At 44.5% G+C, this 72,089-nt stretch overlaps 1 protein-coding gene across 1 annotated transcript; it reads right to left on the minus strand.

Annotated features, from left to right (window-relative positions):
• Nucleotides 1-25,738: 25,738 nt before the first annotated feature.
• On the minus strand, nucleotides 25,739-34,260 carry MEX3C (mex-3 RNA binding family member C). Its single transcript, XM_040421014.1, has 2 exons — nucleotides 33,791-34,260; nucleotides 25,739-28,704 (listed from the first exon to the last, which is right to left on the minus strand). The coding sequence occupies exons 1-2, from the start codon at nucleotides 34,089-34,091 to the stop codon at nucleotides 27,509-27,511; spliced, it is 1,497 nt and encodes a 498-aa protein (XP_040276948.1). The 5' UTR covers nucleotides 34,092-34,260; the 3' UTR covers nucleotides 25,739-27,508.
• Between the last annotated feature and the right edge of the window lie 37,829 nt (nucleotides 34,261-72,089).

The following is a 72,089-nucleotide window of genomic DNA, read 5'->3' on the forward strand; positions in this document are numbered from 1 at the left end:
GGCCGTCCACAAGCGCCTACCCTTCAAACACTCCGCTGTCCTTGCGGACACTGATGGTCGCTTCTTATTCGTTAAGGGGCACATCGCTGACGTGCCTGTTACCCTGGCTAATTTATATGCCCCCAATAGAGGTCAGATCCCCTGGCTCGTTCGGACTCTTGAGCAATTACAGGCTTTTAGTGAGGGCATGCTTATATTAGGAGGTGACTTTAATGTGACTATGGAGCCAGGCCTTGACTCGTCCTCTCAGAGATCTGAGTTGTCCCACAAACGTCTGCGACGTCTGAAGACTGCGCTGAAGAAGTTGCGGGTTATTGATGTGTGGCGCACTATGCATCCCTCTGGTAGGGATTATACGTTTTATTCAAACGCTAAAAAATCCTTCCATAGGTTGGACTACTTGTTTTTATCCTCCCCCCATATTTCTCAGGTGGTAGACACGAGGATTGGGAACATTACGCTTTCTGATCACGCCCCAGTATTTCTCTGAGTGTCTATGACAGCTCTTCCTAAACGAGAGAGAATATGGCGTCTTAATGACACATTGATCTCCGACCCTACCAATGCAGCTAGAATCTCCCGGATTATGTCTGAATTCTTCTCTCTTAATGCAGTGGGCGACCCTCCTCCCTCCCCCTCCATCTTGTGGGAGACTCATAAGGCAGTGGTTAGAGGAGAATTAATTTCCCTGGGCTCGCATGTTAAAATGTTGCGCTCCAAGGCTATAGATGACCTGCTGTCCCGCATAGCGAGTCTTGAACTGACCCATAAGCAAACCCAGGCTCAGGCTGTGGCTGCTGAATTAGCGGAGGCCAGGACGGGACTGAAAAACTTGCTAAACGCCAAATCAGCGAAACCTATATTCCGCTCCAGGTTTAAAGCTTATGCTCATGGGAACAAAGGGAATAAACTGATGTCTGCCATGGCTAAGCAACGCCACGCGGATTCATTTATCCCTGCTATTCTAGATGCGAAAGGCAATAAGCACAAGTCGACTCATGATATAGCAAAAGCATTTAGTGCTTTTTATGCGGATCTATATAACCTCCCCACTCCAGACCGTCCTGGTTCAGCCTCTATTGAGCAAGCCACAGATGAGTTCCTGTCCACTCTGAAGCTGCCCTCTGTTAGTCCCCTACAAGCTTCCCAACTAGTCGCCCCTGTATCAAGAGAGGAAATTGGCAAGGTCCTTTCCTCCATTCCTTCAGGTAAAAGTCCAGGCCCGGATGGACTCCCTATATCGTATTACAAGACCTTCAAAGACGTTTTGACTCCTCACTTTCAGGCACTCTGTAATTTCCTCCTGTCTGGAGGCTCTCTCCCCCCCCCCCCCAAACGTTAGAGGCCCACATAACTATAATCCATAAAGAAAACAAATACCCCCTCCACTGTGGCAGTTATCGCCCGATTTCACTGCTAGATGCGGATGTCAAGTGGTGGGCCAAGATTCTGGCGCAGCGAATACAGCTGATCCTGCCGGATCTTATTGATAGCGAGCAAGTGGGGTTTGTGCGGGGCAGACAGGGCTGTGAAAACACGATACGTTTGCTCCATCTTATGGATTGGGCTAGAAGCTCCTCTACGCCTCTGGCTTTGCTGAGCACGGACGCGGAGAAGGCCTTCGACAGGGTCGGTTGGCATTATATGTCGCGGGCCCTGTCGAGGTTTGGTTTCCCAGATTCGTTTATATCTGCGATCTTCACTCTGTACTCAGCTCCGTCTGCCAAACTCAAAATAAATGGTACGCTTTCTCCCTCCTTTTCCATATCCAATGGGACGAGGCAGGGGTGTCCTCTCTCCCCATCTCTGTTTGTCATAGTGATGGAGACTTTGCTGTGTAAGATCCGGCAGGATCCTGCGGTTAGGGGCTTGACCATTGATTCTCGGACCCACTTGACAGCCGCATTTGCAGATGACCTACTTATCATGACCTCCAATCCCGAAACATCCTTCCCTAGGCTTTTGTCTCTTTTTGAGGAGTTTGGTTATGTGTCAAACTTTAAAATCAACTATAGCAAGTCAATGGCCCTAAACGTTACTTGTCCAGAATCGGTTAAAGAGGCCCTTCAGAATACTACCCCCTTTCACTGGGCTACAAAAGACATAGTATTTTTGGGAGTGCACGTCCCGGCTCAGGCGAAGGACTTATTTGCTCTGAATTATGCCCCCTTATTGTCCTCAGTTAGGAAGCAGCTGCACTCTATTAAACTGCCGTTTATTTCCTGGTGTGGCAAGAGGAACTACCTCAAGACCTTTATAGCACCTAAATTTTTGTACCTTCTGCAGGTGTTGCCTATCTGGCTGCCGCACTCATTTTTTGTAGACATCCGCAGAGTTTTTTCCCTCTTTTTGTGGGGAAGTAAACCCTCCAGAATTGCTTATTCGGTGCTGACCAGAGAGAGGAGGTTTGGCGGCTTTGGTCTGCCCGACATACGTTCCTACTATGTGGCCTTTCAACTATTTAGAGGTCTATCCCTCCTCAATAGCACTTATAGTGCTCCAGAAGTGTGTCTTGAGCGCTCTCTGCTCTCCACTAGAATGAAGCGGATTCTCTGGGGGCTGTCCCCTTGTTCTCCGGGTAGTTCCTCTTTGCCACTCCTATGGAAGGGTATGTTTGTTGAGTGGGCCAAGCAGTTTAAGGATAGAACACTTGAGTTTCCCATACCGGGTACTCCGCTTTCCTCTTTACAGTTTTATGTCCATCCGGAAGCCGAGAAGCCCTCAGGTATCTGGCCTCTTTTGGCCGAGATCCCTTTAAGTGAGATTAGGTCCCCGGATGGGTCCCTGGATTGGTCCACGGTCTTGAATAACCCTAAAGTCAAAAAAGCTTCCTTCCTACAGAGTTTTGCCCTGCAGAAGGAGATTAAGATGATTAAGCTACCACCCCCCACCACCTCTGGAACCCCCTCTTGGCTGTCTAAGGGACTATCAGATGCCCGTAGGATCCCTAAACCGCTGTCTACCATATATAAGGAGTTACTCTCAGCCTCCCCTCCTGAGCTACATTTCCTTTCTTCATGGGAAAGGGAATTGTCCATCCACCTTACAGACCCGGAAAGGGCTTTTGTCCTTACACACTCTCACGGCTTTAGCCGCTGTATTAAGGTACAAGAAAACTCGTATAAGCTGCTTACGAGATGGTACAAGTCCCCGGAGTTCTTGCATAGGCTTAATGCAGATTTCCCAAGTGAGTGCTGGAGGTGTAGAAAAGACGTAGGCTCTCTGTCACACATTTGGTGGCACTGTGAAAAGATTAAAGCGTTCTGGACCAGTATAGAAGCTCTGATAAATGAGGTGTGTGCTAAGCAGGTTAAGCTGGATCCTAAACTGATTCTGCTTTAGTGCCCTAATGACTCGCTTTCCCCCTGTAGATCTGATCTTCCTACTATGCTCATCACGGCGGCGAGACTGCTCATCCCGCTGCTTTGGAAGGATACTGAACCTCCCACTGTTTCGATGTGGAGGGATAAGGTGGATCAGATCTACAGGTTTGAAGAGCTGGCCCACTGGGAATCTTGCACGCGTTCCCGCTTTCTGAAAATCTGGTCGCCCTGGAAGACATATAGGAAGTTCCCCTGACGGAGTTGGAGAAAACTCCCCTACCCCCCCCCCCCTTTCCTTTCCCTCTCTTTTCCTCTTATTTGTGTTATATTTGATTTTTATTGTCTGTCACATTTGATGTATCATTTTGTACAACATGTGTTGCACTGACATGCATTTGTGGTCACTTCCATGACCGATTTGTGACTTTGCCTTACCAGTGATGCTACGATGGTTTGTGATCGATTGATATGCCTTACTTACTTTGAATAAAAATAAATTTGGTTAAGAATATAACTACTATAATACTGCTCCTCTGTACAAGAAATCAATGTGCAAGAATATAACTACTATAATACTGCCTCCTATGTACAAGAATATAACTACTATAATACTGCTCCTCTGTACAAGAATATAACTACTATAATACTGCTCCTCTGTACAAGAATATAACTACTATAATACTGCTCCTATGTACAAGAATATAACTACTATAATACTGCTCCTATGTACAAGAATATAACTACTATAATACTGCTCCTATGTACAAGAATATAACTACTATAACTCACTTGCTGGTGATTTAGCCCCTTTTTGAGCTTAAAACATTGCACAGATGGGCTAAGTGGGGAGAGACCTATCCAAGGATCAATCAGAACCCACCCCGGTCCGGTCCAGGCAACCAGATATGGATCAATACCTGAAAAAACAGCCGAAGCTTTGGCCTGCTGAGACTCCCAAGATGGCGCCGAATGCAGCCCAGCTATCCAACATGGAAGAATATTCCGATGCTGGCAGCGCATCTGTAAGTCCCGCAGATGGGGGGATACCTTCTCTAAAGCAGCGCTTCTCGAAGTGCTTAACTCAGCCTTGGCCCCTATAAAGAAAGATCTAGCTGACATTAAAGAAGATATTTGCAGCATAGGGCACCGAGTTGCACACCTCGAAACACCGCCATTAGGCGCGAAGAAAAAACCTACAATGCGAACCGAGCGCATGCTGATCTGCTCAATGATGCGCTTCTAAGAATAGAAGACCAAGAAAATCGCAACCGCAGAAAGGCCTGCTGGAATCGGTCGCATCTGAAACGCTGAATAAAGTTGCGCAAGAAATATTAGCAATTTTGCTAGGCCCGAAAAGGGCTGCGAAAATTATAATTGAGGGAATTCATCACGCATTAAGGCCTAAACCTAAGGCCGCAGATCCACCTCGTGACGTCGTTTGTGGTCTACTCAGTTATGTCGACACAGCCGCACTCATGAAGGCAAGTACAGAAGTGGACCAACTTTCACATGAAGGTGCGCCCATCCTGTTTTTCCAGGACCTGACTCCATCCACGCTAGCAAAAAGGCGCCTACTCCGCCCACTACTTGAAGCCCTCAAATCCACAGCCACACCGTTCCGGTGGCTATTTCCTTTTGGCCTCGCTGTTATGAAAAACGGGCGACAGATAACCATCCGTTCCCCGGCGGATTTGAAAGCAGCATGGGACCATCTGGGACTTACCCCCCATTGAGATCTTCTCGTGGATGCTGGCAGGCCTGGAGGAACCACCGCTCCCACCTCCCAGCTCGAAGAATGGTGTCCTGCCTCAACAAGAAAAGCGGCCAAGCTCAGGAATGACAGATCACTCTCTGCAAAAACCTGAACTCTCAGCCATCACGGTGGTCTGTGAGACCCTCTTTGTCTCTGTTTTGCTCGTTCAGAGTCCTACTTTCTCTGGCCTGTATAATTGAGTGCCTTGTTGAAATCCTGCAGGCACCTGTTCACCTCTGGGCCGGAAAGATCCTAAGTTCTGGAGCCTACTGGTGTATTGCCTGGCTTAGATTCTTTATGTTCCATGGTTGTATTACCTATTGCTGTATTACCTATTGCTGTAGCTTTGCCCACTTCCCGTCCTATTTAGCAGGGGTTAACCCGGCTACTCCATCTATCTGACCCTTCCCCACCATGATGGCTGATCAGTGGCCCTCATTAGCTCTACGGGACCCCCCACCTGACAGACCCCGGCTGGTTGCCGTGATGAAAAAGAGTCTTTCTCAAGTCAGGTGCTCAGTGGAGCTATTGTTATCAGTTCTGTATTTACTCTTGCTATACATGTTAATTATGTACCTCCCCTCCCTCCCTTTTGTGTCTTCTCTCCTCCCCCTACAACAGATGTCGTCCAAAGCCCACTCAGATGATATGCTTTTCTCTGACATTATAGAATGGCGTCCGTTATGATATCTTCTCTCAATGTTCGGGGGCTAAACGAGCCTTGCAAGAGATCGCAGGTTCTAGCTCTCTTACAGAGGGACAAGGTGTCGATTGCCTGCTTTCAGGAAACCCATTTTCGTAAGGGTAAGATTCCTACTTTGCCTCCCAAAAGGTTCTCTCAATGGTTCCATAGCACCTGCAGCTCGGCTAGCAGGGGTGTCAGCATAGCGATTCACAACTCCCATTTAAGCACTCTGATATTTCCTCGGACCCTGAGGGTCGCTATTTGTTTGTGAAGGGTACTATTGCTGACACACCGGTTACTCTAGCAAATATCTATGTGCCTAACCGGGCGTCAAGTAGCTTGGCTCGTTCAGACCCTCGCCCTATTAGCCTCCTTTAGAGACGGCATGGTGATTTTAGGTGGCGATTTTAATGTCGCCCTTGAGCCGGCCTTAGACTCCTCTAACAAGAAGTCAGCTATCACGCACACCTGTCTACGGCGCCTAAAACTTGCTCTGCAGAAGCTGGGTGTTCTAGACGTGTCGCGCACCATGAACCCCTCTCGCAGAGTTTTTTCCTTTTATTCTAATGCTAAATCCTCCGACCACAGACTGGATTATCTTTTCCTCTCTAACACATTTATCAACAGGGTCACCCTGGCCAAAATAGGGAATATTACCCTATCTGATCATTCCCCTCATCTTTCTAAACATTTCCCTGCAAGACCTGCCAAAGGAGGAATGGAATTGGCGCATCAATGACACTATCATTTTAGACCCATCCCATGCCTCTTCACTAAATGAATTTGAGTTTTCCTCTTCACTAAATGAATTTTTCAGGCACAACACCCCTGACCCTTCTGCCCCCTCCCCATCCATAATTTGGGAAACCCATAAAGCAGTCATAAGGGGAGAACTAATTGCCCTAGGAGCTTAGCTAAAAAAAACAGCGTTCGCAGGCCATAACTACGCTCCTTTCTTGCATAGAAACCCTTGAACTAACCCACAAACAATCCCAAGCCCTCAATTGTGCAACGGAGCTCTCAGATGCTCGAGCAAAGCTTAAAAACTTGTTGAATGTCACCTCAGCTAAATTCCTCCTGCGCTCTAAGTTCCGTGCCTACGCCCATGGGGATAAGGGGAACAGGTTAATGTTAGCCTTAGTTAAAAAAAACAACGTACTGACTCCTTCATCGCAGCTGTCAAAAATGCTAGAGGTACACTGCACAAAAATAACCCTGATATAGCGAAAGCCTTTTGTGCTTTTTACAAAGACCTTTACAACGTAACACCCGCTGACCAATCCACGCCAGAACACATCGCAGAAGCAACTGAAAAATTCCTCTCTTCCCTTCAGCTGCCTGCTATCACCCCCTCGCAGTCATCCCAACTATTGATCCCAATTACTAAATCTGAAATACTTAATGTCCTCTCTACTATCCCATCCGGGAAAAGTTCATGCCCCGACGGCTTTACGATATCCTATAATAAAGCCTTCAAACATATATTAGTCCCCCAGTTCAAAACCCTCTGCAATTATCTGCTTGCAGGAGGTTCCCTCCCCCCCAATTGCTTTCGGCCCATATCATGGTCATCCATAAGGAAAACAAAGATCCTCTAAGTTGCAGTAGTTACCGCCCAATCTCCCTCCTGGCCCAAAGTATCCAAACTGTCCTCCCCGATATTATCAATAGGGAACAAGTGGGCTTTGTCTCTGGCAGACAGAGGAGCGAGAATATGGCCCGCTTGATACATCTGCTTGCTGCTTAAGTTTTTATAATAGCAATTTGCATATACTCCAGAATGTTATGAAGAGTGATCAGATGAATTGCATAGTCCTTCTTTGCCATGAAAATTAACTTAATCCCCAAAAAACCTTTCTATTGCTTTCCATTGCTGTCATTAAAGGACCTGCTGAGATCATTTCAGTAATCGTCTTGTTAACTCAGGTGAGAATGTTGACGAGCACAAGGCTGGAGATCATTATGTCAGGCTGATTGGGTTAAAATGGCAGACTTGACATGTTAAAAGGAGGGTGATGCTTGAAATCATTGTTCTTCCATTGTTAACCATGGTGACCTGCAAAGAAACGCGTGCAGCCATCATTGCGTTGCATAAAAATGGCTTCACAGGCAAGGATATTGTGGCTACTAAGATTGCACCTCAATCAACAATTTATAGGATCATCAAGAACTTCAAGGAAAGAGGTTCAATTCTTGTTAAGAAGACTTCAGGGCGTCCAAGAAAGTCCAGCAAGCGCCAGGATCGTCTCCTAAAGAGGATTCAGCTGCGGGATCGGAGTGCCACCAGTGCAGAGCTTGCTCAGGAATGGCAGCAGGCAGGTGTGAGCGCATCTGCACGCACAGTGAGGCGAAGACTTTTGGAAGATGGCCTGGTGTCAAGAAGGCCAGCAAAGAAGCCACTTCTCTCCAAAAAAAACATTAGGGACAGATTGATCTTCTGCAGAAAGTATGGTGAATGGACTGCTGAGGACTGGGGCAAAGTCATATTCTCCGATGAAGCCTCTTTCCGATTGTTTGGGGCATCTGGAAAAAGGCTTGTCCGGAGAAGAAAAGGTGAGCGCTACCATCAGTCCTGTGTCATGCCAACAGTAAAGCATCCTGAGACCATTCATGTGTGGGGTTGCTTCTCATCCAAGGGAGTGTGATCACTCACAATTTTGCCCAAAAACACAGCCATGAATAAAGAATGGTACCAAAACACCCTCCAACAGCAACTTCTTCCAACAATCCAACAACAGTTTGGTGAAGAACAATGCATTTTCCAGCACGATAGAGCACCGTGCCATAAGGCAAAAGTGATAACTAAGTGGCTCGGGGACCAAAACGTTGACATTTTGGGTCCATGGCCTGGAAACTCCCCAGATCTTAATCCCATTGAGAACTTGTGGTCAATCCTCAAGAGGCGGGGGGACAAACAAAAACCCACTAATTCTGACAAACTCCAAGAAGTGATTATGAAAGAATGGGCTGCTATCAGTCAGGAATTGGCCCAGAAGTTGATTGAGAGCATGCCCAGTCGAATTGCAGAGGTCCTGAAAAAGAAGGGCCAACACTGCAAATACTGACTCTTTGCATAAATGTCATGTAATTGTCGATTAAAGCCTTTGAAACGTATGAAGTGCGTGTAATTATATTTCACTACATCACAGAAACAACTGAAACAAAGATCTAAAAGCAGTTTAGCAGCAAACTTTGTGAAAACTAATATTTGCGTCATTCTCAAAACTTTTGGCCACGACTGTACATGCATAGCTAATAATAAGTTCCCATCTCCCATATGGAAGGGCCTACTAGTAGAATGGGCCAAACTGTATCGGTCCTCAGATCTACAATTCCCTAGTCCACATCTACCCTTGCACCTCCTTCAGTTTCATATTCATCCTACCTCCCTTGAGCCACCTGGGATATGGCCCCTACTATCAGACATCACTCTACGGGATGTCATTTCCGAGTCTGGTGTTTTAGACTGGAGTGGGATCTTCGTTCTTCTAAAGGTCAGGGCGGCCTCATTTTTGGCCGTTATGGCCTTTCGGAAGCACTTAGCACTTCTCGTAAAACCGCTCCGACCCACTGAGGAGCCTTCTTGGTTGGAGAAAAAGCTCTCCTCAACCCGCCTCCCATCTAGGCCCCTTTCTATGCTCTATAAGGAGCTGCTCTCTTCCGCACCTCCAGACTTACGATTTCTGTCGGCCTGGCAAAGCTTTCATTCTTACACACTCTCATGGATTTAACCACTGCATCAAGATCCAGGCTAATTCCTACAAATTACTGATGAGATGGTATAAGACGCCAGAATTTCTTCACAGGCTAAACCCTGATATCTCAGATCTGTGCTGGAGGTGCGGAACAGAAGTTGGTTCCCTTTCCCATATATGGTGGAATTGCAGCAAAATACACCCTTTCTGGTTTCAGGTAGAGAACATGCTGAACCGGATTTGTGATTCCCAAGTCCAGTTAGACGCGAAACTGATGCCCTAATGGTTCTCTGACTCCCTCTAAGTCCAATCTCCCGACCATGCTCTTAACCCCGGCCCACTTATTAATTCCTCTTCTCTGGAGGAATGATTCCCCTCCCTCTATTTTGGCGTGGATTGAGAGAACTGATCAAATATTTCGATTTGAGGAATTGTCCCATTGGAAAAATCACTCCAGACCTCAGTTCCTGAAATTATGGTCTCCCTGGAAGCAATTCTGAAATTTCTAGATCCTCGTGAGGTACGACATCCTACATACTTCCCCCAACTAACCCCCCTCCTCTAGGTCTCTCCCCTTGTCTTCCCCCATACTGTTACTCATGTTCACACATGTTTTTTTTCTCAATACCATGAGATTGCTGTCATTACCTATGATTGCTCTAAAACCGAATTAATCTGCCAGCTGTGTCTGGCTTCTTGAGATTACATGTCTTACTGTTGCTGACAACTTGCCTCTTAGTAAAAAGAGATTTGGTTAAGAATATAACTACTATAATACTTCTCCTATGTACAAGAATATAACTACTATAATACTGCCTCCAATGTACAAGAATATAACTACTATAATACTGCCTCCTATGTACAAGAATATAATTACTATAATACTGCTCCTATGTACAAGAATATAACTACTATACTACTGCCTCCTATGTACAAGAATATAACTACTATAATACTGCCTCCTATGTACAAGAATATAACTACTATAATACTTCTCCTATGTACAAGAATATAACTACTATAATACTGCCTCCAATGTACAAGAATATAACTACTATAATACTGCCTCCTATGTACAAGAATATAACTACTATAATACTGCTCCTATATACAAGAATATAACTACTATAATACTGCTCCTATGTACAAGAATATAACTACTATAATACTGCCTCCTATGTACAAGAATATAACTACTATAATACTTCTCCTATGTACAAGAATATAACTACTATAATACTGCTCCTATGTACAAGAATATAACTACTATAATACTGCCTCCTATATACAAGAATATAGCTACTATAATACTGCTCCTATGTACAAGAATATAACTACTATAATACTGCTCCTATGTACAAGAATATAACTACTATAATACTGCTCCTATGTACAAGAATATAACTACTATAATACTGCCTCCTATGTACAAGAATATAACTACTATGATACTGCTCTGTATGTACAAAAATATAACTACTATAATATGGCTCTGTATGTACAAGAATATAACTACTATAATACAGGAATATAACTATTATAATACATCAAAAAGAAGATTGTTGTTGCCACCGGATAATAAGAATATGGGCACTTTATTATATCTTTATAAGATCCAAAGGCATCCAGACAGATAAAAACACTAACGTTTGTACATATGTAGATCTTACTGGAGCAGTGCTGGAGACTTTCTTCTCTGGAGGTTCTTCGTTGTTCCTGACATGCGGTGTCTCTGAGGTGGGTTTGCTGATCCACTCTGAGCTGACTGGTCAAGTACAGAAGTATGAAGAGCATATTCCCTTTACAATGTCAGAATGTTTTTCTCCTTTTTGCACATGGACATATGTTATGTAATACTATGAATGACTGAGCGGTGTAATATTATACCATGATAATCGTCATCTGCTGCAGGAACACATGCATAATCTGCTCTGACCCATATTCCACTTGGAGAGCTGCCTGCACACATTACTGGGATACCTGGCCCATGGCTTAGCTGTATTTTCTAGACAGCGGCAAGGCAAAGAGGCGAATAAAACGCTGCATCTAGACAAGGTAGAGGCTTCACCACAGATGTTTCTTTAAAGCACAGCTTTGTGCAATTGCAGTATGTCCCAGTGGTGCACAGCTGAAGGCCCCATATAGCCCACAATGCCATATACAGTACTTACCTGTGTCTTGATTATCCAAAAAGATACGGGTGTCAAAAGACAAGCACATGTTTCTAATGTATAGAACAGAGTGTGGTCATTAGATAGCTGCTCCATCCCATTCTCCAGGATTCTGAAGATACAAGTGAGCGCCCTCTATAGGGGCATTGTGTTTATGGCAGGGCTATGGACTAGTACTGTGCGGCTAACACTTTTATAGTGCACTGTTTAGTTAGTACTAATATTGGGTGCATTGTATGGCTGTTATGGGTGCATTGTGTGGGCGGCATTGCTATGGGAGCACTGTGTAGCTGACACTGTTATGGGGCACTTTTATTGGGGGAACTGTGTAACTGTGTCATTGGGCCTGGGGTGGACTGGGAAATTAAAGGGGCCCTGTAAAAAATCCTAAAAGTGGCCCCATGTTGTAAGGAGGGGGGGGGGGGCCTTGAGCATTGGCCAACCAGGAAATTTTCCTGTAAGGTCTATGGCCAATCCGCCCTTGCATGGGGCATTGTGTGGTTAGAGCCTTTACTGGGATTTACTGTGTGGCTGGCATTGTTTGGGGGCATTGTGTGGCTGGCACCGTTATAGGGGTAATCTGAGGTTGTAGTGTTGTATTTTGCCAATTTACAGCACCCTTTTTCATACAATCTGTTACTGAATTCTAAGCAAGGGGGATTAGTGACAGGGCACAGTCCAGCATCTCTTCTCCCAATACCTGTATGTATAGACACACCAAGACCTTCTGACAACTCTTGCCAGTTTGAAAATCTCTAGCAGAGATGTGTTCATTCTCTCCTCCTTCATGTGTTGGTCATTGCCACTACCATTGCTCAATTACCTCTAACTCTTCCTCTCGCACCTCTAGTTTTCAGGTCCATTCCTGCAGTTTATCTTCCTGTCCCAAGTCACATGAAAGAGGTGGCCAAGGGTTCCCCTTCAAAGAAGCAGTAACATACCATACTGGTTATACAGAAGACATTTCCTTTGTCACACAACAGTAGTACAAAAACTCTTGTTACAGTTCTCATACAGGGCATAAAAGCTTACTGGTTGTAATACAGTCTAGGTCTGTGATCGCTAACCTACGGCACTCCAGCTATGGTAAAACTACAACTCCCAAGATGAACACTTGCTTGGCTGTTCTCAGAACTTCACAGACATGAATGGAGCATGCTGGGAGTCGTAGTTTAACCACAGCTGGAGTGCCGGAGGTTAGCCATACCTGGTCTAGGTGAAGCTCCTATGTTTGGTAGTTACTACTCCTGGTAGGGAATAATACTTGAAGGTTCTAGAACATAACTTCATCAGTGCTGTAAACAAATGACCTCTAACTTTGGACAGGTCAATATTGACTCCACACAGACGTTAGATTGGTGTTACCTTCACAGTGCTCTCTCCATAAATTCACAGTTAAAATGCTTATAGTATCAGCAATAGCATCCCTTAGGCTTGAACATCTCATAAACCAAACCACATTAGCTCAACCCCAAGATGACATCTATAACAACCTCCCAAGAGCTGATCCCCCCCCCCCCTCCCCAAGGCTGATAACATGACTGTGTTAGCTTACTGCCCTAAAAGAAGCAGCAGTTTCCTCCATCAGCTTTCTGGATTTACCCCATTGACTTTCTCTACCTCTCTCTTATGAGTCTCCCAAAAGCACATCAGGTGACCCAGTATGCAGCATTTCAACTGGATACTCGTCACTTGCTCCAACTTCCACTAAAACACTTCTTTCATGATGGACAAGCCACTTTGTCTCCAGCCCAACACCACTTCCCAGATCTACAAATCACTCTGGCACCCAGTCAAGACCACAATTCCATGATGGCCAGCCATATCCAGCATGAAGCCAACTGACACTTCCACAATGAATAAGCCTCTCTCTGACACTCAGCCAGCCAACACTTCGTCGATGGACAAGCATCTCTGGCATACAGCCCATATACGCTTCCATGATAGATAAGTCACTCTAGCATACAGCCTGCTGGCTCTTTCATGATGTACAAGGCTTTCTGAAATCCAGCCAACTGACACTTCTACGATGGACAAGCCATTATGACATTCAGCTTGCTGGCTCTTCCACAATGGACAAGCCTCTCCAGCATCCAGCTTACTGGCACTTTCATGATGGATGAGCCTCTTCACCATCCAGCTCACCTACACTTCCACGATGAACAAGCCACTCTTGCATCCAGCCTGCTTATGCTTCCTTGATAGAAGCCAACCAACACTTGCAAAATGGACAAGCCTCTATGGGTTTCTCAACTCCGGTCCTCGGGACCCACCTACTGGTCAGGATTTGAGAATATCCCACAGAATGAATACCTGTGGTAAGTCCTGATGCATGGACACTAATTATTTCACCTGCTCAATACTAAGTAAATCCTGAAAACATGACTGGTAGGTGGTTCCCGAGGACCGGAGTTGAGAAACCCTGCAAGTCTACAGCATCCAGCCCACCGACGCTTATGATGACAAGTTCTATATTTTTTTAAGCATCTGGATGGCATTTTGGTTCTTGTAGCCGACAACTGCAAGCTTAGATATAATCTAATTTAGTGCAAATTTATGCAAAATGTATAAAACTTGCACAACATTGTCTATACCAGGTCATTTATTAGAGGAGTTTCATAAAATGTACCAAATTCACATTTGTCAATCCAATGTTTTGAACTTTTAGTAACTCTACCCCATAGTGATGAAGGTTCTTACACCCCCTCCCTCCCTCCCAGTATATCACAGAAGAAGAGATGTGCCGTCCATTAGGTAAACCAGTCAATGACGTCTTTCGTTGTACGTACAACCTTTGTTACTCCAGGATTCAGCACTTTGGACGGGGGAAATCAATATGTCCATATTTTCAGGGCACTAATAGGGAGCCGTGTGTGAATTATTTATGGACGTTGCTTTATGACATAACCCACATGGTAAAACTGTGCAAAGTAACATGTCAATGGAAGACACGGCAATAAATGCACAACTGGCAAAAGGCCATCTGTACATTACGACAGAATAAAAACTAGGTCAGCGGTGCTGGAGCGGCTGATATACGCAGCGACGGTTGACAAGGGCTGCAGACGTCTCATGAACAATTTGCTTCTACACCGTATAGGTTCATAATTTGGTGCTGAATAATGTCTTCATTTATCCTTATAGCTAGAGTTCTGTTTCTCTGCTACCGAGCTGCAAACAGTGTGCCGTCCCTGCAGCTATCACTAGGGGGAGCTGAGGAGTTTACTTTATAAACCAGTAGTTCATAGACTCCCCCCTAGTGGTGACTCCAGGCAGACAGAATTTTATCATTTAACCCTATGCAAGGAATTTGGAGCTATGTATCTGAAAACACAGCTCTGACACGATAGCTAAATTTTATGAAATTAATTGGAAGAGAATAATGCAGCTAAAAATGAAAATAATTTCAGTAAATTAAAGAAAATATCTAATTTATTTTCATTCCATCATGTGATATCAGTTTTTTGGGACAGTTGCGTGACAACCGGTGAGGCTGCCACGGTAACTCCCAGCGAGTTTTTACGCAACTCGTGATTTAAAAAAAATAAAAAAATCCTGATTGTTCCCCATCCTCCCCCATTGGGACTTATGGGAGCAGATCATCATCGTCGCCCTTCACTCTCTGTATTACACAAAAGACTAAAGTTCCATTCACACGGTCAAGGGGACAATCGGACTTTCCAATGCTAGTCCCTGACCATTGCCCCTTTTATGCAGGGGTAAGAATCATTGATTGTCGGCAGCATGCTGTCACATGTAAACAGGGATAACAATGTGACTGTACGGGGATGAATGATCGCACTAATGATTGTTCGATCACATACCACACCAGATACCCCTAGAAGTATTAAAAAAAAAAGAGAAAAACCTGGAGCGCACATCCGCATGCAATGCGTTGAACTCTCAGCACAATTAAAATCTCTTCTCAGCGTAATAAATAGTATGTAGCCCCCTGATATACGTACTGACGTCATGTACATGAGGCATTGATATACTTTTTGATCAAAATGCGTAAGCCCACTCACCACGCCAAGGTTGCCTCTCTAATTTGGCGCGGCACCATGTGGCGACCACTGACGCTGTAGCTCTGCACCAGTAGGCGGATGGACCCAGCACCCCTCCTGCTAGACAAAGCCACCAACCCGCCAGCACAGCACCACAGCAACCATGCATGCAGTACTGCACCATGTGAACAGATGTCAACAGCTAACCTTTCCATGTGCTCTCAGGAACTCCAACTGAGAACGGGTAGGAATTTATTAACCCTTATGCAGTCTCCTGCTAATTCAAATCCCCCGGGCCTTAGAAGTACTGGAGAATAATCCACAATACAGCATCTGATGGGACTTGCACGGATTCCCATAGAGTTATAAAGAATCAGCAAAATATAGCCGTAATAGGGTACTTTCACACTAGCGTTATTCTTTTCCGCTATTGAAATCCGGTAAAGGGTCTCAATACCGGAAAAATACGCTTCCGTTTTGTCCCAATGCATTCTGAATAGAAAGCAATCCGTTCAGTATGCATCAGGATGGCTTCCGTTCCGTACCTTGTACGGTATTTCACCAAAATTCCGGAACACTACCGCACTTGGCATTAATTTCCATTAAAATGCATTAATGCCGGATCCGAAACCAAGTGTTCCGGAAATTGCCGCATCGCCGGATCCGGTTTTCCGGTCTGCGTATGCGCAGTTCTTTCTAGCCTTAAAAAAAATAAAATACCGAATGCGTTATTCCGGATAATACCAGAAATGCGGATCCGGTATTTCAATTAATAAGTCTAATGGATCAGTATACGGATCCGTAAAAAAAAAAAGATTTCCGTTTGCATAAGGATTTCCGGATCTGGCAGGCAGTTCCGGCAACGAAACTGCCTGCCGGATTCTAACGACGCTAGTGTGAAAGTACCTGTACCTCAGGCAGCATCTGTGTTAATCGAGAAGGGTCCTCATCGCCTGAGCAGAATATAGAGCAGTTATAAAGAGCGTCTCTCTCTCTGGAGGACCTGTCCTCTCCTGTATTATACAGGCAACCCATTAATATGAATGGACCCTGTATAATGCTCCATTTCCCCTGTGGTGACACCAATTATAGTTGATTGCAGGGAGACAGTTAGGCCTCTTTCACTCGGGCGTCATGTTTTTGGCCCAGATAAGATGCAGGTGCGTCACGGGAAAATGTGCGATTTTGCGATTGCGCATGTTTGGTACCCAAACCAGAACTTCTTCACAGAAGTTCGGGCTTGGGATCGGTGTTGTGCAGATTGTATTATTTTCCCTTATAACATGGTTATAAGGGAAAATAATAGCATTCTGAATACAGAATGCATAGTAAAAGGGATTAAAAAAATATATATATTTAACTCACCTTAATCCACTTGTTGGCGCAGCCGGCTTCTCTTCGGTCTTCTTTGAGGAATAGGACCTATGATGACGTAACTGCGCTCATCACATGATCTATTACCATGGTGATGGATCATGTGACGGACCATGTGATGAGCGCAGTGACGTCACCACCGGTCCTTTTCCTGTGCACAGCAAAGATGAAGACAGAAGGAGATGCCGGCTGCGCGAACAAGTGGATTAAGGTGAGTTAAATTATTTTTTACTTTTTTTTAACCCCTCCAGCCCTATTGTACTATGCATTCTGTATTCAGAATGCTATTATTTTCCCTTATAACCATGTTATAAGGGAAAATAATAATGATCGGGTCTCCATCCCGATCGTCTCCTAGCAACCGTGCGTGAAAATCGCACCGCATCCGCACTTGCTTGCGGATGCTTGCGATTTTCACGCAGCCCCATTCACTTCTATGGGGCCTGCGTTGCGTGGAAAACGCACAAAGAGGAGCATGCTGCGATTTTCACGCAACGCACAAGTGATGCATGAAAATCACCGCTCATGTGCACAGCCCCATAGAAATGAATGGGTCCGGATTCAGTGCGGGTGCAATGCGTTCAACTCACGCATTGCACCTGTGCGGAAATCTCGCCCGTGTGAAAGAGGCCTTAGAGGAACACTTTGTGGGTAGCTTATTGTCAAGGGACCCTACAAGCAAGTGGTAATTGTACAAAGTGGAGAATCCTTTAAAAGAGGACCCATCAGCAGAATCAACCCTATTACGTCAGGCAAGTATGGCCTGTTGTTGATCCTAAAATGATTTCTGTATGACATAAGGCCCTTCCGCTGTTACAGAGACAGCATAGTTTTAATCAATACACAATTTAGGCCACCAAGAGGTGGGCCCGAGTCCTAGACAGGGTCAGGAATCATCACTGTAATCCTGCGCATGTGTCGTAGACTCTATAATCTGCGCATGCACAGCACATCTCCTTTGAGTTTCCCAGTTCCAAACTCAGTAAAAGAATTGAATCAGCACAACAGCGAAATATGCTAAACCACTATTGTTTCAGACCTAGCAAATCCATATTATGAGATTAACCCTTCCTTAACACCTTTGCTCACAAGTATCTTATTATGTGTCTGCTGTGACCTGCCGAACTGCTCTGTAAACAGTGCATTTGATCTGACAACAAAAATAAAATATATTAAATGGTGGAATTGTGTGCAAATTACTGTGAGACAGCCATTATTATTATTATTTTGGTTATAGGAATTCTGAGGGGTGGTCAGTGGGCTCCAGGGTAACTGGTGAGCTTCCTCTATCTGATAGAGGAAGCTCACCAGTTACCCTGGAGCCCACTGACCACCCCTCAGAATTCCTATAACCAAAAAAATAATAATAATAATGGCTGTCTCACAGTAATTTGCACACAATTCCACCATTTAATATATAACACAATACATAAAAAACTATCTCTACATTTAAATTGTCTAAAAAACACAATTTATATGGTCCATTTCATGAACAAGGTCCCTTTAAATGCGGAGCTCACGCATGTATCAAAAATATAAAAAAGTATATAAAAATAAATATAAAAAGTAGAAATAAAAACACGGTTTCCTTATTTGTTTCTTCACTCTGGGCGTGTGGTTAGTGATATTAGTTGTTATTTAATTGCATTCACACAATTCTATTAAGTGTTCTTGCATGGCAAGACCACTTACTGTTATCTCACATACAGGTGTAACTCGAAAAATTAGAATATCGTGCAAAGGTCCATTTATTTCACTAAAACAAATTAAAAGGAATTGCATTAATGCAGCTTAAAATTAGAATTTTGTGAAAAGGTTCAATATTCTAGGCTCAAAGTGTCACACTCTAGTCAGATAATTAATCCATACCCCCTGAGCAAAGGGGACCTCAAAATGGTGACTTTGGGCCTTCATAAACTGTAAGCCATAATCATCCAAATTATAACAAATAAAGGCTTGACATATCTCGCTTTCCATGTAATGAGTCTATCTCATATGTTAGTTTCACCTTTTAAGTTGCATTACTAAAATAAATGAACTTTGCACGATATTCTAATTTTTCGAGTTTCACCTGTATATATTCTTATTATTATAGCCAAATTTACCACCCTAACTCCTCCCACAGTTTTTACACTACATAGACAGTAATATACCGAAACGTGCAGATTGTTCCTGATTGGTGTGCTATTACTTTGTGGAACATTTCGCCGAATGGTTCACGAAATATCTGCGTTTTTGTGGCGAAATTGGTCCCATAGGAATGAATGGCGGAATGTTCAAAACTAGAGTGGGAGCTGACAAAAGCTAGAGTGTGAGCTGAAAAATCAGGACATGATTTCTAAACTGCCACCACTCCCTCATTTTCAAGCCCACCTACACAAATCTCATATCAAAACGTTCAGCTATCCCTGCTGTTACTAAAATGTATATGGCTAAGCCATAGTCCTGATAGTTTTCACAATATGACAATTTGTTTGCAACTCACGCCGCCCATTGACATTCATTGAAACTCCACTCTAGCCACCTCAAATTTGAAGGGCAATTTCTAAAATGCAACTGTGCCTTCATTTTTAATATTTCAGAGACATACTATGCATCAAAATGTAGGTCTAGGTCCTGTGATTCTCACAATATAAAGCTCTTCGCTGTAAGATTCATAATTTCTAAACTACAACCATTTGAAGATGGCAACCACCAGTGAAGTGAGCAACTTGGAGCAGTTTGTTTTTAACCGCTCTTCTCTGCCCTTGCTGTAGAGTGAGTTGCCATAGGAACCCAGGTGTGTGAGCAGCCAGCAGAGTGACAAAAGCTAGAGTGTGAGCTGAAAAATCAGGACATGATTTCTAAACTGCCACCACTCCCTCATTTTCAAGCCCACCTACACAAATCGGCTGCTAATGTATGTTTTAATGTAACTGTGAAGCACTTTGAGCAACAACATTGCAATTAAATGTGATATATAAATAAATAAAAGTTGAAATGCATTTCTCACTCTATCAAGCTTGCCATGTGCACTTTTTAAATTTGATCAATCAATTGGTTAGTGTAATGTTTACTATCTTTACTTACGCCAAACACTCCATAAAGTTACTCTGCCCAGTCCAACCTTTCCACAGTTACTCCAGCCACTCAAACCACACAACAGTTACTCAAGCCACTCCACCCAGTTACTCCGCCCACTCCAGTTGTAGACTACTGGTGGAGGCAAGAACACTTCACACAATTTCCCCAGAAATTGTAGCTTTTCTAGTTAGTTATGAACTTGCAAAGCATCCTCATGATCGGTTATGTTGTTTAAATGTGCAGTGCCAAGTCTCAATTAGCTCATTCCTTATGCACATACAGTACAGACCAAAAGTTTGGACACACCTTCTCATTCAAAGAGTTTTTTTTATTTTCATGACTATGAAAATTGTAGATTCACACTGAAGGCATCAAAACTATGAATTAACACATGTGGAATTATATACATAACAAACAAGTGTGAAACAACTGAAAATATGTCACACTCTTGGCATTCTTTTGATGAGCTTCAAGAGGTAGTCCCCTGAAATGGTTTTCACTTCACAGGTGTGCCCTGTCAGGTTTAATAAGTGGGATTTCTTGCCTTATAAATGGGGTTGGGACCATCAGTTGCGTTGAGGAGAAGTCAGGTGGATACACAGCTGATAGTCCTACGGAATAGACTGTTAGAATTTGTATTATGGCAAGAAAAAATCAGCTAAGTAAAGAAAAACGAGTGGCCATCATTACTTTAAGAAATGAAGGTCAGTCAGTCAGCCGAAAAATTGGGAAAACTTTGAAAGTAAGGGCTATTTGACCATGAAGGAGAGTGATGGGGTGCTGCGCCAGATGACCTGGCCTCCACAGTCACCGGACCTGAACCCAATCGAGATGGTTTGGGGTGAGCTGGACCGCAGAATGAAGGCAAAAGGGCCAACAAGTGCTAAGCATCTCTGGGAACTCCTTCAAGACTGTTGGAAGACCATTTCAGGTGACTACCTCTTGAAGCTCATCAAGAGAATGCCAAGAGTGTGCAAAGCAGTAATCAAAGCAAAAGATGGCTACTTTGAATAACCTAGAATATGACATATTTTCAGTTGTTTCACACTTGTTTGTTATGTATATAATTCCACATGTGTTAATTCATAGTTTTGATGCCTTCATAGTCATGAAAATAAAGAAAACTCGTTGAATGAGAAGGTGTGTCCAAACTTTTGGTCTGTACTGTATATTAGCAGCATATTATTATTGATTGACAATTGGCTTCCACAGCATTCACCGTATATGTTACTCACGATCTTGTCACAGTCTGCGCTGCTTTACCTCTAACCCGCCTTGGGTCATGATGGCTTCGTTGTATCAAACCTTGCTGTGCGTCTTCTCACGCATGCGTGTTGGACTTGACGGGACGCCAAGCAATTAGCTGGAGTTGCGCTATGCCAAAATTCTTTAAGGATAACAATCCACACTGTCCATTCAGAAACCGCCACCAGACGCGTTTCAGAACTAATAGTTCCTTCCTCAGTGGTGAAAAAGCAATGAATGGCTGCTGGAACCTAACAGCCGAGTTTTAAACCATTCTGGGTCAATTTAAATTTCCGGACCGGATCATGATGCAAAAAACCTGGTTTGTAGGTGTCAATACATATTATACTTTTGACTACTATACATTGTATATATATATATATATATATATATTTTTTTTTTTTTAAAAAAAAGTTTCAAAAAGAAAAACAATTAGAATTGATAGACGTAAGGGGAAGGGCACAGGAAGCATCAATGCGCCGGTATACAGCCTGGCATCGACGCATTTATGGCATAAAAGATAGGATAACATCTACTAATATTATCAATATGAACCAATGCGAGAGTTAAATGGATTGTGTGCATTGACACAAATATATGATGCGGTAGATAAAGGTATATATGTATTGACACCTATGAACCAGGTTGTTTCCACCATGATCCGGTCCGGAAATTGATCCAGAATGGTTTAAAACTCGGCTGTTAGGTTCCAGCAGCCATTTATTGCTTTTTCACCACTGAGTAAGGAACTATTAGTTCCGAAACGCGTCTGGTGGCGGTTTCTGAACGAATGCTGTGGAAACTAATTGTGGATCAATGATAATATGCTGCTAATGTATGTGCATAAGGAATGAGCTAATTGAGAATTGGCACTGCATATAACAGATCATGAGGACGCTTTGCAAGTCCATAACTAATTAATAGAATTGTGTGAATGCAATTAAATAACTAATATCACTAACCACACGCCCAGAGTGAAGAAACAAAATAAGGAAACTGTGTTTTTATTTCTACTTTTTATATTTTTGATACATGCGTGAGCTCCGCATTTAAAAGGGACCTTGTTCATGAAATGGACCATATGAATTGTGTTTTTTTAGACAATATAAATGTAGAGATAGTTTTTAATGTATTGTGTTATATATTAAATGGTGGAATTGTGTGCAAATTACTGTGAGCCATTATTATTATTTTGGTTATAGCAAAAATAAATTCTCCACATTAGAGCTGACGTGTCGGCTCTCCTGTGTGGTGTAGTATAGAGGATCTGTCAGCTCTCCTGTGTGGTGTAGTATAGAGGATCTGCCGGCTCTCCTGTGCGGTGTAGTATAGAGGATCTGTCGGCTCTCCTGTGTGGTGTAGTATAGAGGATCTGTCGGCTCTCCTGTGTGGTGTAGTATAGAGGATCTGTCAGCTCTCCTGTGAGGTGTAGTATAGAGGATCTGTCAGCTCTCCTGTGTGGTGTAGTATAGAGGATCTGTCAGCTCTCCTGTGTGGTGTAGTATAGAGGATCTGTCGGCTCTCCTGTGCGGTGTAGTATAGAGGATCTGTCAGCTCTCCTGTGTGGTGTAGTATAGAGGATCTGTCGGCTCTCCTGTGTGGTGTAGTATAGAGGATCTGTCAGCTCTCCTGTGTGGTGTAGTATAGAGGATCTGTCAGCTCTCCTGTGAGGTGTAGTATAGAGGATCTGTCAGCTCTCCTGTGTAGTGTAGTATAGAGGATCTGTCGGCTCTCCTGTGCGGTGTAGTATAGAGGATCTGTCAGCTCTCCTGTGCGGTGTAGTATAGAGGATCTGTCAGCTCTCCTGTGTGGTGTAGTATACAGGATCTGTCTGCTCTCCTGTGCGGTGTAGTATAGAGGATCTGTCGGCTCTCCTGTGTGGTGTAGTATAGAGGATCTGTCAGCTCTCCTGTGTGGTGTAGTATAGAGGATCTGTCGGCTCTCCTGTGTGGTGTAGTATAGAGGATCTGTCGGCTCTCCTGTGTGGTGTAGTATAGAGGATCTGTCAGCTCTCCTGTGTGGTGTAGTATAGAGGATCTGTCGGCTCTCCTGTGTGGTGTAGTATAGAGGATCTGTCAGCTCTCCTGTGTGGTGTAGTATAGAGGATCTGTCAGCTCTCCTGTGTGGTGTAGTATAGAGGATCTGTCAGCTCTCCTGTGTGGTGTAGTATAGAGGATCTGTCGGCTCTCCTGTGTGGTGTAGTATAGAGGATCTGTCAGCTCTCCTGTGTGGTGTAATATAGAGGATCTGTCGGCTCTCCTGTGTGGTGTAGTATAGAGGATCTGTCGGCTCTCCTGTGTGGTGTAATATAGAGGATCTGTCGGCTCTCCTGTGTGGTGTAATATAGAGGATCTGTCAGCTCTCCTGTGTGGTGTAGTATAGAGGATCTGTCTGCTCTCCTGTGCGGTGTAGTATAGAGGATCTGTCGGCTCTCCTGTGCGGTGTAGTATAGAGGATCTGTCGGCTCTCCTGTGCGGTGTAGTATAGAGGATCTGTCAGCTCTCCTCTGTGGTGTAGTATAGAGGATCTGTCAGCTCTCCTATGTGGTGTAGTATAGAGGATCTGTCAGCTCTCCTGTGTGGTGTAGTATAGAGGATCTGTCTGCTCTCCTGTGTGGTGTAGTATAGAGGATCTGTCGGCTCTCCTGTGTGGTGTAGTATAGAGGATCTGTCAGCTCTCCTGTGAGGTGTAGTATAGAGGATCTGTCGGCTCTCCTATGTGGTGTAGTATAGAGGATCTGTCAGCTCTCCTGTGTGGTGTAGTATAGAGGATCTGTCTGCTCTCCTGTGAGGTGTAGTATAGAGGATCTGTCGGCTCTCCTGTGTGGTGTAGTATAGAGGATCTGTCAGCTCTCCTGTGTGGTGTAGTATAGAGGATCTGTCAGCTCTCCTGTGTGGTGTAGTATAGAGGATCTGTCGGCTCTCCTGTGCGGTGTAGTATAGAGGATCTGTCAGCTCTCCTATGTGGTGTAGTATAGAGGATCTGTCGGCTCTCCTGTGTGGTGTAATATAGAGGATCTGTCGGCTCTCCTGTGTGGTGTAATATAGAGGATCTGTCGGCTCTCCTGTGTGGTGTAGTATAGAGGATCTGTCGGCCTGTTATAGTAAATACTTTTAATCTCCATGAAAAATGCTAAAGCATCTTTTCTTAGAATGCTGCATTGTCTTTTCCCCAGTTACTGCTCAAGGAAAGGCAGGAATAAAACTATTAATTTTCCTAGACTTTCTCGATGGGTCACTAATTCTACAGGTTTGGAGTGTGTAGGGGCAGACTGGGGATGAAGATGGCTACTATGATTTCTACATTTCCAGGAGAAAGAACAGATATAAATCAAGACAGAATTAGAAGGTTCTTTAGCTGCTGTTTCAGCAGATCCTTATTTGTTACGAGGACCCGATATAAAGCCCCCTTTGTCCTCCAACTCCCAGCGGAAAAGAAAGCTAAGAAGAGTCAATAAGACGCTGAAATAAGTTAATGGAAACATGTCTTTATTAACGTTTAATATCCAAAAAATAAAACTCTTATAATTCTCTTTACAGCAAATATATAATATCAGTGCTTTGGCCGTAATAAGTTAAAGGCCCTTTATCATAAAATATATGGTTTTTAACCTTTACTCAAACTGAATTTATAATCCCTATACTTCCCTACATATACATAACAAAATTGTAGTAAAATTAGCAAATACTAAACTATATTAATAGATTTTTCCATAGTTATTAGAAATGGTACACGCACCTAATGTATCGGGTAACTCCTTGGCTTGTTAGTTGCCGTGTACGATGCAATAATAGGATTTTTTTTTTTAAATTTTCGTATATAAAACACATGCTTGGCGAACGTTCGTGCGAATTGGCTAAGACGGCAGCTAAAATGTTTCAATACTGACTTAAGCTATTCTACAAGCGATTAGCATCGAAAGTTTGCAATACATTATTTTAATAAGCCATCAAGGCAAATATTATACCCCCCCACCCCCCAAAAAAAGTTCTACAATAAAAATAAACCCCAAAACAGTAAATCTGTAAACTTTTTTGTTTTTAATATATTCATACGAAATGTAACTTCAAGTGGAAATAAAAAATTAAAGATTTATATTATATAGTCGGTACAGACTTTACAGCTTCGGTTGTTGTGTTGTGAAAAAATAAAATAAAATAATTTTTTCAAAAATATAAAAAAAAAAAATCCTTAGGGAGTTTTCTTTCTGCACTTTTTTATACGCAACCACAAAAAAAAAAAAAAAAAAAAAAGTTATAGTTGACTGAAAGATTTAAAAAAAATAATAAATCCACAGGCTGAAATGCAAAAAAATGAAGAAAAAAAAATTAAAAATTTATACACCTCCCAAAATTCACTTGCAGTGTTAAGAATCCTCTAAAAATAAAAAATAAATTAAATTTTTTTTTAAAATTAGAGAGTATAGTTAAAAAGTCCCAGCCTTTCCCTTGGTTAAGTAAAGCTAAAATTCATTCAAGTCATGGCTGGCTCATAAAAAGTGTTCACATTTACCATCACTTTTTTTTTTTTCCTCTACAAGAACAGATTGATCGACTCGATCAGACTAATAGTTGGAATGGAGCATTCGCTATTAGCTGCTTTGTGCATTGTAAAGCTTTTGAAATAAATCCAGAAAGTTTTTTTTTTCTTTCTGAAAACTGGCAACGTTACAGTCTATTGCGGTAGTGTTTCCACTAGAGCGCCCCATGGTGGAACAAAACAAAACAAATAAAATAAAAAATATTGCCACATGAATTCCCCTCGGTGAACGACTCCTCCGAACGTCATTGCAGAATTCGAGGGGATACAAGTGGACGTATTTTCCACCTGGGAGCCTGTCGGGTCCCCTGTGCTGCCCACTGTAGTGACAGGCAAGCCCGCCTCCGCTGTCTGTCACTTACAAATTAACGGAGGGTTTTTCGGCCAGCGGTGCGATGATATCCAGGCCCCGCCTTCCAGACACTGATTGACAGGCGGGAGTCCACACGGCAAGTAACCGCTTGCTGGCTTTTCCGCACGTGTCAGTTCAGGAAAAACTACATCCCCATCAACTTATAAATGACAGATCGCTCCAGTTTCTCAAAAAACAAAAACAAAAATTAAATGTAACATTGATCGAAAACGCAGTCCGTCTCAGTACGCCCCAAGTTTTGATTTGGCGCAGTTCACACTGTTGATAACTGTACACCGTATACCATGGCTAGTGACTGGCAGTGCTGATATTTTTTTTTACCATTTCTCAAGTGGCGGCTTTTAACAATAGTGTGAATTGCATCTTGCGTCGCATCTTATGCTCCAATCACATCAAGAGCTGCATTCAGATTTCTGGTGGCCGCTAAATAAATTCATTAAACATGGCTGCTTCCCCCCCTCTAGAGGCTGTGCCTGGTATTGCAGCAGAGTACCTATCGTGTGACTGGGGCTGAGCTGCCTAGTGAAAAGAGGAGCGCCGTTCCCACGAGAAAGCATTTTTTTTTTTGTGAGACAGTACCGTGGCCAAATAATTTGATCATAAAATGTCAACGCTACGTTTTTCGAAGAGTCAACTGGTGGAAGGTTTCCAGGGGGACCAGGACATGCTGCGAGACGATGCCAAAAACTGCAGCTGTGACTGTGTGTGAACAGGAATAAATCATTAAAATCGTACCCAAGGGACTACCCATACTACAGAAAATCTGGCTATCCTCAGCACTGGTGTAAACAAAAAACCAGTACAGACACTGAACCAGCAGGGAGCGCTTGTCCCCTTATAGCCAACCTACAGAATTTGGAATGCCGCTCTTGATGCGCCTAGAGGTCAAGATGACGCAACCTAAAGATCTGTGGGCGTGGAACACGTTTAGACGTACAAGACGAGGCGCAGTTTCCTCCCAATTCTTGAGCCTGCAGTGGAACTAACATTAGAGATCGAGACGTTCGTTTCCACCTATGTAAACATATTTGTGAATGTAAACTACCCGGAAATCATAATTTACCATGTATACTAGACCAACACCAATGCCAATTAACTGGACACCACCAAAGTCAACCTGGGCATGCAGTAACTTCTATACGGAGGTGGTAGCAGCAGTTTTATTTCTATATTTAGCCCGACTCTCGCCTTTTCCATACATGAGACTATATAGATTTATACATATGTGTTCGAGGAAGATTGCTATAGAGTATTTCTTTTATAGATGCATATCCGCGACAAGTCTAAGAATGGATTCGTATTGCCTGGTTGACTGGAGACTGGCAGACTGGGCACAGGGGCATCTCCTTCTGGCAGATCTTGTTAGCACATTCCATGCAGAAGAAGTTGTGGCCGCAGGGTACGAGGGCGGCAATCACCTCGTTGTCGAAGCAGATGACGCAGTCGTGCTTCCGCCTCGTCTCGGGCGGTGAACTGGACGTGGAGCCTCCGCTGGAAGAAGAGTAGCTGTTGGTACCGTTGGAGAAGGCCGGGATGTAGTTGGGAAGCCCGCCCTTGTTTGTGCTTGAAAGGTCACTTCTAATACTTCTGGTGAGGGGGTACTCCAAGCCTTCGGGGAAGGTCGGAGACATGCTGCCTCGGCGCTGAGATTTTGCACCCACATCATTTCCATAGCTGGAGAGAGGATTCACTGGGTCGAAAGGCGCCCAGATAGTCTCAGAAGGAGATGGTACTGGATCGAAGGCAGAAGTGTCGGCGAGTTCTTCGGAGGCCATGGTTGGCATGGTTTCTCCAAACCAGAAATTACTTGCGTTGAACGGACTTGTTGGACTAAAATCAGTCAGTCTATTACTTCCCATGAAAGAATCGGTGGAGCCGCTCCCCAAAGAACTGGAACTATCGTTGCGATAGTTGGAAACCATTTTGTTACGGCTGGGGCCGGTGGCATTGGCGTTTAACCAGCTGGCTGCCAAGCCGCTCGCTTCAAAGCTGACATCTGTACCGTTATAGTGAAAATCATTTTCTTCGTTGAGCTCGATAAAGTTGCCGGTACGCATGGCTATGTGCATCTCGATCTCCTCTCGGGCCCGGTCGACATTCTCGGGCATACCGGTGACCTCGAAAACTGGCTCTTTGTCTCGGCTTGGAGTGACGATGTATGTGTGGGTTTGCTGTTGTATACGTTTGATGGTGGCTCCCTTTGGCCCCACTACTAGGCCGACCACTCGGTAGGGTACCCTCACTTGAACTGTAGTTTGACCTGGAAGGTTGGGGGTACACTGGGCGCTGCCCACGGCAGGGCCATTTTTGTTACGAGATGCTCGGATCATGGAAAAGTGCTCGGCTGCCGAGAGGATCTCTCTTTTGGCCATGGCAACGTCCTCTTTTCTTCCAGTGACGACAAATACTGGCTCTTCCCCGCGGACTGGAGTTTTGATGTACGTGTTCGTCTTCGCCCGCAGAGCTTTGATCTTGCAGCCTAAAAGAGAAAAAAAAGTTGTCAGGTTGTCACTGAAGGAGGTCAATACCGAATCACAAGACAGAAGCATAATCATGAGGCTATGCAGTCACCAGGTTCTCAGTAGTGCAGCCTCAGGCTCTGAAGCCTCAAGTGATTATCTCTCCACCTAAAGAAGTGGACTAGCAGTTTTCAATTAGTAAATAGGTGGGCCTCTTAAAGGGATTGTTCAGGACAAGAAAAAGAAGCCCGCTTTCTTCCAAAAAACAGCCTCACACCTGTCCATAGACTGTGCGTGGTATTAGAGCTCGGCCCCCCTTAACCTCAGTAGAGCTTAGCTGCTATACCAGTCACAACCCAGGGGGCCCGGTGTGGGGCCGTTTTTGGAATAAATCAGACATTTTTCATATTCTGGAAAACCCCTTTAATAAATTTGCCGCTTTTTCTAACAGTCTGTGCTCCAGAAAAGCATATCCCACGGCTGGAGTAGATAATTAGATTTGTCCTATAATTCACATCACTCTCTGGTGTAAGTGACAGTAAGGGCTCATTCAGACGGTCGTATGCTGTCCGCAAAAATGCGGATCCGTTTTTTTAAAACTGATAGCATTCAGTATTTTTGCGGACCCATAGACTTTTGTCATTTTCACTGACAAGTATAGGACATGTTTCATTTGTTTTGCGGAGCCGTGGAAAGGAAAAGGGCCCCATAGAAGAGAATGGGTCAGTATCTAATCCGCAAAAAAAAAAAAAAAAAGAAAAACATGGATCCACATTTTTGCGGACAGCATACGGCCGTCTGAATGAGCCCTTAATCTGTTGGAGCCCCCATCCCTACCACTTTTTTTTGTGAGGTACCAGGAGTGGTGGAAAGTCGCAAACATTGCTTGTGCAAAGCTCCCCCCCCCAAAAAAAATAAGAAAAACACCAACCCCACGGTGCTGCAAATAGGATACTAGAGTCCCCCATGTTCTCTCTATGCCACGGCTAAAGCAGTGCAAGGAGCCCGCAAACAGTTCCTCAAATCTCAGCTTCCAGAAGCTGCTCCTCTCTCTTGTCCAATGGCTGTGTCTGGAATTGCAATTATTTAAAGGCAACGTCCACATATAACGGGCCAAGTGCTGTGGCCTCTTCTTCGGCCCATGACGTCAAGTCCATCAGTCACATGGCCTTAAAGGGGTTGTGTCACCTCAAACACTGGTGGCATATCTCTAGGATATGTCACCAACGTCAGACTGGCATATCCTAGCCACCAATGTTGGAAGTGAGACAGTCCCTTTAATGCAGCCTGCTCCCATCGCAGTGAATTGGGCTGAACTGCAATACCAATCACAGCCACTATACAACGTACGGCGCTGTGCTCGGTATACCATGAAGGAGCGGATCATGTGGGGGGGTGCTCGGAGTCGGCCCCCCCCACCGATCAGACATCAATGACTCATCCTGAAATAGGTCATCAATATTTCATGACCAGAGAACCCCTAGAAGCAGTGACTGAATGAGCAGAGCTGAGCGACCCTATAATCAGCAGTACTGATATCTATAGCACATAAAGAAGCCGGACATGCTGGTAGTTGTAGTGTCCGATTCCCTTCTAACGATCTGGCTCTGGATGGACACATTACTTATTCCTGGAAACCCGATCCTACATTATATGATGATCGGAGCGGTAACTTCTGGGCAGCAGCATGAGGTCATCCTCCTCTAAATATCCGATTACATCACCACCACACTAATGATTCCGGGCTTAGATGACGGATCAATGACTTATCGGAGGTGTCCGGCATTAAAGGGACTGTCCACATGCCTGGTTCTGGGAAAGCTGGGTGACACATCCCCTCCCACAAGAGCCATCACTCAGCTTTGCCCATCGGCATTCATAATTCACCTTTCAATTTGTCTCCAGTGTCAAGATTTCTGCTTGCTGTCAATGAATTGGAGCACTCTTGTTTACATCCAGAGGCTGAAAATGAATCACAGCTGGGGGTTTGCCACAATTGTTTCCGCCATAGATAATCCACACACACACATATACATCTCCCGTCCTCGTAGTTTGCTACAATGTGTCAGTGCAGGTAAAAAGGCATCAACCTGGAGGACTGGATACCACTGTAACCAACCCTCAGCTCTGAGAAGTAGGGGGGGGGTCCAGTGCTATGGGCAGGGCCGCAGCACTGGAGGGGTTAAATCTGCCAGGACTGGACTCCTGCCACTATCTCTCACACGCGTCGGGTCGGGAACTGGTTCGGCTTTGTTCACCAGAGACTAGACGACACGGGATCGGTTTTCGGACGGGGCTGCATAGTGACGGTGGAGTACAGGGTGGTGCCGCCACCGCGCGTTACCATGTCGCGTCGGTCGCAATTCAACGGATTTTTTTGTCGCAACGTGCAGCCACAAGCCTTATACAAACAACCACAGAGACAAAGAATGCTGCCATACAAAGACAGCAAGCAGAGTTCATGAAAAGCCTGAAGAACGACACCAGAAAGATCCAATTGAAGGACCTATATCCCACCCCCCATTACAGGGATCTCCACCCCAGGTCCAGTCCAACACCACCAAATCCCTTCCCTCCATGTGACATCATTGGCACCGGGGGCCACAGATTGGCATGTGATTGAAGGAACATATGGTAGGGGCACTTAGAGAACCCCCCCCTTACACAAAGCAGGTGGGGGAGGGGGAAGGTTGGGCGGCAGAAAATAATAGGTGCAGAAACGCGCTGTGCAAGGCCGAGCTGTGTGAATGGAGACCCCCCCCCCCCATTGTCTCCGGCAGAGCACAGCAGAGGTCATGTGACCCCGGCGACACGGAGAGCTGCCGCACATCTGCAAGACGCAGCACTGGTTTTACGGGGGATGGGACCAGTGGTAAATCATTTTCCTAATTCTGGTAATGTAAAATCTACAGAGCACCCCCCCCCCCCTTCAATGGTGGGGGATGGGGCCACTGTGGGATGAAAAATACTGCACCAGGCTATGGAGGTAAGGTCCTGCTACGCGCAACTGCAAGGTCATCCATCCCAACAACGTCTACAGGTCCAACCGCTGCACAACTACAACTCCCAGCATTCCTTGGGTCTTACAGATCAGAAGCCTCGGTTCTTGCCGCCCAGAAAAAGATAAGAAATGGCCGAGTTACAAAAAAGTCTGCAGCTTTGCGATATAACTTTGCTTCATTTCCTTTCACATCTCTGCTTGCTTTCAGTTAAAGCAGCACTATCCTCCCATCAGTCACTGAATGGCGCACACTCGACCATGATCGTTGGGGATCCCAGCGCTCTGGACCCCAACCGATCGGACAACCGATCCCCTCTATACCGGAGAAGCTATTACCGCCCCTTTAACAGAAACGTTGTCGTAAAGATCTGGCCGGCTACAATCGTATCCAGTCCAAGCCATTGCTGATACATTGTGACGGACTGTCAGTACGGGGCCAAAGGACGCACAGAATCTCTGCTTCTGAAGGTAGAGAAGGACTGACAGCAAGCAGAGATCTTGAAAATGGTAAAGAATCATAGCGGAGGATTTATCAAAACTGGTGTAAAGTAGGACTGGCTTAGTTACCCCTAGCAACCAATCAGATTCCACCTTTCCGCTGCTTTGGAAAATAAGGTGGAATCGGATTGGTTGCTATGGATGCATGGCGCGATATTGCTGTCCAAGGTACCATCGGGCGGTGCCCTTACCCTCCACTAGGGGCAGCTTTGGGGTTCCCTTCACCCATTATGTGTATGCCCTGTGCCCTATTTAACCCCAACCCCTCATTGTCACTAATGGTGCTCACATGTCGCCCGCTCTCATCACTGACACAACCCCATCACATGGCAACACCGCATCCTCGGCCCTGGGGACACCCAGCACCCACCAGCCTGTGACGCCCCCAGTATTCGCCCATTGCCACTAAATACAAAATGACAAACCATTGTTTACACCAATGCCCACCACTACCCCTCCCCCACAGTCACTACTTTGAGACCCCCCTTATTACCCCCTTCCCCGGGCACACTCATCCCACCTGCCCACCACAAGTACTTATTACCCCCTCGGCACACTCACCCTGCCTGCCCACCACAAGTACTTATTACCCCCTCCCCCGGGGCACACTCACCCTGCCTGCCCACCGCCAGTCCTTGTTATCCCCTCCCCCGGGCACACACACCCAGCCTGCCCACCGCCAGTCCTTGTTATCCCCTCCCCCGGGCACACACACCCAGCCTGCCCACCGCCAGTCCTTGTTATCCCCCCCCCCGGGCACACACACCCAGCCTGCCCACCGCCAGTCCTTGTTATCCCCTCCCCCGGGCACACACACCCAGCCTGCCCACCGCCAGTCCTTGTTATCCCCTCCCCCGGGCACACTCACCCCGCCTGCCCACCGCCAGTCCTTGTTATCCCCTCCCCCGGGCACACTCACCCCGCCTGCCCACCGCCAGTCCTTGTTATCCCCTCCCCCGGGCATACTCACCCTGCCTGCCCACCGCCAGTCCTTGTTATCCCCTCCCCCGGGCACACTCACCCCGCCTGCCCACCGCCAGTCCTTGTTATCCCCTCCCCCGGGCACACTCACCCCGCCTGCCCACCGCCAGTCCTTGTTATCCCCTCCCCCGGGCACACTCACCCCGCCTGCCCACCACCAGTCCTTGTTATCCCCTCCCCCGGGCACACTCACCCCGCCTGCCCACCGCCAGTCCTTGTTATCCCCTCCCCCGGGCACACTCACCCCGCCTGCCCACCACCAGTCCTTGTTATCCCCTCCCCCGGGGCACACACACCCAGCCTGCCCACCGCCAGTCCTTGTTATCCCCTCCCCCGGGCACACTCACCCCGCCTGCCCACCGCCAGTCCTTGTTATCCCCTCCCCCGGGCACACTCACCCCGCCTGCCCACCACCAGTCCTTGTTATCCCCTCCCCCGGGCACACTCACCCCGCCTGCCCACCGCCAGTCCTTGTTATCCCCTCCCCCGGGCACACTCACCCCGCCTGCCCACCGCCAGTCCTTGTTATCCCCTCCCCCGGGGCACACTCACCCCGCCTGCCCACCACCAGTCCTTGTTATCCCCTCCCCCCACCACCAGTCTTTATTACCCCCGGGCACACTCACCCTGCCTGCCCACAATCTCGGCGACGTGCTCGGAGCTGGGCACCGGCACCAGCTCGTTGGTGTTGACGCTCTTCCTCCGCACGGTGATGGCGGCCTGCTCGGCTCCCCCGGGGTACTGGCCCCCCAGCAGCAGCATGTCCCCGGCATACACAGCCGCCTCCTCGTCGTCGTCTCCAGGCCTCTCCTCCTCCTCAGCCTCCGCCGGGGCCTCAAGTGCCGCCAGCCTCACCCGGATCTCCTCCAGCTCCGGTGTCCAGGAGGCCGCGGTGCCGCCGCCACTACCACCACCGCCGCCCGGCATGGCGATCGCTGCGTAGTCGGACAACGGACAATCAACTCATGGATCCTGCAGACATCGCCCGCCCGCACCGGTCATTCACGGGGCGCCCGGCCGCTCCACTTTTCCTTTCTTCCCACTCCCTCTTTTTTTCTCTTTGTTTCCCCGAACCCGGCTGCACACGCCTCGAGTCCCCGCCCCCTGCACAAAAGGCCAGCAAACCATTGGCTGTTAGAGGAGTGAGGAAAAACCATCCCGTTCTATGATTGGTGACCACCAGATGCCAATAACATGGGAGGGGCGGGGCTTGTGGCGAGAGGGGAAAGGAAGAGGAAGTGTGTGATTTAGTGGGAGGGGCTGACTCGGTGACGTCAGGGGGAGGGGTGAGAGTCTGCGGAGTGCGTTCAGGTCACAGACAGAGCCTGGTTTGCAGGAAGGGGGCGGGGCCAGCCCACGTCTGCTCTATGGACTGTTCACACATGCAGGTTTTATTTAGGTATTTTTTTTCTGCATTTGTGAATCATCAAAACAAAGTCTAAAGGACGGACACGACTTCTTCTTATATCAACCCTTAGGACGGACACGACTTCTTCTTATATCAATCCTGAGTTATGGCTTCTAAAATTGCACCAAAAACCTTAAGTAAACCTGCATGTGTGAATATACCCTTAAAGGGGTTCTCTGAGATTTTCATCCTCAGTATCTGATCGGTGGGGGTCCGACACCCAGGACCCCAACCGATCAGCTGTTTGAGAAGACACCATGGTCGTGCGGCCGCAATGCACGAACACCTTCCGTGATGGGTCCGCGATCCGGCCGTTCCACAAAAAGATAGGACATGCTCTATCTTTTTGTGGAACGCAAGTACGTGACAAAACCCCACGGAAGCACTCCGTAGTGCTTCCGTAGGGTTCCGTTCCGTGCTTCCGTTCCGCACCATTCCGCATCTCCGGATTTGCGGACCCATTGAAGTGAATGGGCCCGCATCCGTGATGTGGAATGGCCACGGAACGGCGCCTGTGTATTGCGGATCCGCCAATGCGGATCCGCAATACGGTAACGGGAAGCACTCGTTCGTGTGCAGGAGGCCTAAGCTGCTTGGCATTTTTTTTTGTTATTTTATGGGCATTTTGAGGTGTATTTTTTTAAATTCTAGATCGCCGTTTGGTATTTTAAAATTTAATGTAGATTTCACATTTACATTACAATTTTTATGTCGTTCTCCAAACTAATTTATGTGATAAGTTTATTGTAGGATTTTTATGATTTTTATGTAGTGAAAAGTTTTATTTTATTTTATTGATTGCAGCATAAAGAGGGTTAAATGATGAGACGGGGATCACGTGGTGGTAAATCTATGGTACTGGGAGAGCGGCTCTCTGCGTTATACATTTCGGGTACTTTCACACTAGTGTTTTTCTTTTCCGCAGGGGCTCTATACCGGAAAAGAACTGATCAGTTTTAGGCCTCATGCACACGACAGTTGTTTTTCTCGGCCTCCGTTCCGTTTTTTTGGGCGGATAGGATGGGGACCCATTCATTTCAATGGGTCAGCAAAAAAATGCTGATAGTTCATCCGTTTGTGTTCCGCGTCCGTTGTCCGTGTTTCCCTTCAGCAAAAAAAATAGTGCATGTCCTACTTTATTCACATTTGCGGACAAGGATAGGCATTTATTACGAGGGATCTGTGGAAAAAAATGGATCCTCCCCTACCCTGTCGTTGTGCGCCTGCGTGGCGCGGCACACCTCCTCATGTCATGTCCGGTGCGACCGGAAGTGACGTGGGTAGGGAAATCTCACGAGGTACAGATCTCAAAATACCGGAATGCCGGATCCGTCCTTCCGGCCTGCACATGCGCAGACCTGTAAAAATGTGAAAAAAGATACAAGACGGATCCGTCTGTCCGCATGACAAGCGGAGCGACGGATCCGTTCTTGCAATGCATTTGTGAGACGGATCCGCATCCGGACGCCTCTCACAAATGCTTTCAGTCACATCCAGATCGGCGGATCCGGCGGGCAGTTCCGACGACGGAACTGCCTGCCGGATCACACTGCCGCAAGTGTGAAAATAGCCTTAGCCGTTCAGGGTGGGAAGGAGTAATGGTAAATGAAAAGTGTCGCCTATCTGAAGCAGGTACAAAGTAAGATCTCCTATAATATACTGCAATCAGGACACAACATTTTTAAGGGGTGCAGTATCCCAAATTAAGACTTAACTTTTAATGGATAATCCCCCCCAAAAGGACGAACAAACATAGAATCAAACAAAATACCACAACCAAAAAGAAGTGTGCTAGCAACTATAACATACACAGAAGCCCCCAGAGGGGTGTCACACAGAAGCCCCCAGAGGGGTGTCTTGAGCCGGTTGGTAGTATCGCACAATGCAGATGTGGCTCAGAGTTGCCTTCACTCAATGATACCTTTTTCGCACTTGTGTGCTTGAGGATCCTTTCTTTCTTTCTCACCATCAAGCGTCACTTTTAACTTCTTCATGTATAGGGGACGGGGCTAGGGGTCCTAAACTGTCTCTAGTACACCCTAATGACCTCCTAATACGGAGTCATCGCCCCGCCCAGAACCTGGCCCTGTTAACTAAACCCTAGACAACCCTAGCTGTATGTGCAGTAGTACCTACTGGGGGAGTCAAGGTTTAAGTTGATACAGTCAGGTCCATAAATATTGGGACATAGACACAATTCTAACATTTTTGGCTCTATACACCACCACAATAGATTGGAAATGAAACAAACAAGATGTGCTTTACCTGCAGACTGTCAGCTTTAATCAGGTGAACGGTGTAGGAATTACAACAGTTTGCATATGTGCCTCCCACTTGTTGAGGGACCAAAAGTAATGGGACAATTGGCTTCTCTGCTGTTCCATGGCCAGGTGTGTGTTACTCCCTCGTTATCCTAATTACAATGAGCAGATAAAAGGTCCAGAGTTCATTTCAAGTCTGCTATTTGCATTTGGAATCTGTTGCTGTCAACTCTCAAGATGAGATCCAAAGAGCTGTCACTATCAGTGGAGCAAGCCATCATTAGGCTGAAAAAACACAACAAACCCATCAGAGAGATGGCAAAACATTAGGAGCGGCCAAAACAACTGTTTGGAACATTCTTAAAAAGAAGGAACGCACCGGTGAGCTCAGCAACACCAAAAGACCCGGAAGACCACGGAAAACAACGGTGGTGGATGACCGAAGAATTCTTTCCCTGGTGAAGAAAACACCCTTCACAACAGTTGGCCAGATCAAGAACACTCTCCAGGAGGTAGGTGTATGTGTGTCAAAGTCAACAACCAAGAGAAGACTTCACCAGAGTGAATACAGAGGGTTCACCACAAGATGTAAACCATTGGTGAGTCTCAAAAACAGGAAGGCCAGATTAGAGTTTGCCAAACGAAATCTAAAAAAGCCTTCACAGTTCTGGAACAACATCCTATGGACAGATGAGACCAAGATCAACTTGTACCATAGTGATGGGAAGAGAAGAGTATGGAGAAGGAAAGGAACTGCTCATGATTAGAGATGAGCGAACTTCTGTTTTAAGTTCGGCGTCTAAAGTTCGGCTTCCGGTTAGCGGAGGATCCCGATATGGATTCCGAATTCCGTTGTGGTCCGTGGTAGCGGAATCAATAATGGTCATTATTGATTCCGCTACCACGGACCACAACGGAATTCGGAATCCATATCGGGATCCTCCGCTAACCGGAAGCCGAACTTTAGACGCCGAACTTAAAACAGAAGTTCGCTCATCTCTACTCATGATCCTAAGCATACCACCTCATCAGTGAAGCATGGTGGTGGTAGTGTCATGGCGTGGGCATGTATGGCTGCCAATGGAACTGGTTCTCTTGTATTTATTGATGATGTGACTGCTGACAAAAGCACCAGGATGAATTCTGAAGTGTTTCCGGCAATATTATCTGCTCATATTCAGCCAAATGCTTCAGAACTCATTAGACGGCACTTCACAGTGCAGATGGACAATGACCCAAATACTGCAAAAGCAACCAAAGAGTTTTTTAAGGGAAAGAAGTGGAATGTTATGCAATGGCCAAGTCAATGACCTGACCTGAATCCGATTGAGCATGAATTTCACTTGCTGAGGACAAAACTGAAGGGAAAATGCCCCAAGAACAAGCAGGAACTGAAGACAGTTGCAGTAGAGGCCTGGCAGAGCATCACCAGGGATGAAACCCAGCGTCTGGTGATGTCTATGCGTTCCAGACTTCAGGCTGTAATTGACTGCAAAGGATTTGCAACCAAGTATTAAAAAGTGAAAGTTTGAGTTATGATTATTATTCTGTCCCATTACTTTTGGTCCCTTAACAAGTGGGAGGCACATATGCAAACTGTTGTAATTCCTGCACCGTTCACCTGATTTGGATGTAAATACCCTCAAATTAAAGCTGACAGTCTGCAGGTAAAGCACATCTTGTTGGTTTTATTTCAAATCCATTGTGGCGGTGTATAGAGCCCAAAATGTTAGAATTGTGTCGATGTCCCAATATTTATGGACCTGACTGTACCACAGTGCAGCACAAAATACCGTCCCACCAGAAGCACATACCACAGTGCAGCACAAAATACCGCCCCACCAGAAGCACATACCACAGTGCAGCACAAAATACCGCCCCACCAGAAGCACATACCACAGTGCAGCACAAAATACCGCCCCACCAGAAGCACATACCACAGTGCAGCACAAAATACCGCCCCACCAGAAGCACATACCACAGTGCAGCACATAAGATTGCTGTTCCCCGCTGCAGTATTCAATGGTATCACTGTCCTGAGGACGGCAATACAGGAGGGGACCTGCGGCTGCCGGCCATGTGCATAAGTGCCTGACGCTTGTAGCATTAATGAATGAATGCTGAGAGGATCAGATCGTTATGTACCCGGCTGGCAGCCATAAGGAAAATTTCCCTGTAAGGTCTATGGCCAGTCAGCCCTGAATTTAACACTTCGGGAAATTATTATATTAAGGGCTCATACACACGATCCGCAAATCGTGGATCCGCAAAACACAGATATACCGGCTGTGTGCATTCCGCATTTTGCAGAATGGAAGGTCCGGCCCTCAATAGACCAGTCCTATCCTTGTCTATGATATGGACAACAATAGGACATGTTCTATTTTTTTTCTGGGGTCGCAGAATGGAGGTACGGACGGCACACGGAGGCCCTATTTAAGTGAATGGGTCTGCATCTGAGCTGCAAAAATTGCAGATCAGATACGGACTCAAACGTTTGTGTGCATGAGGCCTAAGAAGCATGGGAAGCCATGGACTGCGGTGCTGCACCATAATGTGCTTACACCCTCTCTGGCGCCATCTGCTGGTAGCCACACATTACTGACGTCTTCCAGCGTTGAGGTGAAAGGGAATGGCTGTAAATCACAGAGGAGAAAATCAATTCTGAACAAAAGGGATTTGTTACGAATTTTTGGCAATTTTCTTCGGACGAATCGAGCGAAATAGAGCCTGTGCCATTTTACTGTGAACATGATCAGGAAACAGGTCAGGAAGGATGGAGAGGGAGTAGGGAGGCCAGACAGTTAGGCCTCTTTCACACGGGCGTTGCTGAAAAATGCGCGGGTGCGTTGCGGGAACACCCGCGATTTTTCCGCGCGAGTGCAATACATTGTAATGCGTTTTGCACTCGCGTGAGAAAAATCGTGCGTGTTTGGTACCCAAACCTGAACTTCTTCACAGAAGTTCGGGCTTGGGATCGGTGTTCTGTGGATTGTATTATTTTCCCTTATAACATGGTTATAAGGGAAAATAATAGCATTCTGAATACAGAATGAAAAGTAAAATAGCACTGGAGGGGTTAAAAAAATAAATAAAAATTTAACTCACCTTAATCCACTTGATAGCGCAGCCGGCATCTGCTTCTGTATTCTTTTCTTTAGGACCTGGCTAAAGGACCTTCGATGACGTCACTCCGGTCATCACATGGTACGTCACATGATCTTTTACCATGGTGAATCACCATGGTAAAAGAGCATGTGACGTACCATGTGATGACCGGAGTGACGTCATCCCAGGTCCTTAAACTATAGTTAATGCTCTCCACAGGTCCTATACAGTAAAAGAGTCAGACGGAGATGCCGGGCATCGCGAGCAAGTGGATTAAGGTGAGTTAAATGATTTTTATTTTTTTTTAACCCCTCCAGCCCTGTTTTACTTTGTATTCAGAATGCTATTATTTTCCCTTATAACCATGTTATAAGGGAAAATAATAAGGTTCGGGTCTCCATCCCGATCGTTTCCTAGCAACCGTGCGTGAAAATCGCACCGCATCCGCACTTGCTTGCGGATGCTTGCGATTTTCACGCAACCCCATTCATTTCTATGGGGCCTGCGTTACGTGAAAAACGCACAAAGAGGAGCATGCTGCGATTTTCACGCAACGCAAAAGTGATGCGTGAAAATCACCGCTCGTGTGCACAGCCCCATAGAAATGAATGGGTCGGTATTCAGTGCGGGTGCAATGCGTTCACCTCCCGCATCGCATCCGCGCGGAATACTCGCTCGTGTGAAAGGGGCCTTAGGTTTCCTGTTGCAATGGACGTTTGGGTGTCCTTCTTTTCTGTGGCTCCATGGTCAGACGGCAGCATTGCACTGTCTGAGGGTGAGGGGAACACTCCGGACCCCGCGCAGCTCACCTTCGGGTCCTCATGTTTGTTTTTTCTTTTTGCCCGTCACCGTTACTGGGAGGTTTGTGCGGCTTAGCAGGGTTGGGGGGCATGGTTTAGCAGAGTTTGGGCATGTCCTGCAGTATCCTCCTTTTTGGGGTGAAGCAAGTGGCCACCCTAAAAGGATCACATGACCCTGGGAGGGAGAGGAGCTTGCCCTGCTGACAGACTGTGAGACAATCTGGGGGTAGGTATATTTTGGCAGGTCCTTCAACTATGTGAGAGCCACACACGCCATTCTGAGCGCAGCTCGTGATGTAAGAGGACGTGGGTTGTAATGTATCTGGTAAAAAGCGATTACAGACACAATCCGGCAATCTTGGAGTGTTGTAGGGACAGTATAAGGACATATTTAGTCAGGTAGATTGAATCAATAGGTAGAAAAGTCAGAGTTTTTATCAGACAGGGAAAGTACAGGGTCAGTCACAGTGCTTTGTGTGTATTTTTTACTGAGGGCTGCTGCAAGTGGAAAGCGTCACACTGCCATAGCCAAAATCCGGCAGTGCCTACAGTCTCTACAGAAATATATTTTTTTCAGCAGCCAGCCAGACTTTTTTATTTTTAAAAGCCTGAAGGTTCTACAGTTCATAAGTGTTTTATAGGCATATTCCCGGACAATCCCAGCACCATAGCATACATCTAGCTGGCTATACTGTGCAATTGCGTCTTTTTCTTTGTAACAACCAGCTGCAATTTTGCTACTATTTAAAATTACGCAGTTCGAAGCATTGTACTAGTGCGTTAATATACCAGTTCAATTCTAAGCAATGTATTGCTGCATTAAAGCGCCTCTGTCACCAGGATCAACCCTATTAAACTAGACATACTGCCTGGTAGGGATCATCATGCTGATTAAAATAATACCTTTCGTTTGTCTGTATGCTACACAGTAGCAGAGATATCTGCATTTTTATTCATATGCAAATGAGAAATTGGAGCACCAGGAGGCAGGGCTGAATCCTTTGAGCACTGTCTTGTCACACCCCCTGTGCTCTGCACACTTCCCCTCCCTTTGATTGAGAGGGCTAGACAGCAGGCTGAAGGCAGAGCTGTGTCGTACCATCTACCTATCATATACACTATGTACTATAGCTTCACCACACTGAGATCTGCTCAGAAAGCTAATCTACATATCACTGCTGTATTCACAGGAAGAATGTATGATTATAGAGACACCAGTAATATGTGTCATCTTAGAAGCATAGAAGAAAACATACTTCACTATGTGGTAATGCTATAGCTTGGTGGTAAGTGTGGGGTTTTACATGTAGAGATCCCAGGTTTGAATCTTTGAAGAGACTTCTAGGTAGAGATGGCCTTGCGGTTCGCCTGGTCGTTCGCGATTCGCAGAACATGCGAACATATGGCGATGTTCACATGCACCATATTCTTTTGCATTGCGCCAAACTTTGACCCATGACACATCCATCAGGTGGGACAGGACAGCCAATTGAGACGTTTCAGCACATGGACACACCCCCACCCTATAACAGAACCCAATCTGGCAGCCATTTTACATTCTGTGTTTTGCCAGTGTAGGGAGAGGTTGCTTTGTGGAGCAGGGACAGACTGTTAGGGACACCAAACGCTAGCTATCAGGGCCACAAAAGTCCTTTTAAGGACTGGTATAGGTGTGCTATCGATAGGTGTGATATACTTATAATATACTTTCTAACATAGAAAGTATATTATAGTGCATTTATATTGTGCAGCAGTTGTGTGCGGTTCTGCTGCGATACCGCAGCTATATAGAGGGACAAACGCTATTGGAGCAACTATTTGCAACGGGTGTGATATACCTGTTGCCCCAAATAAACTGATTGAGGGGTGTGATATACCTGCTTCCACCAAATACTGATTAAGGGGTGTGATATACCTGCTTCCACCAAATACTGATTGAGGGGTGCGATATACCTGCTTCCACCAAATACTGATTGAGGCCTCCCATATATCAACTTCCACAAATACTGCTTTTCTCTAGGGACTTTGGCACAGGGTCATTTTGAAAATGACAGGCAGAGGAAGAGGCAGGCCGTTCCACAGGGGTGGTAGGGGTAAGGCAGGTGCACCAGGCCGGAGCCTAAGTGGGAAGTTGAAGAAAGTGCGTGCGATTATGTCAAAGGACACACCAGAGTTGGTTGAGTGGCTCACTCAGCCTTCCGCTTCTGCACCCTCCTCATCCTCTGTATCTGCACCCTCCTCACTCTCTGCTGTGTGCACCCCAAAAGACACCACCACCACCACCATAGCCCCTCCACTTGAGTCAGAGGAATTATTTTCCCATCCATTCCCAGACCTTACCGATAGCTTGGAAGAAAGAAGAGACAGAGGGGATATGATAGAAACTTTTAAATACATAAAGGGAATCAACAAGGTAAAAGAGGAGAGAATATTTAAAAGAAGAAAAACTGCTACAAGAGGACATAGTTTTAAATTAGAGGGTCAAAGGTTTAAAAGTAATATCAGGAAGTATTACTTTACTGAGAGAGTAGTGGATGCATGGAATAGCCTTCCTGCAGAAGTGGTAGCTGCAAATACAGTGAAGGAGTTTAAGCATGCATGGGATAGGCATAAGGCCATCCTTCATATAAGATAGGGCCAGGGGCTACTCATAGTATTCTGTATATTGGGCAGACTAGATGGGCCAAATGGTTCTTATCTGCCGACACATTCTATGTTTCTATGTTTCTTGGCATCGGATGAGGAAGAGGAGGTAGCAATGGCCGCCACCCATCGGTCTGACGACAGTACCCAGATCAGCCCAAGGAGGGTGGTCCCCGCTGTTGCTGCCTACCCTACTCCGAGATCTCTAATGTCAGTGGTGGTTAAGGTGACGCTGATGACGTGTCGATGGACGTCACAAGTGTGCCCACAAAAGAGGAAGAGGAGGGGAGTTCAGAAGGAGAGACGGAGCAGCAGATAGGGAGGAGAAGCAGGCAGAACTTGCAGTGCACAGGAGGCAAAAAGCAGACTGCAAATGTATCTGGAGAGAGCCATCCACCATGCATTATCACATCTTGTGCTCCCAGGATGCGGCACATGGCTCCGCAGTGTGAGCTTTTTTTAAGGTGTCCGCTGCTGACAATAATGTTGCCATCTGCAGCCTGTGCTGTCAACGCATAAGTCACGGTAAGCCCAACACTCACCTAGGGAGACTGCCTTAAGAAGGCACCTGGCCTCCCATCACCGAGCCCAGTGGGAGCAACGCCGTCAGAACCCACAAAGCCACACTCCCGGCGCTCCACGTCCTGCCTCTTCTCCTCCCTCCTCCCATTTGTCCTCCTCTCCACCTTTCACTGTGCCGTCGTCACGTTTATCTGGCACAAAGCAGGCTTCCGTAGCCCAAATGTTCGACCGTAAATAGTTGATGACGCCGGATAACCCTCTTGCCCAACGGCTGACCGCTGGCTTGTCGGAGCTGCTAGCCCGCCAACTACTGCCATATAAACTGGTGGACTCGAAGGCCTTTAGAAAATTTGTGGCCATTGGCACACCGCAATGGAAAGTCCACGGAAGGAAATATTTCTCCCAGAAGGGCATCCCAGAGCTATATGGCCACGTTCAGCGGCAAGTGAATATATCTGTGGCACACAGTGTCGGTGCCAAGATACATCTGACCACAGACACGTGGTCTAGCAAACACAGGCAGGGAAGGTACGTAACTTTTACTGCCCACTGGGTGAACCTTCTGATGGCCGTCAAGCGTGTAACCCGTGGCACCCGTGTGGATTTGGTGTTACCGCCACGGATTGCATGCAGGCCTGCCTCTTCTTCTCCTCCTCCTACTCCATCATCCGTCTCCTCCTCAGCTGACTTCTCCTTTTCCACTGCTACCGCCTCTTCCGCTGCGCCCCCCAAGCTCCCCAGAACCTATTCGATGTGCCAGGTGAGACGTTCCCATGCTGTGCTGCGGCTGTTGTGCCTGGAAGCCAAGAGCCACACCGGTCCTGCACTGCTTTCACCTCTGCGGTCACAGACAACGGTGCCAATCTGCTGATTGCGCTGAAACAGGGCCGAATGACACATGCATGGCACACGTCATGAACTTAGTCGTGCAGCGATTCGTTGCCAAATACCCCGGGATCCAGGACGTCTTGCGGCAGACCAGGAAAATCTCTGGCCATTTTAGATCTTACACGGCCATGGCTCGCCTTGCTGACGTTCAGTGGCGACACCACCTGCCCGTCAGACATCTGATTTGTGACTGCCCGACGCGCTGAAACTCCACGTTGTATATGCTTGATAGGCTGCTCCAGCAGCAACGTGCCGTTTACTACTAGCTTTACGAACTCTGCGGCAGAACAGGTTCTGGGGAGCTTGTTTTCTTTTCACCGCGTCAGTTGCTGCTCATGCGCGACACATGCGGACTTCTGCGGCAATTTGATGAGATCACCAAACTGGTCAGTCGCAGCCAGAGCGCCATCAGTGACATCGTACCTTACGCCTTCTTTCTGGAGCGTGAATTGCGTCGTGTCATTGATCAAGCTGTCGTGGAGCAGGAGCAGTAAGATGAGAAAGTCGCAATGCTGAATGAATTCCCAGGGGGGGCTACTCCATCTGAGACAAGTCAGCAGGAGTCTGAAGAGGAGTCAGAGGAGGATGGTGGCTGGGGGGAGGAGGAGGAGCAGGAAGAGTTTAAACTTTTCGGGATCCCTGGTGTTGTCCGTGGCTGGGGGGAGGATCCTACCGCGCCTGCAAGAAGAGGGCAGTTTGAAGATGTGTTGGTCACTTCGGATATGAGATCATTCTTGCAGACAACCCATCAACAGCCGCCCTCCGGATCCAGCCTCAGGGAACGCCTAGACCCGTGATGGCGAACCTATGGCACGCGTGCTAGAGAGGGCACGCAGAGCCTTCTCTGTCGGCACGCGCGCCCTAGCCCATATGTATAAAGAGGAGGATCGCCGCCCCGGACTCCAGCTGACTTACTTTCATGTGCGCCGAACACAGAGGGGAGGGACGGGCATCAGCGCTGCGAAGACAGAGGGGAGTGAGAGGGGAGAGACTCACATCACTGCGCGCCTCCTGCAATCAGGAAGCAGAGAGGGCGCAACATGTGATATGGGAGGGGCAGAGGCAGAACCAGAGGACCGAACGGAACATTGCAGGGGAGCTCACTACCCTTCAGTATTCCGTCAGTGACGGCTTGTGGGTTTCAGGTAGAAGCATAACGCTGGTTGGTTGAGCTTCTGCCAATCAGCGTTATGCTTCTTCCTCTGCTGTGTCAGTACAACATCATCTTGCTCTGTGAGTGGTGCAGCCTGGACCAATGAGCTGTTCCTGGGAGCCGAACAAGCAGTGAGAGAATCACATCTGCCCTGGTATAATTATTTTTTAATGTAAAAGTTCACACTGACTGAGGGGACTCAGGGAGCAACCCTGTTCCCCACTCACACACCTCCAGACTCCAGCCCAGTGTATGGGAGGTGGTAGAGGGGTCCTCCTCCCTAAGGGCCCATGCACACAACCAGTCTAAGGCTAGTTTCACGCTAGCGTCAGGACGGATGCGACAGCCTGCTGGATCCGACCTGCCGCTAGTTCACGCGTGGCCCCGAACTGCTGCTGCTCATCCCCAATGACTATAATGGGGGCGGAGTTCCGGCAGCAGCGCTCGGCGAGAGGCCCTTGGACTAAAACTACATCATGTCCGACATTTAGTACGCCAGCCTCTCACCAAGTGCTGCCGCTGGAACTCCGCCCCTATTATAGTCAATGGGGATGAGCAGCAGTCCGGGGCCACGCGTGAACTAGCGGCAGGACGGATCCAACAGGCTGCCGCTAGTGTGAAAGTAGCCTAAGTTGGGAAGTGTTCAAGTTACTATTCTGAATAAAGAAAAAAAAAAAATGAATCCTGTAAAAAAAAAAATCCCGTGCATCAGTTGCACATTTAGCATTTATTTGATCCATTTCTGTGTGATCCTTTAGGCCTCATGCACAGGACAGTGAATAATGGCCGTGTGACGGCCGTCTAAGTAACGTCCATCACACAGCCATTTTTAGCACCAATGAAAGTCTATGGGGCTATTCACATGTCCTATTTTTGTCCGTTTCCACAGCCATGCGGACCCCACTGAAATCAATAAGACCGTTTTAACAGCCAATTGACGTGTACACTTTCATTAGGGGTTTAAAAAAGTGTCCCCCATGGTTTAAATAATGCCCCCATGGTGACCCGCAGCAAAAAAAAAACCGGGCGCCGCTCCGTTCTCCTGCTATGTCCTCCGGTATCTCCGTTCCCTAAGTTATGGTAGGCGGAGTCTGCCCTAGCGCTGGCCAATCGCATTGCAGAGCTCACAGCCTGGGAGAAAATAACCTCCCAGGCTGTGAGCTCTGCGCTGCGATTGGCCAGCGCTAGGGCAGACTCCGCCTACCATAACTTAGGGACTGGTATCTCCGCCTACTATAACTTAGTGAGCGGAGATACCGGAGGACATAGCGGGAGAACGGAGCGGCGCCCGGGGATAATAGTAAGTGCAGTGAGATCCCCGGGCGCCGCTCTACATATCTGTATAGTTAGTTCATAGGGTAAGAATCGGTGAAAGGTCCTCTTTAAGGTTAAATTGCCATTGGCACTTTGCGATAAGTAAGTGGGTTTTGGGTTGCGATTTGGGCACTCGGTCATTAAAAGGTTCGCCTATGTGGACGCTCTGAAAAGCGAGGAACCCCTGGACTCAGGGCCGGTGCAAGAATTTTTGCCGCCGTCTTATGTCACTCACTCACTGACAGACACACACACACAGAAACTCACTGACAGACACACATACACTCACAGACACACATACACTCACTGACAGACACACATACACTCACAGACACACATACACTCACAGACACACATACACTCACTGACAGACAGACACACACACACTGACAGACAGATACGCACTCAGACACTGAATGACGTACACAGAAACTCACAGACAGACAGACACACACATTATCTCACTGACAGACACTCAGTGACAGACATACACCTACCCACTGTAACACACACACACACACACAGAAACTCACTGACAGACACTCACTCACTGGCAGACAAACACACACATACTCACTGACAAACACACAGACACTTACTGACCGACAGACATCCACACTCACCGACATACACTCACTCACTGACATACACACACAGACACTCAATGACAGACACACATACATTTACTGACAGAAAGACAGACATACACTCACTCACTGACATAAATACACAGGCAGACACTCAGTCAAACACTTAAACACTCACCTCCCTGGGGTCCAGTGTGGTTCAGCTCCTCAGTCCTCCAGCGCGCCGTTTAGTATGCCGGGTCCGGAATGACGTCATATTCCGGCTTCTCAGAGGGCGCACGAGGGAGGAGTGGGGAGCTGCTAGAACAGCCTCCCTTGCCACCCGCCTCCTCTCCTCCGGTAATTTACTGGCAGAGCAGGCACCTGCCATCAGGATAAGCAGATGCCTACTCTGCCATATTTAAGAAGGACCTCCACCTCCTGGCCCCCCTGTAACGGCGCTGGGAGCGGCTTAAGAGCCGCTCGCCCAGGGCTGCAGCCCCAGTCAGGGGGAGCCCACCAGGGCGCCCCCAGCAGGCCGGCGCCCTAGGCGAACGCCTAGTTCGCCTATATATGGTTGCGCCGGCCCTGCCTGGATTACTGGGTGTACAGGCGTGACCTATGGCCAGAGCTGGCACAATTTGCTATGGAACTCTTGGCTTGCCCCTCGTCGAGTGTCCTGTCCGAAAGGACGTTCAGCCCAGCAGGGGGGATCGTTATCGATAAGCACACTCTCCTAGCTCATGACAGTGTGGACTACATCACATTTCTAAAAATGAATGAGGCATGGATCTCGGAGGAATTCAACACCTGTGACGACCACGTGTAATAAAATTTCCCCATGCCAGCCCACACATATCCGCCACCACCCAGAACAAAGAATGGTCCTTGTCTTATGTATATACAGCGGCATAAAAGGCCTTTTCTGTCAGGTGAATGCCTAATTTTGGGGGCCTCTACTCCAGTGGCCTACAGTAAAATTGTTATTCAGTGACCGCCTGATGTACCTCCAGACACATAATCACTTGTTCTTTTCTGTCAGGTGAATGCCTAATTTTTGGGGCCTGTACTCCTGTGGCCTAAAATAAAATGTTTCTAGGCTCCAGCAGGGCACATTTTGGAGAGTTTCCCTTTAAGGCTGCGTTCACACGGGCGAGATTTCCGCGCGGGTGCAATGCGGTAGGTGAACGTATTGCACCCGCACTGAATCCCGACCCATTCATTTCTATGGGGCTGTTCACATGAGCGGTGATTTTCACGCAACGCAGGCCCCATAGAAGTGAATGGGGTTGCGTGAAAAATGCAAGCATCCGCAAGCAGGTGCGGATGCTGTGCGATTTTCATGCACGGTTGCTAGGAGACGATCAGGATGGAGACCCGATCATCATTATTTCCCCTTATAACATGGTTATAAGGGAAAATAATAGCATTCTGAATACAGAATGCATAGTAAGATAGCGCTGGAGGGGTTAAAAAATAATAATATATAATTTAACTCACCTTAATCCACTTGATCGCGATGCCGACATCTCCTTCTGTCTCCTTTGCTGAACAGGACCTGTGGTGAGCATTCATTACAGGTAAAGGACCTGTGGTGACGTCACTCCGGTCATCACATGATCCATCACATGATCTTTTACCATGGTGATGGATCATGTAATGGATCATGTGATGACGGGAGTGACGTCACCACAGGTCCTGTTCAACAAAGGAGACAGACGAGAAGCCGGACTGCGCGATCAACTGGACTTAGGTGAGTTAAATTATTATTATTTTTTTTAACCCCTCCAGCGCTATTGTACTATGCATTCTGTATTCAGAATGCTATTATTTTCCCTTATAACCATGTTATAAGGGAAAATAATACAATCTACAGAACACCGATCCCAAGCCCGAACTTCTGTGAAGAAGTTCGGGTTTGGGTACCAAACATGCGCGATTTTTCTCACGCGAGTGCAAAACGCATTACAATGTTTTGCACTCGCGCAGAAAAAACGCCCGTGTAAACTCAGCCTAAGAAGCAAAAAAATGGCCTCTGATTAAAATACATATTTTTTTGTGGGAATTTTTGCCATTGAACCCCCTCTGGTATGTCACTGTCCATGTTGTGGGACTATTTATGAACTTCTAGTAAGTATTTGGTGGCTGCAAATATGACCTTAAGGTTTTTCAGGTTTGCCTGCCATAAAAGTGAATGGGGCCCGCCACCAACGCACGGTTCGCGAACATTTGATCGCGAACAACTTCTAGGTTGTTTTTTTTCCAGATATGTTCTTTCACATTTAAACCCCTTAACCCCATAAGGACCAGGCCATTTTTTTCAAATCTGACATGTGTCACTTTATGTGGTGATAACTTTAAAACGCTTTTACTTATCCAGGCCATTCTGAGATTGTTTTCTCGTCACATATTGTACTTCATGACAGTGGTAAAATTGAGTCAAAAAAATAAAATTTTTTAAATAAAAAAATTCAAAATTTACCCAAAATTTGGAAAAAGTAGCAAATTTTCTAATTTCAATTTCTCTACTTTTATAATAGATAGTAATACCTCCAAAAATAATTATTACTTTACATTCCCCATATGTCTACTTCATGTTTGGATCATTTTGTGAATGCCATTTTATTTTTTTGGGACGTTACAAGGCTTAGAAGTTTAGAAGCAAATCTTGAAATTTTTCAGAAAATTTCTAAAACCCACTTTTTCAGGACCAGTTCAGGTCTGAAGTCACTTTGTGAGGCTTACATAATAGAAACCACCCAAAAATGACCCTATTTTACAAATTACACCCCTCAAGGTATTCAAAACTGATTTTACAAACTTTGTTAACCCTTTAGGTGTTCCACAAGAATTAATGGAAAATAGAGATAACATTTTAAAATTTAACTTTTTTGGCAGATTTTCCATTTGAATACATTTTTTCCAGTTACAAAGCAAGGGTTAACAGCCAAACAAAACTCAATATTTATGGCCCTGATTCTGTAGTTTACAGAAACACCCCATATGTGGTTGTAAACTGCTGTACGGGCACACGGCAGGGCACAGAAGGAAAGGAACACCATACGGTTTTTGGAAGGCAGATTTTGCTGGACTGGTTTTTTTTACACCATGTCCCATTTGAAGCCCCCCTGATGCACCCCTAGAGTAGAAACTCCAAAAAAGTTAACCCCATTTTGGAAACTACGGGATAAGGTGACAGTTTTGTTGGTATTATTTTAGGGTACATATGATTTTTGGTTGATCTATATAACACTTTTTGTGAGGCAAGATAACAAGAAATAGCTGTTTTGGCACAGTTTTTATTTTTTGTTATTTACAACATTCATCTGACAGGTTAGATTATGTGGTATTTTTTTAGAGCAGGTTGTCATGGACGCGACAATACCAAATATGACTTGATAAAGCATTAAAAAAAAAAAAAGGATTTTTTAGTGTCTCCACATTCTGAAAGCTGTTGTTTTATTTATTTTTTAGGCCACTGTCTTGTGTAGGGGCTCATTTTTTTCAGGATGAGACGACGGTTTGATTGGTACTATTTTGGGGTGCGTATGACTTTCTGATCGCTTGCTATTACACTTTTAGTGATGTAAGGTGACAAAAAATGGCTTTTTTTTACACCGTTTTCTATTTAATTTTTTTTACGGTATTCATCTGAGGGGTTAGGTCATGTGATATTGTTATAGAGCAGGTTATTACGGATACGGTGATACCTAATATGTCTACTTTTTTATATTTATGTAAGTTTTACACAATGATTTCATTTTTGAAACAAAAAAAATCATGTTTTAGATACTCCATAGTCTGAGAGCCATAGTTTTTTCAGTTTATGGGCGATTATCTTAGGTAGGGTATGATTTTTGCGGGATGAGATGATGGTTTGATTGGCACTATTTTGGGGTGCGTATGACTTTTTGATCGCTTGCTATAACACTTTTCGCGATGTAAGGTGATGTAAACTTTTTTTTACGGTATTCATCTGAGGGCTTGTCATGTGATATTTATATAGAGCAGGTTCTTATGGACGCGGTGATATCTAATATGTATACTCTTTTTTATTTACTTAAGTTTTACACAATACCAGCATTTTTGAAACAAAAAAAAAGATGTTTTAGTGTCTCCATATTCTGAGCCATAGTTTTTTTATTTTTTGGGCGATTGTCTTAGGTAGGGGCTCAATTTTAATGTTATTTATCGGACAGGGTGGATCATGTGATATATTTATAGAGCCGTTCATTACGGACGCGGCGATACCTAATATGTGTTTTTTATTATAAAATAAGGGGAAAGGGGTGTTTTTTTTTCTTTTTTTACTTTATTAATTTTATTACTTTATTAATTTTATTGAAAACACTTTTTTTTTACTTTTTTTTTCTTTACTTTATTTTTGATGTTCACTTTTGCAATGCATTACAATACATCTGTATTGTAATGCATTGCCTGTAAGTGTATGACACTGAGTCATACACTAACAGGTTGCCTAGGAGACCCGATGCTGGATCTCCTCGGCTCCCGTAGAAGGCAGGTCCCGATGCCGTGCAAGGCATTGGGCAGCCTCTGCACGGCATCGGGCTGCCTTCTGAGACATCGAGTCCCCAACACAGCAGCTCGAGGACTCAATGGGCTCACTCAAACACAAACCCCTTCTATGCCGCGGTCAGTGGCATAGAAGGGGTTAATCCGCAGCGATAGCTGATACGGGGGGGGGGGGGCATTGTCCCAGGGTGCCTGCTGATTGATTTCAGCATGCACCTAGTTCCGATCACCGCCCGCCGCACGGCGGTGATCGGAAATACACAGGGCGTACAGGTACGCCCTGTGTCCTTAAGTACCGGGACATCAAGGCGTACCTGTACGCCCCATATCCCAAAAAGGTTAATGACCCGTGATGTACTGTACGTCATGATCGGCTGCTAGTTCCCGCATCATGATAGACACAGTCATCATGAACTACAGGTGTCACCCTCTGTATGCACGCCATGACACCGGCATGGAAACGGGTGTCACGGAAAGCTGGGCGGTCCGAGCACTTGACAGGGGGCCAATCAGAGTGGTCTCTGCTCTGCGATTGCTGACTGACCGATTGCAGCATGAGCCTGCTTGGTGGCAGGCTCAAATGTAAAAGCGCAGCTTCGATCTCCTCGTCCTGTCAGTGAGGGCCGAGGAGAAAGGAGCTGTGCTGTTTCTAGGTCTTGTCAGAGTGCCCCAGCGTTAAAACACCCCCACGATGCCCCAAACACTCTATTTTCCCTGACACCTCATCCTCCCACCACCCTTTCTTCTCCCACCTCTTGTAGTTTTTTTTTTTTTTGTGAATTAAATAGCCTTAGTCAGTTAGCCAGAAATAGTTCAGTCTAGTGTTAGGATTGGTGGTTTGAAAAAAAAATAATACATATGATATATATATATATATATATATATATATATATATATATATATACAGTTAGGTCCATAAATATTGGGACATCAACACAATTGTAGCATTTTTGGCTCTATACACCACCACAATGGATTTGAAATGAAACGAACAAGATGTGCTTTACCTGCAGACTGTCAGCTTTAATTTGAGGGTATTTACATCCAAATCAGGTGAACGGTGCAGGAATTACAACAGTTTGTATATGTGCCTCTCATTTGTTAAGGGGCCAAAAGTAATGGGACAATTGGCTTCTCAGCTGTTCCATGGCCAGGTGTGTGTTATTCCCTCATTATCCCAATTACAATGAGCAGATAAAAGGTCCAGAGTTCATTTCCAGTCTGATATTTGCATTTAGAATCTGTTGCTGTCAACTCTCAAGATGAGATCCAAAGAGCTGTCACTATCAGTGAAGCAAGCCATCATTAGGCTGAAAAAAGACAACAAACCCATCAGAGAGATAGCAAAAACATTAGGAGTGGCCAAAACAACTGTTTGGAACATTCTTAAAAAGAAGGAACGCACCGGTGAGCTCAGCAACACCAAAAGACCCAGAAGACCACAGAAAACAACTGTGGTGGATGACCGAAGAATTCTTTCCCTGGTGAAGAAAACACCCTTCACAACAGTTGACCAGATCAAGAACACTCTCCAGGAGGTAGGTGTATGTGTGTCAAAGTCACCAATCAAGAGAAGACTTCACCAGAGTGAATACAGAGGGTTCACCACAAGATGTAAACCATTGGTGATCCTCAAAACCAGGAAGGCCAGATTAGAGTTTGCCAAACGACATCTAAAAAAGCCTTTACAGTTCTGGAACAACATCCTATGGACAGATGAGACCAGGAGCAACTTGTACAGTTTTAGCTCCGGTATATTAGGGCATCTGTTGATGGCACTGTTATGGGGTGGGGGATCTGTGGGTTCCTTTCCTTCTGCGCCCTGCCGTGTGCTAGTACAGCAGTTTACGACCTCATATAGGGTGTTTCTGTAAACTACAGAATCAGGGCAATAAATATTGAGTTTTGTTTGGCTGTTAACCCTTGCTCTGTTAGTGGAAATAAATTGATTAAAATGGACAATCTGCCAAAAAAGTGAAATTCTGAAATTACATCTCCATTTTCCATTAATTCTTGTAGAACACCTAAAGGGTTAACAAAGTTTGTAAAATAAGTTTTGAATACCTTGAGGGGTGTATTTTCTAAAATGGGGTCACTTTTTTTGGAGTTTCTACTCTAGGGGTGCATCAGGGGTCTTCAAATGTGACATGGAAGCTTTAAATTATGTCAATGAAATCCGCCTTCCAAAAACCGTATGGCATTCCTTTCCTTCTGCGTAATGCCGTGTGCCCGTACAGCAGTTTACGACCACATATGGGGTGTTTCTGTAAACTACAGAATCAGGGCCATAAATATTGAGTTTGGTTTGGCTGTTAACCCTTGCTTTGTAACTGGGAAAAAATTATTAAAATGGAAACTCTGCCAAAAAAGTGAAATTTTGAAATTGTATCTCTATTTTCCATTAATTCTTGAGGAACACCTAAAGGGTTAACAAAGTTTGTAAAATAAGTTTTGAATACCTTGAGGGGTGTAGTTTCTAAAATGTGGTCATTTTTTGGTGGTTTCTATTATGTAAGCCTCACAAAGTGACTTCAGACCTGAACTGGTCCTTAAAAAGTGGGTTTTGGAAATTTTCAGAAAAATTTCAATATTTGCTTGTAAACTTCTAAGCCTTCTAACGTCCCCAAAAAATAAAATGGCATTAACAAAATGATCCAAACATGAAGTAGACATATGGGAAATCTAAAGTAGTAACTATTTTTGGAATTATTACTATCCATTATAAAAGTATATAAATTGAATTTTTTGGTAAATTTGGTATTTTTTTATAAATAAAAATGACATTTTTTTACTCAATTTTACCAGTGTCATGAAATACAATATGTGACGAGAAAACAATCTCAGAATGGCCTGGATAAGTAAAACTGTTTTAATGCTTTTCCACATAAAGTGACACATGTCTGATTTGCAAAAATAGGCCTGGGATTTAAGGTGAAAAGTGGCTCGGTAGTGAAGGGGTTAACAGATTCTTCTGACAACAGGGTACTCTCCACAATGGAGAACCCTTATTTACATAAAACCAGACAGACCCTTTAAATTGCTGTATTATGACTAGAGGTTAGATTTTATACATAGTTGTCAAAAGTACAAATGGAAAAAGGCTTCGGGATCCACTGACACAGGGAAACCACTCTCAACATCTCATCTAAAGGAAAATTATGATTTGCAACTCATCTGGCAAAAAATCAAGCCCACATCCAGCTACGCCGATGAGAATGTGAAAGGTTACTGCTCTTGGAGTGCGACTCTAAAGTGATTAAAACACTAACACTGAACTGCTTTGGCAGCTTTCCTTCTTTCCAAATTTCTGACTACCCGCAGTGACCACTAGGGGGAGCTCATTGCCTTCTGATTTATTTCAGTGAGTTCAATGCGGAGCTTTATGAAGCCATATGCAGTAAGCATCTCCTTGTGGTGGTGTCAGACACTTCGCCTGTAACATTTAATATTTAGTAATATTTAATTATTTTATTTTCTTTATTCCCGGAGAACCCCTTTAACAGACGACCCCTAATACAGTCCCTAATATAACGATGGGTGGTTACGTGACCTTTTCCTCCTCTGTGTTTCCTTCATCACCAGTGGTGCACTTTATACAATCATGTTCTTATCGCTTTTCTTTTGCTTGGCAGCTCTTCTCTGATTTGAGTTGAATTTATTAGTATTCTAAGCGATCCCCTGGATGATATCGGGCGCCGTCGTCTCACAGTTATTTTTAATATTATGCGATTAATCCTATTTGCTTTGACATTAGTATATAACCTGTGTCGCCCTCCCTCTGTCGGGCGTCTCACTTCTTGGAAAAATAAATTAGAACAATTATCTATGGGGCGAGAAGAAGATCCCTGCTTAACATATGTATTGAATTATTTTCCCGTTTTTAATAGTCCTGTTGTAATTGCCTCCTGATATAATCATCGCTAAACAAGGCCAAACTCCATTAGCTCCGCTCAGACGCTGAAAATTAACTTCTGTTACTCAGACGATAATGCTTAAGAGTTTTAAGATTTAATAGTTAAGAGAGTGTTCTCGAAGGTTGGTTATTATTAGGTCTTTAAAGGGGTTATCCTCGAAAAAATAAACAGAGCTCCGGTGAGCGCGGCGGCTTTCTGAAATAGCTGGTCAGTGGAGGCGCCAGGACCTTTGCTGATGTGATAATGATGACCTATCTTGAGGAAATCATTTTTTAAATGATTTTGACTGTAATCCTTGAGCTCTCTTCTTCTGTCACTTGGAAGATACAAATTCTTCTTGTGGAGATCAATCAGTAAGGAGCCTTTAGAGCAGCGGTTCTCAACCTTTCTAAAGCCGTGACCCCTTAATACAGTTCCTCATGTTGTGGTGACCCCCAACCATTAATTTTTTTCCTTGCTACGTCATAACTAATTTTGCTACTGTTATGAATTGTAATGTAAATATCTGATATGCAGGATGTATTTTTATTGCTACAAATTGAACATAATTAAAGCAGAGTAATTAATCACAAAGACATCCACAGATCCCCCCTAAACAGTGCCATCCACAGATCCCCCCTAAACAGTGCCATCCACAGATCTCCCCCCTAAACAGTGCCATCCACAGATCCCTCCTCCCCTAAACAGTGCCATCCACAGATCCCCCCTCCCCTAAACAATGCCATCCACAGATCCCCCTACAGTGCCATCCACAAATCCCCCTACAGTGCCATCCACAGATCTCCCTCCCCGACGCTCACAGCAGTATATTCATAAACTAATCAGTAACTACTTTAACTTTAATCATTGCTCATTGCTGAGCTCTTTACTTGGATTATAATTTATTTGGATATGGGATATCTTACTTTGTCTTAGCTCCGGTAATAGCAGGCAGTGGGGGGGGGGCGGCGCTCACTCACTGACGTCACGTGCCTGTGCCGCCTAGTGGGAGGAGCAGGCGCGTGACGTCAGTGAGTGAGCGCCGCCCCCCCGCACTGCCTGCTATTACCGGAGCTAAGACAAAGTAAGATATCCCATATCCAAATAAATTATAATCCAAGTAAAGAGCTCAGCAATGAGCAATGATTAAAGTTAAAGTAGTTACTGATTAGTTTATAAATATACTGCTGTGAGTGGCGTGGCCCTGTATATTCTAACCCCCAGGCAAGCGTCCCTGTCACCATGGGAATGCCTGGGGGTTAGAATATACCATCGGATTTGAGTTTTTACGATCTCACTGAGCTCGTAAAACTCAGATCCGATGGTATATTCTAACCCCCAGGCAAGCGTCCCCGTCACCATGGGAACGCCTGGGGGTTAGAATATACCATCGGATCTTCTGAGTTACTCAGCCGCAAAATAAGCACTGGCTCTGCTTGGCCCCGGGCTAGCTCGGGGCCCCAACCAGCTCGGGGCCCCAAGCAATTGCTTGTTTTTCCTGTCTGTTAGCGACGGGCCTGGACCCACAATAGGAAGCCTCAGACGACCCCCCGGAAAGGGCTGATCGACCCCCAAAGTGGTCGCGACCCCTAGGTTGAGAACCGCTGCTTTAGAGCAATTCGCCAAGTATGCAAAACAGGTTTTATCCAGAAGGAAGAAAATGGTCTGTCCACTGGGTGAATAAATGTAACTTTATTTATCTCTACCCTGGGAGGACTGCAATATTGGGGTTGGGGAATGTTGACTAATTATACTTTAACTACTGCTATACTGTGCTACGTTTTGTTCTAAGTATTACGTATGCTCATAGAAAAAAAAAATGCCAAGAAAGAGTTCAGATCCAACCAATCAAGGCCACTTCTCTGGTAAAATAACTGTATTAGTTACTAGTTAGCAGCTGTTCTTGACTGTTATATGTAAGGACTTGTTTTATCTGTCTTAGCTATCTGCTTATTTTTCTTAAATCTTCATTTTCTCTTATCTTACTTAAATTACAATAGTTTCATCATACAATGGTTGTCCTGGAACCAATTAATATTGTATCTTAACCCCTTAAAGAAAGGGCCTATTTTAGCTTTTGACGCTCTCCTTATTGAGCGGTGCCTCATGCACAGCTTAGCAGGGAGGTAACCATGACAGCCCTGGGAAGCCTCAGCAGGGCCCAGGCTGTCATAGTAACCAATTGGAGCCTGGCAATTTCACTGCAAGGGCTCAGTTCGGAAGGCAGTGGGAGCCGCATCCCTCTGCCTTACCTCACAGATGCCGTGATCGCGGCATCTGAGGGGTGAAGTGACGGGCTTCAGCACGATCGTCGTTCCCCCTCTTTGTGGCCAAGACAAGATGAGATACGGCCTCTAGTCTGGATACAAGATGAGATACAAACTCTAGATGGACACAAGATAAGATACAGCCTCCAGACTGAATATAAGATGAGATTTGACCTCTAGTCTGGATACGAGATGAGATACAACCTATAGATGGACACAAGATGATATCCACCAAAAATACTTCCCCGTATAATAGTAAACCCATATATGTGACAACACATAAAACCAACAGAAATATATGGATTTACTACATATTAATAAACAAAATCAAACACAATTCATGATAAATATATGACATTTTATTGATAATCAAGGTATGGACATGATTGACACAACACAATGAATTTAAAAACACTTAAAATTCATAGGAGTGGTGGCACAGGGGTAGGGGAGTCCAAAAAAGTGCAAGTGCATAAACTGGTCAGAAAAAGTCTAATAAAGGTGCATATACAGACTATAAATCTGATACAATTAATAACCTTGGTGAAATGTTCAAATAAGTAAAAGAGCAAAGTAAATGCAAAAAATAAATATAGAAAAGTAATACAAAAAACACAAACACCAAGTTATAAGTATAGGGAATGCAACATACTGACCCATAATAGAATCCCACCTCACCAAGAGACCACCAATCCACACCCCGACACGCGTTTCGTGGTCTGCTTCCTCAAGGGGTAATGACTAGAGGTGGTGGCTAAGGGAAGCATATATAGGGCCAGCAAAGAAATATCTTTCAGTCACATGACTAACAATAGCCCAATACTCTGCAGCAAGCGCAAGTGTTTACATAATCGTCATCAAGATCTACCAATAGAGAACGTTGCACACACCTGAAATTAGTCTAATGATAGAGGTGCCGCTGATTACCTGGCGCGCCATCGTACTGCCATGCGGTCGGCTGGAGGATGCGCACCTCATGATCTGGAAGACATGGAGCACGCAGGAAGTTGCACAATCCTTGTCATCACGAAGCAGAGGCTGCGCTGCCAGCTCGGCGCATGCGCAGAACACAGCATGCACAGCGGCAGACATTTTGAAAGTGGTATATGCAGATTGACATACTGGTATAAAGGATGTATTGATGACAGCATGATACATTATCCATAATGAGGGGCACATGATTGAATAATGTAATATTAATACTCATAATAATGATATTGATAAGCATGATTACTGCATAGATAGTGTTGCATACACAATAACATAATTAATAAACCATACAATAAATAACAATAAAAATATATGTATATATAGTGAAGTGCGACATGATTATTTGAACGAATGCAATAATAATGTGAATAAATAAATAAAATACACAGATGAATTCATAATAAATAGTTGTGATATTGTTTGAAAAATGGTGTGTGAAATACACTGCCTGTCCAAAAAAAAAGTCGCCACCAAAAAAAGCTTTTAGCTTTGATTACGGCGCGCATTCGCTGTGGCATTGTTTCGATAAGCGTCTGCAATGTCACAAGATTTATTTCCATCCAGTGTTGCATTAATTTTTCACTAAGATCTTGCATTGATGATGGTAGAGTCTGACCGCTGCGCAAAGCCTTCTCCAGCACATCCCAAAGATTCTCAATGTGGTTAAGGTCCGGACTCTGTGGTGGCCAATCCATGTGTGAAAATGATGTCTCATGCACCCTGAACCCGTGCCATCAGGGGAGAACAAATCCATGGATGGAATAACCTGGTCATTCAGTATGTTCAGGTAGTCAGCTGACCTCATTCTTGGAGCACATACTGTTGCTGAACCTAGACCTGACCAACTGCAGCAACTCCAGATCATAGCACTTGCCCCCACAGGCTGGTACAGTAGGCACTAGGCATGATGGGTGCATCACTCACTTCATCTGCCTCTCTTCTTAACCTGATGCGCCCATCACTCTGGAACAGGGTAAATCTGGACTCATCAGACCACATGACCTTCTTCCATTGCTCCAGAGTCCAATCTTTATGCTCCCTAGCAAATTGAAGCCTTTTTTTTCTGGTTTCCCTCACTGATTAGTGGTTTTCTTACGGCTACACAGCTGTTCAGTCGCAATCCCTTGTGTTCCCTTCGCATTGTGCGTGTGGAAATGCTCTTACTTTCACTATTAAACATAGCCCTGAGTTCTACTGTTGTTTTTCTTCGATTTGATTTCACCAAACGTTTAAGTGATCGCCAATCACGATCATTCAGGATTTTTTTCCCGCCTCGAATACAAAGGGTTCCCACTATCCTTCCAGTTTTTAATAATGCGTTGGACAGTTCTTAACCCAATTTTAGAAATTTCTGCAATCTCCTTAGAGGTTTTCTCTGCTTGATGCATGCCAATGATTTGACCCTTCTCAAACAGACTAACATCTTTTCCACGACCACGAGATGCGTCTTTCGACAAGGTTGTTTAAGAAATGAGAAGCAACTCATTGCACCAGTTGGGGTTAAATAACTTGTAGCCAGCTGAAAGATAATCGCCCATGCAGTAACTATCCAATAGGAGGCTCATAACTATTTGCTTAGTTAAATCCAGGGGGCGACTTTTTTTTTGGACAGGCAGTGTATAAATGAGATAAAAGTGATTGTGACAAAATGTGAAGTAATATAAATCACAGTGAAAATGCAAAAAAAAATGTAATGACACGATCCAAAAACAAAATCCAAAATTAAGAGAAAAAAAAAGTAAAAAAATATGTCACATAAGTAAAAAAAGGGAGAAAAGTTAGAGAATAATAAAAAATATAAAAAAGACAAAAAACACACCGTGTAAAAAAAAAATATATATAATTAGCATGTAGTGCTATAATTGACACATGTGAAGTGAAGGATACAAAGTGCATATAAAGTGAAAAAAAATATAAAAAAAATATATTTTTTTATTATTTGTTAGAATTATTCAATTCTGATTTCCCACAATACTTGAAATTGGGATCGACCTATGGAAAGAAAGTAAAAGATATTTTAGTAACAAAAATTGGCACCCATACTAATACCGATAGCCACCATCCAAGAGTCAATCTAAAATTAACAATATAGGGAAAAAAAATATTAAGAAACAAAGATACATATCAATTCAAATATGACGCAAAAGGTATTTTATTATTGAGGCCACGAGGTGTCTGTGTTACTAATGTCACTATCCACTTACACTCAACTTGTTCCAGACGTCGAAAAAGATCACTTCCTCTTGATACCAGAGAAACGTTGTCAGTCCTACGAAATTTCAGGTCTTGTGTCTTTCAGGTTAGCGTGTTTATGATGAAAATGTTGCGGTTTGGGTTTCAACTTGGCAATTTTATCCTTGTCAGAATCCTCAATCCTTGATGCCGCCCGGATATCTGTCTGATGTTCCTGAATACGAATGCGCAATTCACGTGTCGTCATGCCAAATATATATAAGCCTACAAGGGCAGGTTGCACAATAGATAACTCCTGAAGTGCCGCAATTAATGAAGTGCAAAATATTGTAGCATTCTTGGCCAGAAGAGTCTGTAAAGGTATCAGATCGAACTATGACTTTACATGTAGAACAATGTCCACAAGGGACAGAACCCCACTTGGGACCTTTAGAATTGAACAAAAATCGAGGCTTTGGTGGAATACAACGGCTATGCACAAGAATGTCATTCAAATTTTTGCTGCCCGTTTAGCAACAAATGCTGGAGTGGGTGTCAAAACTTGTTTCAAATCTGAATCGGAAAGTAAAATTGTCCAAAACATGGAAAATATATTCCTCATATTGCGCCATTGTGCATTATAATTGGTAATAACACGAACCACAGATGATGAAGTATTGCTAGGTTAGGAGTCAGTAGAGTCGCTCGTTGAGTATTTTTTTGCTCGAAGATATCCACGTTCAATATCATGTTTAAAGTGTTTAAAGTGTTTTTTTAAGATGAAACCCAAATAGATACACAAATGACTATGTGTGGTAACCATTTATACCTCACCAAACTAACAAGACCAGACTTAAAGTACAAATACATTCTTTATTACATTATGTAAAATTGGAAAAAGCAATATATGGACAAGACACATTACAACATGCAAAACAATTAAGCGCTATGGAAGATAATGGCCCTACCGGACCCGGGGTCTGCACAATTACCTTTACAGATTCCCCTTATTTTCATATATGGGGCAATAATACAATGAGATAATAATTATCAAGATAATGATTGAGGACTCCACTTGGCACTACGCCTTATACATACAACTGTCATGGCCAGATCCCAACACATAACTCAAATCTAAGGTATCAACACCTTTTACAAGTAATTCAGTATCGAGATGTGACCAGGCAGAAAAAACTAAAAACTAAACAAAAAATCAAAAATGTGCAAAGAGAGAGTCAAATACACAGATGAAAACAGGACATATGACATACAGACCCAGAGCCTGGGAGAGCCAACGACCCCGACGTACGTTTCGCCTCGCTTCTTCCTGGGGGCGTGTCAGTTTACACTCCTCTCAGCCTTTATATACAGTGCTGCCCATAATTATTCATACCCCAGGCAAATTTTGACTTAAAGTTACTTTTATTCAACCAGGTAATTATTTTTTGACAGGAAATGGACATAGGTGTCTCCCAAAAGATAATAAGACGATGTACAAGAGGCATTATTGTGGGGAAAAAAACATTTCTCAGTTTTTATTTCCATTTGAGCAAAAAGTGTCCAGTCCAAAATTATTCATACCCTTCTCAATAATCAATAGAAAAGCCTTTATTGGTTATTACAGCAATCAAACGCTTCCTATAATTGCAGACCAGCTTTTTGTCTCCACAGATATTTTTGCCCATTCATCTTTGGCAATGAGCTCCAAATCTTTCAGGTTGGATGGTCTTCTTGCCATCACCCTGATCTTTAGCTCCCTCCACAGATTCTCAATTGGATTCAAGTCTGGACTCTGGCTGGGCCACTCCAAAACATTAATGTTGTTGTCTGCTAACCATATCTTCACCACTTTTGCTGTGTGTTTTGGGTCATTGTCATGCTAAAATGTCCACTGGTGCCCAAGGCCAAGATTCTCTGCAGACTGCCTGATGTTGTCGTTGAGAATCCTCATGTATTGCTCTTTCTTCATGGTGCCTTTACTGTGATTAGGTTCCCTGGTCCATTGGCTGAAACCCCCCCCCCCCAAAGCATTAGGTTCCCACCACCATTTTTGACAGTGGGGATGGTGTTCTTTGGGTTAAAGGCTTCTCCTTTTTTACGCCAAATGAAGGAAACATCATTGTGACCAAACAATTCAATTTGAAGTCTTCTTCTTTGTGCAGATGAGCTTTTGCAAAGGCCAAGCAAGCTTTTGCGTGCCTTATCTGCAGAAGTCGCGTCCTCCTTGGTCTGCATTGTGTAGTGTCCGTTGGATTGTCTGCCTTGAGACATTGCCACCAGCAGAGCCCAGATTCACCCGGATGGCCTTGGTGGTGATCCTTGGATTCTTTTTCACCTCTCTAACTATTCTATTGGCCAACACAGGTGTCACTTTTGGCTTCCGACCACGTCCTCTGAGATTTTCCACAGTGCGGAACATCTTTTTGCTCAAATGTAAATAAACGCTGAGTAATGTTTTTTCCCCACAATAATGCCTCTTGTACATTGTCTTATTATCTTTTGGGAGACACCTATGTCATTTCCCATCAAAAAATTACTTGCTGTTTGAATAAAAGTAACTTTAAGTCAAAATTTGCCAGGGGTATGAATAATTATGGGCAGCACTGTACCCTGCAACATATGGGTAATCCCTCCCTCCTAATAATCACCACCATAAATCCCTTGTAACCTCTCATTGAAGTGAGAGAGAATCTTATATCCTCACAGGTGTATCCTCATTGATTGAATGAGGGCAATAGCTTTGCCCTATATTTGTAAAACTCTTCTGTGGTGGTTGTTGTCTGGTCCGGACCATCGCCTATAGGTAATTTAGGTTTTATAGTTTTTTTTAACAGGAATATATTAATGTCTGTGTGTGATTTTAACTGTTAACAATTACATAATGTCTGTTCTTACTTTTCTCCTTATGAGGGTCCATTCCCACGTCGCGGATCCGCAATACACCCATCCGGCACCCCCATAGAACTGCCTATTCTTGTCCGCAATTGCGGACAAGAATAGGACATGTTCTATTTTTTTGCGGAGCCGCGGCCCGGAAGTACAGAGCCGAAGCCCGGAAGTTCGGGGCCGCGCTCCAGAAATGCAGATGCGGAGAGCACATCACGTTGCACTGTACTTATTATCTTTCCTTTTTTATATACTTTTTTATGTTTATTGTGATTTATGTATGAAACTTAGTTTTTAATATTAAGATATATAGTTCACAATTATGTCGGTCTGTAGTGTCGGGTCCAATAATTTTGGGTCTGGTATTATGGGTAATTTATGATATTAATGTTGTAAGTGTTGGTTGATAATTATGGGATCCCCAATTTTAACCGTCAATGATCAATTAATTTCTTTAGTCAATTAATATATAATATATTTGTTTTTTGTGTGTGCTATCTCTAATCCTAATCCTTATAATGAGATGTTTGGGTTAGGATATGAATCTCCTACCCATTCGTCCACGGTCATTGTGCAATGTATTATTTAGATTGTTATAATTTGATATACTGTATAATGTTGATCCCCTCTCCGAATACATGTGGTGTGTGTATATTAGTCACTATTTGACATTAACATTGATTATAATGGCAAGGTATGGGAATGCTGGCAATATGCCCATATCTAAGATGGCGTTCGAACCCAGTGGTCAAATGTGAGGAGGGGGTGTGACTTTTTGTCTCGGCTTGAGTGTGGGATTCAGTGCTGCTCCTTCATGCGCATGCGCAGACCAATACGGTCTGTGCAGATAGCGAGTTAGCGATATGACGTGTAGCAACGCAAGACTTTAGTCACATGCCAGAGATCCCGACTATGACCTTATGGGATATCGCAGGATTTCGCCGCCATCTTGAAAAACGCCACTTGTGAGGATATAAGATTCTCTCTCACTTTAATGAGAGGTTACAGGTGATTTATGGTGGTGATTATTAGTAGGGAGGGATTACCCATATGTTGCAGGGTATATAAAGGATGAGAGGAGTGTAAACTGACACGGCCCCAAGAAGAAGCGAGGCGAAACGTACAGTACAGACCAAAGGTTTGGACACACCTTCTCATTCAAAGAGTTTTCTTTATTTTCATGACTATGAAAATTGTAGATTCACACTGAAGGCATCAAAACTATGAATTAACACATGTGGAATTATATACATAACAAACAAGTGTGAAACAACTGAAAATATGTAATAGTCTAGGTTCTTCAAAGTAGCCACCTTTTGCTTTGATTACTGCTTTGCACACTCTTGGCATTCTCTTGATGAGCTTCAAGAGGTAGTCCCCTGAAATGGTTTTCACTTCACAGGTGTGCCCTGTCAGGTTTAATAAGTGGGATTTCTTGCCTTATAAATGTGGTTGGGACCATCAGTGGCGTTGAGGATAAGTCAGGTGGATACACAGATGATAGTCCTACTGAATAGACTGTTAGAATTTGTATTATGGCAAGAAAAAAGCAGCTAAGTAAAGAAAAACGAGTGGCCATCATTACTTTAAGAAATGAAGGTCAGTCAGTCAGCCGAAAAATTGGGAAAACTTAGAAAGTAAGGGCTATTTGACCATGAAGGAGAGTGATGGGGTGCTGCGCCAGATGACCTGGCCTCCACAGTCACCGGACCTGAACCCAATCGAGATGGTTTGGGGTGAGCTGGACCGCAGAATGAAGGCAAAAGGGCCAACAAGTGCTAAGCATCTCTGAAAAATCCTTCAAGACTGTTGGAAGACCATTTCAGGGGACTACCTCTTGAAGCTCATCAAGAGAACGCCACGAGTGTGCAAAGCAGTAATCAAAGCAAAAGGTGGCTACTTTGAAGAACCTAGAATATGACATATTTTCAGTTGTTCAGTTTTGATGCCTTCATAGTCATGAAAATAAAGAAAACTCTTTGAATGAGAAGGTGTGTCCAAACTTTTGGTCTGTACTGTACGTCGAGGTTGTTGGCTCCCCCGGGCTCTGGGTCTGTATGTCATATGTCCAGTTTTCATCTCTGTATTTGACTCTCTCTTTGCACATTTTAGATTTTTTGTTTAGTTATCTCTTTTGTTTCTGCCTGTCACATCTCGATGCTGAATTATTTGTAGAAGGTGTTGATACCTTAGATTTGAGTTATGTGTTGGGATCTGGCCATGACAGTTGTATGTATAAGTTCCAAAGAAGGTCGGCACTGCTCAAGGGATGTCGCGGTGCACGTGTCTGTTGGCAGGGATCCCAGTAGATAATTCACAAATAAAGACCGGCACTCGCTGATGAATATTCTTGTATTTTTATTCAGTCACATATTCTATCATAGTGACGCATGCGTTTCAGCAAATTATATGCTTTCATCAGACATGTGTAAATACCTTACCACTAGCTCTGATATATATATACAAAAGGAAATGACATCACATTGTTACTATAGGCTCCTCCCACAATCAGGTGTCTGGGGAGTATGTGAATCAACTCAATCAAACAGGTGAAACATATTATCAGAAACATCCAGTTTCATTACAGAAAAAACAGGGCAAGATTATCATAGAAATAATCGTATTACATGAAGCTACTGACATTGTAATCTCTATTGAGACCTTTTGGATCCATTGTTTGCAACCGATGGATCCAATATGCCTCTCTTTTCAAAAGCAACTTATTTCGTTCTCCACCGCGTCGAGGTAAAGCAACGCCCTCTATGACCTGGTAGCGCAATTGTGCTATAGTGTGGCCCTTTTGATGAAAATGGTATGGTAGTGGGAGTAGCAAATTCTCCTTTCTGATTGTCGATTTATGTTTACTAAGTCGATCCTTTATTCTCATAGAAGTTTCCCCCACGTACAATAAACCACAGGGACATTTAAGAATATACACCACAAATCGACTATCGCAGGTAAAAACCCCTTGAATAGGGATTTGTTCACCGGTATGCGGGTGTGAAAGATAACCACCCTTAATGACATTAGAACAGTTCAGACAATATAATTTGCTGAAACGCATGCGTCACTATGATGGAATATGTGACTGAATAAACCTACAAGAATATTTATCAGCGAGTGCCGGTCTTTATTTGCGAGTTGTATGTATAAGGCGTAGTGCCAAGTGGAGTCCTCAATGAAATTATTATCTGGATAATTATTATCTCATTGTATTATTGCCCCATATATGAAAATAAGGGGAATCTGTAGAGGTGATTGTGCAGACCCCGGGTCCGGTAGGGCCATTATCTTCTTTAGCGCTTAACTGTTTTGCATGTTGTAATGTGTCTTGTCCATATATTGATTGTCCAAATTTACATAATGTAATAAAGAATGTATTTGTACTTAAAGTCTGGTCTTGTTCGTTTGGTGCGGCTTTTTAAGATGTCAGATTCTTTTTCAAAATCAATTGTAGAGTCACAAATGCACCTTGCACGAAGAAATTGGCCAATGGGTATAGAGCATTTCTGATGCATCTGGCACCTTGATGTTAATATCCAGAAATGCCAGAGGATTCTGACAAGGATAAAATTGCCAAATTGAAATGTATACCGTGACATTTTCGTCAAAAACACGCTAACAGGTGGCAAGACCTGAAATTTCGTGGGACTGACAAAGTTTCTCTGGGATCAAGAGGAGGTGATCTTTTTTGACGTCTGGCACAAGTTGCGTGTAAGTGGATAGTGACATTAACAACACAGACACCTCGTGGCCTCAATGATAAAATACCTTTTGCGTCATATTTGAATTGATATGTATCTTTGTTTCTTAATATTTTTATTTTCCTTATTTTTATTTTCCCTATATTGTTAATTTTAGATGGACTGTTGGATGGTGGCTATCGGTATTAGTATGGGTGCCAATCTTTGTTACTAAAATATCTTTTACTTTCTTTCCGTAGGTCGATCTCAATATCAAGTACTGTGGGAGATCAGGATCGAATAATTATAACTAATAAACAATAAACATTTTTTATTATATATTTTTTTTTCACTTTATATACACTTTGTATCTTTCACTTCACATGTGTCAACTATAGCACTACATGCTTATTATATTTTTTAGTTTTTTTTACACAGTGTGTTTTACATCTTTTTTCATATTTTTTATTATTCTCTAACTTTTCTCCCTTTTTTTTACTTATTTGTCATATTTTTTTTATATATATATTTTTTCACTTAATTTTGGATGTTGTTTTTGGCTCGTGTCATAACATGTTTTTTTGCATTTTTACTGTGATTTATATTACTTTACATTTTGTCACAATCACTTTTATATTTCACACACCATTTATTCATCTGTGTATTTTATTTATTTATTCACATATATTTATTATTGCATTCATTCAAATAATCATGTCGCACTTCACTATATATACATATATCTTTATTGTTATTTATTGTATGGTATATTATGTTATTGTGTATACAACACTATCTATGCAGTACTCATGCTTATGAATATTATGAGTATTAATACTACATTATTCAATCATGTGCCCCTCATTATGGATAATGTATCATGCTGTCATCAATACATCCTTTATACCAGTATGGCAATCTGCATATACCACTTTCAAGATGTCTGCAGCCTCTGCTCCGTGATAAAATCGATCGTGCAACTTCCTGCACGCTCCGTGTCTCTCGGATCATGAGGTGCCCGTCCTCCAGCCGACCGCATGGCAGGACGATGGCATGCCAGGTAATCCGTCGGCACCTCTATTATTAGACTAATTTCAGGTGTGTGCAACGTTCTCTATTGGTAGATCTTGATGACGATTATGTAAACACTTGCGCTTGCTGCAGAGTATTGTTAGTCATGTGACTGAAAGATATTTCTTTGCTGGCCCTATATATGCTTCCCTTAGCCACACCTCTAGTCATTACCCCTTGAGGAAGCAGACCGTGAAACGCACGTCGGGGTGCAGACCTGCTGCTTAGCTTCGGGAGCGAGGATCTGTGTTTGGCCTCGTTCCCAGGGCGGCTTTGCTAGCTGGGAGGCTCCCTGCTCCTAGGTCTGCCTTGAGCGCCGAAGCTGATCACTCGGTGCTCGACTTGTCTGTCTGTCGGTCATGTGATGCTGGCCACGTCACATGACCCTCAGACCCCACTATAAATACAGGCAGCTTGCTGGCCACAGGTTGCCTGTTAATTCTACGTTTCTAGCTATTTGTTGGACTACTGATTACTCACCTGATCCTGTTCCCTGACGATCCTTTGCCTGCTCCTCCTGTACTGTGCATCCCTCCTGGTATTGTGACCTTGGCTCCCACCTGACTACTCTTTGCGGACTCCTCTGGTACTTCTCTACTCTCCTGGTATTTGACCCCGGCTTCTCCTGACAATTCTTTGCTTTTACCCTTTGTACTGCGTAGCTCTCTTGGTTCTGACCTGGTCCGTTCACATTCCGTTATTTGTCTGTCTTCCCTGCACGTATCCTAAGTTAGGGACTTCCGTCTAGTTCTCCCCTGTCATTAGGACTTGCGAGGCAAGTAGGCAGGGCCAGGGGTGAGGGTGGAGCGCAGTGGTCATTATCCTCCCCCCTGTGTGTAGTGTACGTGACCGTCACAGTGTGGATTGGTGGTCTCTTGGTGAGGTGGGATTCTATTACTGGTATGTTGCATTCCCTATACTTATAACTTGGTGTTTGTGTTTTTTGAATTACTTTGGTATATTTATTTTTTGCATTTATTTAGCTCTTTTAATTGTTTGAACATTTTACCAAGGTTATTAATTGCATCAGATTTATAGTCTGTATATGCACCTTTATTAGACTTTTTCAGACCAGTTTATGCACTTGCACTTTATTGGACTCCCCTACCCCTGTACCACCACTCCTGTAAATTTTAAGTGTTTTTAAATTCATTGTGTTGTGTCAGTCATGTCCATACCTTGATTATTAATAAAATGTCATATATTTATCATGAATTGTGTTTGATTTTGTTTATTAATATATAGTAAATCCATATATTCCTGTTGGTTTAACAAGATGAGATGCGGCCTCCAGACTGAATATAAGATGAGATATGGCCTCTAGCCTGGATGCAAGATGAGATACAGCCTCTAGCCTGGATACAAGATGAGATACAGCCTCTAGCCTGGATACAAGATGAGATACAGCCTCTAGCCTGGATACAGGATGAGATACTGCCTCTAGCCCGGATACAAGATGAGATACAGCCTCTGGCCTGGATACAGGATGAGATACAGACTCTGGCCTGGATACAAGATGAGATATGGCTTCTAGCCTGAATACAAGATAAGATACGGTCTCTAGCCTGCATACAAGAAGACATACGGCCTCTTGCCTGGATACAAGATGAGATACGGTCTCTACCCTCTACTCAAGATAAGATACAGTCTCTATCCTGTATACAAGAAGAGATACAAGATGAGATACAGCCGCTTTCCTAGATACAGGATGATATACAGACTCTTTCCTGGATACAAGATGAGATATGGCTTCTAGCCTAAATAGATAAAATATGGTCTCTAGCCTGGACAGAGAATAAGATACGGCCTCAAGCCTGAACACAAGATGAGATACGGTCTCTACCCTCTACACAAGATGATATATGGTCTCTATCCTGGATATAAGATGAGATACAAGATGAGATACGGCCTCTAGTCTGGATACAAGATGAGATACAGCCTCTAGCCTGGATACAAGATGAGATACGGCCTCTAGCCTGGATACAAGATGAGATACGGCATCTAGCCGGGATACAAGATGAGGTTGCAGAAGTTGGCGTCCTAGCAGGTCCTATAAATGCTGGATTGGAGATAAATCTGGTGACCGGACAGCCAAGAAATTGTTGTAATCTGGAGAAGACATTCCTGGGAAACCTTTACTGTGTGTGGATGAGCATTATCTTGCTGAAAATGCCAGTTGGAAGCCCTGCCATGAGAGGAACATGTGGCGGCTGCTGCACACATCGCTGAGCTGTTAGTGTCCCTCGGATCACTACTGGGGTGAACGATGTCATATATGATGGCTCCCCAGATCATCACCAGCAGCAGAATGAGGCACCAACCCCACCTGATGTTGGTGAAGAGGTGGAGGTGGAAGAGGCTGGACCCTCCCAGCAGCCAGATTCCATCCCCCCAGTCCTGATGATGATGAAGAAGAGTAGGATGTCACCAGCCCCCACCAGGAGGGTAAATATGTGCACATAGCAATATAATTCTGTATCCATGCCACTTAATCTGAATTACAAGTAATTTTCATTTTTTTTTTTATCCTAACAGTACTAATTAATTAAAATAAAAAAGACAAATGCAGCAGGAGCATGAAGCTGGCATGCACGAGATGCGGAGGCTCATGTGCAAGCAGATGCGGAAGATGGAGCCACTGTACCTCAAACGGATGCAGGAGTTGTTGGAATTTCATGACCAACTAAAAAGGTTGCCATAGAGGTATGTTTGTAAATAAATTGTAACGTGTGCTTCCATTTTTTAATATTGCTTTGTTTTCGTGTAA

The sequence above is a fragment of the Bufo bufo genome, chromosome 2, assembly GCF_905171765.1.
Source record: "Bufo bufo chromosome 2, aBufBuf1.1, whole genome shotgun sequence".
In the NCBI taxonomy this organism is placed as follows: Eukaryota; Metazoa; Chordata; class Amphibia; order Anura; family Bufonidae; genus Bufo; species Bufo bufo.

Excerpts from the sequence above, each read along its gene's own strand:
- MEX3C (XM_040421014.1), bottom strand. The coding sequence starts at position 34,091 with ATGCCGGGCGGCGGTGGTGGTAGTGGCGGCGGCACCGCGGCCTCCTGG. Across the intron at positions 28,705-33,790 it reads CGAGATTGTGGGCAGGCAGG|GCTGCAAGATCAAAGCTCTG; the intron begins GTGAGTGTGCCC and ends TTTCTCTTTTAG.